This window comes from Halichoerus grypus, chromosome 2 (genome assembly GCF_964656455.1).
Source record: "Halichoerus grypus chromosome 2, mHalGry1.hap1.1, whole genome shotgun sequence".
Classification (NCBI taxonomy): Eukaryota; Metazoa; Chordata; class Mammalia; order Carnivora; family Phocidae; genus Halichoerus; species Halichoerus grypus.
The window spans coordinates 62,168,746-62,240,834 of NC_135713.1; positions in this window are offsets into that span (position 1 = coordinate 62,168,746).

Sequence of the window (72,089 nt, forward strand, 5' to 3'; positions counted from 1 at the left end):
CTGAGTTGGGAGCCCGGAGTTGGGAGCCCGGTTCTGTGTAGGTGCCGTTCTGTTTATTCCTCATGGCAGGCTTAAGAGGTAGGGAGGGTTTCTACATCTGTTTTACTGACCAAGAGATGGGGCTGAGGGAAGCCAAGGAACTTGCTAGGGAGCCAGGGTGCGAAGGCAGGGCGTCTCACTCCGGACTCATGCTGGGGCCACAGCCCACAAGAAGGGAATGGAAGGAAGGCCACTCAGCAGGGCTGGGAGCCGCACTCTCACAAGCCAGGGAACCTGACCCTGACCCCCCAACCTCCCCCAGCCCGCATGCAACCTGAGATTCGGCCTCCCCATCTGCAAAAGAGAAAGCACTGCGTTTGCTGCCAACTTCGGGGATTATTCTGAAGCTCACGTGAGAGAGTAGATAGAAAATTGTTTCCTAAACCAAGCTGGAGAGCAAGGATTCTAGCTGAGCCCACTCTGGAATTCAGACAAGCCTGGGCCTGTTTGGGGAAAGCCCGAGCAGGCCCCCAAGGAGTCAATTTCATGAGACTTTGGGTTGTTTGTTTGCGCTGAAAGGAGAACGAGGACGTGGCTTTGCACACCAGAGTCTCGGGAAGATAGTGGCCGGGAGCCCCCGGGTCTGTCCAGGATATTGTCCTGCAAGCTCAGCCCTGTGTGCCCAGGGGCCAGTGAGGCTGCTGGGGCACTGCTTCGGCCAGGGGATCCCTGAGCCGGGCCGGAGCACCCACAGAGCCGACGTGGGACCGGGGCACAAAGCTCCTTAGTGGCAGTGGGCCTTGAGGAGTGGCTGGAGCAGAAGACAAGAGGACTGTGCATAAGCTCTAAGGGGACCCTTCAGGGCTCTGCGAAATGTGTGCAGGCCCAGCAGTTAAGATGCAGTCACTGCCGTGCACGGGACCCCAAGGTCAGGCCTGGGGAGATCTGAGCATCACCTTTGAAGGGCTGTGGTGGCACGCTGGCTTATTTTTCGTTGTCAGGAGAAAAGTCAGAAACGTGAAGTGGTCTTCTGGCCAGGTCTTCGGAGACGTGCTGCTCATGAGGGGGTGTCCGCCCCTGTCCTGGTGGGAGGCAGAGAGGCAGGCTTGGAGTCACCCAGCGCGGAATTCAAAGCTTCGCTCCACCTTTTACAAACACGGTGGTCTCAGCTCTCTGAAGGCTGCTCCCCTCACCTGCGAAATGTAGGGGAGGACACGTCGCTGCCAGGTCAAGGGGGCTCCCCAGTGAGATGCTGAGTCGTGATGTGCCTAACACAGCAGGGGGGGCTCACTTGTGTTTTCCAGCCTTTCTTTCTCCTCCCTCCCCAGTGCCTTTCCTTTCATCCATTCAAAATAGGCTGCAATGCCCTACGTGGTTCTTTGGGCTCTGGTCAGAGTGTACTAACTCTTTGTGAAGCAACTAGAATCAGACGGGCATCCCAGAAATTATTGTCTCAATGCCTCTGGTGGACACAGTCTCAGTGCAGCCCACTGTTCCCTTCCAGAAACAAGACAGGCCAGGAGTCTCCCTGCGCAAACCTGGTCTGCTTCGGTTCCCCATGAAACTATTTTGCTGTTTCTTTATCACAGCCGAGCAGGGTCATTTGCTGTTTTGTCTCTACTTTTCATATCCCCATTGCGTGGAGAGTCCAGCTGAATATCTGGACTTCAGAGAAGTCAGTCTCCTGAAAAAGGATGCTGTGTGGTGTGTGGGAAATGAAGAGTAAAGTGCACAGAATGAAATCAATAAGGGATCTATGTGGAGAGGATGGGACAGGTAGGAAGAACCCAGCTTCCGTGTTTGCCCAAAGGCGCGGGCAGTACTGTGCACATCCTCTGTGGCGGAAGGACGAGAGGAGGATGGCTTCCTCTGCAAAATCGTTTTCCTTTCCAAGAAAGCAAAATCACACAGGAGTTCGTTTTAAAAACTCAGCTGCCTCTGACATCGAAGCCCATGTCCGGGCTGGCACAGGGAAGTGATGGCCAAGGCCATTAAGGGACTGCCATTCGTTGGAAAATGTTGCTAGCTCTAGTTATGGGAAGCGAGGGCCATACATAAAAATACCACAGTGAAGTAAATACATTTTGGCAAGGTCTTTTTTTAAAGTCCTTTTCTCTCTCCAGCCGATGAACCAGCTATTTAAAGAGTACAATCGATGATTTGGGAAAAAGAACAAAGAAGATGAAAAACGATGAGGAAATCTGGCCTATCCCTCTGTCCATTCAGACAGAGTGAATCTAAGGATAGCCTGGGCGGTGGCAGCTCCGGGAGCAGCGGGAGAAGGGGACAGCATTGATAGCCAGGCACAGGGTGGTAGCTGAGCACACTGATTTTTAAAGCCAGATGGCCCTGGGTTTAAATCCCAGCAACACCGTTTGCTAACTCTCAGACATTGGGGAAGCTTTTGTAACTTCTCTCAGCCTCAGTCTTCTCATCTCTAAAATGGGATAATCATGTTAACTATCTCTTAGGGCAGCTGTGATATTAAGAAAGTTGAGTCCACAGGGAACCGTCGGTAAAGGGGTGTCATCATCATTGTAATTTGCAGAGCTGGCCACTAGGAGGCTCTTTCTGCTTCTCCCTGTTCACTCGGCCCACCCTTCTTTCCAATCAGTCAGCAAATCCTATTAAGACTCTCTTAAAAATATCTTCCAAATCCATCCTCTCCCTTCCATCCACCCTTCCACTTCCTGGCTTGGCTTACAAATCATGTACCCTGGACTATCCCATAACCCCTGACTGGAGTCCCTCCTCTAGTCTCCCCTTCCAGCCCACCTCTCCCAGTGAGTCAGGAGGGCTCCACACAGAGACTTAATCACAACCTCAACTTAAAACCCTGTAGCGTCTCCATCACCTTCTGGACAAGACCCAAGTGCCTTAGTAGGAGTATTGGGTTGATCAGACATTGTTCAATTGAAAGTGATGACAGAAATCCACTTCAAACTGGCTTAAAGAAGTAATAAAAGGGGGTAGAAGAGTCAGTTCAGGTCCTCCAAGGAAGCAGATGCCAAGATGGGAGTAGACATGCAAGAGACAGAGGCACCCGGGAAAGTTCAAGGGGAGCAGCAAGGTGACTCAGGTCTGATCCTGTGAAGGAGAGAAGGAAAGAAGATGGGCTGGATAGAGTCTTAGACTGCAGTGCAATTTCTAAATGTTTTGGCCCAGCCAATGGGAAATCCTACAGCTAAAGTCACCAGATAGAGGGGACCCACAGGAATGGGGCATGGGAGGCTGCTGGTGTCCCCACATGTTTAGTCATTGGCTGGAAGCAGCCCAGCGTTGCTGTGCAGGGGTGGGAGTCTGGGGGCGGGGGGGAGGGGGGGGGGCAAGGCTTGGCCTGGGAGCCAACGTGGTAGAGGATGCAGAGAGGCTATCAGTCTACTATGCTCCACAGCAGCAGGTCTGAGGGACATATATTCATGGCCACCACAGGAAAGGCCTTGGGTGCTCACACAACCCCAAAGTCCAGAAACAGCATTGCTCCAGGCCTGGCTATAGCTAGGGTTTCTAGATGACGTCTCTACAATATTTCTCCATTTGGTGGCTCTGCTTCCCTTGGTATGGTCTCCACTCTCCATGTGGTGGTAAGATAACCATTAACAGCTTACAGGCTTACCCTTTCTCCGGTTCAGATCCAGGCCCAAAGAGCCTACCCGTTTCTTTCCCGATCATTTGTATAAATGTCCCAGGAATAGCTCTGATTGGCCCTGACTGGATCATGTGTCCATCTCTGAACCAATCACCATGGCCAGGGGGAAGCCATGCTCAGATTGGCCAGGCCTGGGTTAAGTGCCCCCTCCTGGAGCTGACCGGAGTTCCGCTTCACCCGTCACAACTAAGAGTGGGGGAAGGGTGGTTCTCCAAGGAACACGGGGAAAAATTAGGGGTGCACTTAAAAGAAGAAAGGGAAATGAATGCAGAGCAAACACAACACAGGTTCTCTCTCCATAGATCGTTCTTTACATTTCTCCCAGAGGTACATACAGTGGGATTTCACTTATCTCTTGATGGACAACAAACCACCCCTAAACTTAGTGGCTTAAAACAGAGTGATCTATTACTGCTTATGAATTTGAGGGCTCACCGGGTGGTTCCTCTGCTGGTCTGGCCTTGGGTTGCTGGTAGGACTGCATTCAGCCAGCTCAGCTTGCTCCTCGCGGTCCTCCACATGTCACTTGAGCTTCTTCACTTCAAGGTGCTGCTTCCCAGAGCATGGAGGAAAAGGTTGGCACCTGTCATTTCTGCCACACTGATGGCGTTGGTCAAAGTAAGTCACAGGGCCAGCCCAGAGTGAGGAAGAGGGAAAATAGCCTCTGCCACTTGAAGAAAGGAGCAGAGAAGAATCTGTGACCATTTTCAATCCCCGAAAATGAAAATGAGATTGCGAGGTGGTTCAGATCTGGCCCAATAGCTGAAGGTAGAAGGAGCTTTCCTCTGCCACTTTCCTGGTCAGGGTTATCACCTGGCTTCTCAGTTTCAGCTTCTTTCTTTGGAGATTTGGGGTGCGACTGTGACACCTAGAGGGGGCATGCTGGGGACGGACCCAGTGAACAAACCACAGAGGCAAGGCATTTGGTCCCCTAGTTCACCACTAGACTCTGAGCACTTGATGGGGAGGATGCTGGGGATCTTTCATCCCAGGGCTGGGCCCAGAAAGCCATAAGACAGGTGAACGCAAAGCTTTTGGGATAGGCAGACCCAAGTCCTCCTCCCGCCTGTGGCATGTGTATGCATGAAAGCTCCCAGCAGCGAGACCCTGCCTGTCCACTCACAGCTATTTCCCTGGCACCCAGCACAGTGCCTGATAACTAATAGGTGGATGGATAAATGAATGAACCTCCCTGAGCCTTATTTTCTTTATCTGAAAAATCATGGTAACAACAGTAACAGTAACAACTAGCACAGTCAAGATGACGATGTCAAGATCCCCTCAACACAACCTGTGAAGCTCTGCATGATACGGCCTCTATGTACCTCTTCATCCTCATTTCATATCAAGTCGTGCGGCTCTCTGGACTCTAGCCACTGAACCTTGTTCCAATTTCTCATATTCACCCATGCCCTTACCTCAGGATATTTGCACATGCTAATCTCTGTACCAGATGCACTTCCCTCCCCTTCTTCACCTAGTTAGCTGCTGCCCATCTCTAACACCCCTGCTTTATGATCTCTCCCTGGGAGAAGACATCCCTCAACCCCTGGACAAGCTAGATACTCCTGTTGTATGCTCTCAGAGCACTGTGTGCCTTTTCTCCCTGGCTCTTCTCAGAGGTGGTCTTAGGCTTCTCCAGAGAACAAAACCAATAAAAACAGAACACACACACTCACACACACACACACACACATCCTATTTATACATATAAAGAGATTTATTGTAAGGAATTGACTCACATGATTTTGGAGTTTAAGAAGTCCCACGATATGTCATTTATAAGCTGGAGGCCCATTAAAGCCAGTGGTTTGGTTCCAGTCTGAGTCCAAAGGCCTGAGAACCAGGAGAACAGATGGTGTGAGTCCCAGTGTGAGGGCAAGAGAAGACCGATGTCCCTGCTCAACAGTCAGGCAGAAAGAGAGCAAATTCTCCCTTCCTCTGCCGATTTGTTCTAGTCAGGCCTTCAACTGATTGGATCCGGCCCATATGTGTTGGAAAGGGCAATCTGCTTTACTTAGCCTACCAATTTAAATGCTAATCTGATCTGGAAGCACCCTCAGAGACATGCCTAGAAATAATGTCTCACCAAATATGTGGGCTCCCCATGGCCAGGTCAAGATGACACATTCCATGAACTGTCACAGTGATAGCTATGGTGAGCCTATTCCTGTTTGGTTAATATCAGTCTTCCCCAGCCTGTCCTCGGCTCTGCGAGACTAGGGATGGGGCTGGTTCCAGAACTTACAGGTACCTGGCACATGGTATGTGCTTCACACGTATTGGGCTGGATAGACCAATAGATGGATCAATGGGTGTTTGACTGGCCTGGTGCATTGTGCCAAGAGGGCCCTCAACCAGTGTCAGTCACCTCGGGAGGTCTTAGTAAATTGTATTTAAGTAACTGAATGAATGAATGAGCTAGTGAATGGCTGGAACCAATCTATTGTACAAATTTGTGGCAGAAGACAAAATCAGAAATGTAATTACAAAGCAATGAGCAAATGTCAGAAGAATTTAAGCAAATAACTGTAACAGTTCCCCAGCTGTCCCTCTCATTGTTCTTAAAATAAAAGAATTTCTGCTAATGGGGGTTGGAGGGAAAATGAAAAAGCCACATGAATGAAAAGAAGTGACCCCAAGAGCTGGCATCCCAGGAGGACAAGCTGGAGCCTTCAGTGACTTCATGACAGGCTGTCATCACCGTCGCCATGAAAAGCCAGAAGAACTCCCCTCGAGCCATCCCAGCCCCACGGAGCCAAAAATGTACCAACGTCATGTCTGCAGTTGACCTTGGTGCCCAGTGCCTTTCTTCACATTCTTGGGGAGGCACTTGTGAAACTCAACCCAAATGCGGCACAAGGACAGGCGAGTGAGTGCTCCTCCACATACCTTCCCTGGGTTCACAGCGGCAGACTGGCAGGCGCCTTTGCGGGGCCCGCACCCACCCCGGAAACCACCCATGGGCTAGGCTGAGGCTTGAACCCCTGCACCAGTAGGTTGGAGTTGGAAGGGGCCCCAGCAGCCTTTGGTCTGCTCCTTTTGGGCGGACGGGAAAACTGAGGCCCAGAGAGGGACAATGGATGCCCAAGGTCACACAGCAAGTCAGCAGTGGTATGCCAAGTCAGAGTGGAGCCTGAGGCAAAAGGAGAGATCAGTAAAACTGGTTCTGTTTTTATTTCAAAATTCGGTATTTTGTTTATCAGGGATTTTTGCATTAACTCTGATGTTGGAAAACATTGGATTAAAATATTATTAATCTTGATCACTGAGTGTTTTTAATGCCCCCGTAAATTTTGCTCCCGAGGCAAGTGCCTCACCCCGGTGCCAGCCCTGGGAGTCAACCCCTATTTCGTGGGTGGGACGTCCACAGCCCCTTCTCAGACAGGCGGTGCACACTTCCGGGAAGAACTGGCTTTCTGGGCAGGCCCACCTGGATCCTAAACCTGCCTCTAGCACCCCTGCCCGGTGACCTTGAGCAGGTCACTGAACATCTGTGAATTTTGATTTTGTCTTCTAAAACTTTTGCAGTCCCTCCATCTAACTAACTTTTTTCAGGCTTCTACCATGTGCCTGGCACAGTGCCTGGCCCTGAGTGTGTGGAACTATTGGCCAAATATAATGGGACCATGCACACAAATTGCCGGGGGGAGAGCCTGAGGCTAGGGCCCTGAGTCGATATCACCCTTTCTTCTTTTCCTTTCTGAGGCAATAGACGCTTGGTGCTCAGTATCCCCCAAACCGGCCTGTATCCTCCCAGCTGATTCGGCAACGGGCTCTGGCCCAGCCTAGGCTGGCCCCATTCTGCACCGGATGCTCCAGAAATCTGACCTTCTGCCTCTCGCACCCTCCCCTCCCTGCCAGCTGCATTCCCCGACTCTCAAGCAGGAGATAAGACCGCTGTCTCCTGCTTCTTTCTCTTCTGTCTGGCCTGGCCGAGCCAGAGGGTATGGTCTTAGTTTTCTATATTTATAGCAACGGGGGTGGGGGGATGTGGGCAGGGGGTCGGGTGGCTGGCTGGGAGCTTCTGGGCCTGTGGAAGCCGCCGGCCACAGCGGGTATTTAACTCTGCGCCTGCTGGTTGTAATTCTGGGGGTAGGAGAGCTGGTCGGGACCAGGTCCCTCTGGCTTCGATGACAGGCCTTCAGCAAGCACTATGATTGCAGAGCTGAAACCATTCATTTTCTCCCTGGCAAACTGTAGTTAAAGAGGTGCTAGCGGGCAGCCTGCTTGTCTGCAGGGAGGCTGATCAAAGGGCTCAAGGCATCTGTTTTGTCTCTGTTTTCTTTCCCCCACCCCCCTTTGAAAAAAAAATAGTTAAAAAGTAATTGATGAAAATGAATACCTGTCCTTCTCCGGAGGCTAAAAGGCAGCCACATATTAGAGATATTAAATATGCATTGGGTGTTTTTTACACTTGGGTCAGTTTTATAATGAGAAAATTGGACCTAGAGAATGCTCCCAATGTGTCTGCTCCCATTAAAACCTCTCAGCAGGGTTTTTACAATATCGCACCCGACTTTCTACACCCTAAGGATTTCTTGAAGAAGATGAAACTCTCCCACTCCGGCCTGTGATTGGCGACAGTGTCCCAGCGGGTCCCCACTCCGCAGGCCTCCCAACCCACCTCTCCCCGTGTCCTGGAGCCCAGGGCAGAGGCGGCCCAGTGCGAGATTGTCCGGGACTCCAGCCTCTCGCTGCTCACAGAGCCCCGAAGCTTTGGAACTTGCTCTTCATTCGACTGGACGAGAAAGGTTTTCAGCTTAAAAATACACACGCTTTACTCACACATTTCTCACTTGGTTTTACAAGAAGATAAAGGCACTTAGGCACGAGAATTAAATATCCCGAGCACAGGCAAAGAAGAACCTGCTTGGGATTCTCAGGAGGTGGGATACATTTAAGGAGACCTTAAAAGAATAATTCATTAAAAGAAAACAAAAACAAACAACACCAAACTAGAAACACATGTGACATCTCTGAGCTGGAGGAAGTGGGGAGAGTCCTCGTCAGCCATCCTCCACCATGCACTCAGGTCTGTGGCCTTGCTCGGAACTTTAGCTCAACTCTTCGTTCCCACAGTCATGGGCACGTGAACGCATCACTGTGCCAGCCCACAGGAGCTGGGAATACTGAGAAGTCCTGGTCCGCCGGCACCAGGCTGGAAGGGCTCACAGTGCTGGCTTAAAAGCTCCCTGTCTTGTGTTCCTATTACATCCTTGTGTGCCAAGATTTTGCTAAGCCCTCTCTAGGCACCCAATAAGGACCAGCTGTACCCTGGGACATTTCCAGCCTGCCACCTATAAGGGTTAATTCTCCACTCTCCTTGCCACCCTCCCTCTCTGTCTCTGAGTCCCTCTGGAAAAAGCAGAATAAAATCATCTGTGCATGGGTGGACAGGGAATATAGAGTTTTCAGAGTATTTTCATAGCCCATATTGCAGTAGCATCCCCACCAGGATCCTTTGAAATAGGCATTGCTGTTCTCATTTCACAGATGGGGATGATCAGGACTCTAGAGGTCACACAGCTAGTAGGTTGCAGCTCCCACATCTGGATAACTCCAGAACAAGTTACTGCGTTACAACCAGATTCAGGAGGGTTTTCCAGTGAAAGAACCCAGGCCTTGGCACCTGGCAGACCCTGGTTGGAAACTGACTCTGACCTTGGGCTGGTCACTTTCCTGCTTATCTTAGCGTCTCAGGGTTTGAAGGGGCCACGGTAATCTGGAGCCTGGCAAAGTGATGGCACTCCATAGATGTTATTGTCCTCCCTTTGATAAGGTTTGGCTCAAGGGACAAAAGTCGCCTATTTTGGGGTCTTCCAGCCATGCTTGGGCCATATGGTTTTCCCTTCCCTCCCCCTGGTCTGAATGCAGCCTTGGAAAATAGAGCGAATCACTCAAGCCTGTGGGCGTGGAGATGACCAGGCGCTGGTCCCTCCCTGACTTCATGCCCACTTACTCCCAGCAGGCCTGGCTGCTCATTAGCATTCTGCTGCCTATTGGTATGGGCCATGTAAACATTCTTTCTGGTTCCCCAACACCCCAAGGAAAGGAGGACTGTGCCATCCCCACTGCTTAGTAATTCCATTACATATGCCAGGATGCCACTCCATGTGGAATGGTCCAGCCAATTGAAGTATTTCCTTCTAATGGGCTTTAATTTTCTTCCAGAATGAATGCCTTAGTGTGTCAGCTTTCCATTCATCAGACTCTGGGCCTCAGCCTGAGAAAGTTCCGCTGGATTGAATGGAGACAATCTCCCTCCCTCCCTCCCTCCCTGACATGCAACACTGACTGAGTTGGATTCGGGGGCTCCCTTCCTTGTCCCCTCTCAGCATCTTGGTGGAGACTTGTGGGTGGGTTAGATTTTCAAAGACAGTTCCTAGCCATGGGCCAGTCCAAGCTGTAATGGGAGGAAACAGCTAAACCCCTACTATGTGTGGAGGATTGTACTAAGCACTTGGCAAATAATTATCCCATAATGATATGCAACATGTATTTAGTGCTTACCATGTACTAGATCTTGTGGCAAATACTTCCCATGCATTATTTCTCATTCAAGATTCAGCAATACCCTTGAGATCTGTACTATTATTATCCACATTTTTAACATAAGGAAACAGAAACTAGAACAATAACTTGCCCAGGATCACAGTTAACAAGCAATAATACACCTAGGTTTGTGTGACTCAAAATCTTAGTATGCAAACCAATTTTATAATATCAACTAATGTGATCTTCAAAATAAGCCATGAGAATGACATTGCTAATTCCATTTTATAGATGAGAAGAAAAAGGCACATAAATGGTATGTAAGTTGAGTATCTCTCTGAGGCCATGTGCCTGTTAAGTGGGAAGGATGGGATTTGAACTCATGAAGCCTGACTTAAAAAGTGACACTCAAGGGCTAGGCTCTGAAGCCCCACCAGATTCTTGAACCTCCAGTTTCCTTGAGGCTAAATGCTCTTTCTTTGCCTGACCTAAGTAGTGAGCTTCTATCCCTCAAGACCCAGTTCAAATGCCCCTCATCAGGAAAGACTTCCCTAATTATTCCAAACACCTCTGTGCTTCCTTCTCCGTGTACTCAGATAACCAAGGCCGTATACCCAGTTGTCACTTTTTATTTTTATCTGTCTCTCTCATTAAACAGTAGCTCCTTAATGGTGCAATTCAAATCTTCCCTGTCTGGGTATCCTTAAACTTAGCACAGGATAGACACCCAAGTAGTGATGGGGGTATAGAGATTAGCTCATTTCTTTTAGCCACTCTGGGATCTTTGGATATATTACCGGATATACTATATCCATATAGTCTATTTAGTACATATAGATCAGTGATTTTCAATTGAGAGTGCACATCAGAATCACATATGGAATTTTTAAAAATTCAGATTCCAGGCCTAAAATCAGAACCACAAGAAACAAGTATTGGTGGGGATGTGGAGAAATAGGAACCCTTGTGCACTTTCGGTGGAAATGCAAGCTGGTGCAGCCACTGTGGAAGACAGTATGGAGGTCCCTCAATAACTTAAAAATAGAATTACCCTATGATCCAGCAATTGCACTACTGAGTATTTACCTGTGGAATACAAAACACCATTTCAAAGGGATACATGCACTCCTGTGTTTCTTGCAGCACTATTTACAATAGCCAAATTTTGAAAACAAGGTAAGCGTCTGTTGAGAGAAGAATGGATAAAGAAGATGTCTGTCGAGAGAAGAATGGATAAAGAAGATGTGGTATATATGTACAATGGAATATTATCCAGACATAAAAAAGAATGAAATCTTAACGTTTGCAACAGTACAGATGGATCTAGAGAGTATAATGTTAAGCAAAATAAGCCAGTCAAAAAGACAAATACCATATGATTTCACTCATATGTGGAATTTAAGAAACAAAACAAATGAACAAAGAGAAAAAAAGACAACCCAAAAAACAGACTCTTAACTCTAGAGAACAAACATGGTTACTGGAGGGGAGGATGGGGCTGGGGGGATGAGGGAAATAGGTGATGGGGATTAAGAGTACACTTATGATGAGCACTGAGTAATGTATAGAATTGTTGAAATCACTATATTGTAAACCCAAAACGAATATAACACTGTATGTTAACTACGCTGGAATTAAAATTTTTAAAAACGTTTAGATTGCGGGATCCTACCTGAAGTCTACCAAATCATATACTATGATAGCTAATATCATATCTGTCCAGGACCCAATCAGTCACCTTCTTACCATACAGGTAGGAATGTCATCCATGTTGAAGCCCTCAGAGTCCCTCCCTGGGGATTTTCTGCTGTAGCCATAGGGAAGAGTTTTCTTTGTGCTTCCAGTCATAGAGCTAGGAAAATGTGACTCTGGGTGGCAGGAACTGTGCTCCCCCGCACCCGTGGAGAGCCTGTCTTCTGTAGGGGCTGGCGTGGAAAGAGAGGGACATTCAGAGAAAGAGAGAAAGAGAGAGAGAGAGAGAGAGCAACCAGCCATCCCCAAGGTCCACGCCAGGCTTGCCCTTTGAGAAATTTGATGAAATGAGATAAAGAATTCCCCTCTTTTCCTTAAGCTACTTTATAAGAGGTTTCTGTCACTCGTAAATGCTGTGTGTGGTATATACATTATGTGGTTTATACACATTTTAACGAATTATAATGTTATGCAGCACTTTTTATATGAAAAGATAAATAAGTGTGGAAATACTCCTTATACCCTGACCCAGTGGTGTAATATCATATAGAACTTAGCTGGGGAATACTTCTCCCTACAGTAGGACGCCTTCTCACCTGACATGGTCCGTGTGTTTCCCACACCAACGGAAAGCGTGGGGAGGATTTCACAGGTTTCTCAGCCAGCACAACTGAGTGGAATCCACTTCTGTGAAGACAAGGCTCTTGAGGAGTAATACAATCTTGCATCTTCCAAGACAAAACTGGATGGGAAATTGAGGGCCACCACCAAAGACAGATTGAGAAAATCATCTATGAGATTAGAGACACAAAGCCATGTTTTTGGTTATTTAAGGGGATTTAAGAGATTTTCAATGTGAGTCTTGTTTGTTCTGACTTTTGCTTTACTTGTTGACTTCACATTCAATATGATCAGCCTCCATAGTACGTAAAGGGTTGTCTCTTCATATTATCTGTCCAATGCTAGTGGCTTTTCAAGAATGTAACAAGCCACTTCTCAGCCCATCTCCCTCCTTCAGAATAATCTTCTGCCCCATGTTTCTCCATATCTTTGTGTTCACTTGTCTTCTATAATGAATGCAGGCCCATCACTCATTAAGCCATTTGCTAAGCACCTGCTGGATGACAGGCCTTGCGCTGAGTTCTGTGACACCCACATGGATCAAAGGTAGCTCCTGCCTTCAAGAAGGTTATGACTTCTTGTCTTCTGAGAGGCAGACAAGGAAATAGACAGGGTATCATGTGCTGTGACAGAGGGATTGATGAAGGGTGGTCCAGGCACAGAGGAGGGGTCCACTAGCATTAGCAGCAGGTCGGGGTGGGGGGGGGGGTCGCAGCAGGGCAACTTGGATCCAGGCTTTGACATACATGTAGGAGTTTACCAAGGAGAGAGAGAAGAAGAGCATCCTAAGTGCATTCAAATATTTCCCAATTCCACTTCAAAATTTGTGTCCCCAAACACGTACTACACAGTAAAGGATCTTTTTCTTTTTTTTATAAAAAAAAATTGGAGGAGGGAAGAATTTATATTCTACTCGGAGAACCGTCTGGGGCCTTTTCCTAACCTACACAACTGCCTCCTGAGGAAAGGAGAATCTGGTAAAATATCTTATGTCTAAAAGCCACAAAAATATACAGAGCAGGAGCAAAGTTCGACATATAAATACATTATATAAATGCATTCACAGCTCAATTTCCTCACCCTCTGACTGCCAGTAATTTACTCAGACAGCCTCAGCTGAAACCATTTCTCACTTGATATAATAATCTGGAAAGGTGTGTTATAATTTTCTTCATTCTGCAGGACTTTATTTTTTCCTTGCCAAGAAAGCATTATATCCTTTAGCTTCTGGCTTCTCCAATTTGAGGTAGGTGGGAAATAGACCCAATTCTCCCTGGCAGGCAAATCAAGTGATTTCTGTGCTTGTAGATGTTTTCTTTCAGTTTAGTTTTGACTGATGTGTCCAGTGCCTTAGAGTCATATGAGGCTTTCATCCTTCATTTACAATGGCCCAGGGAGATGGACCTATGATTCACCTTCTTTTGTAGGTGAGGGAACTGAAGCTCAGGAAGGGAGGAAGAACAGAAGGAAGAAGGGGAGAGAAAAATAAAGATCAGATGGGCACTTGCTTTTGCAGGTACTTTTCACACGTAAGACCTGATAAGTCCTCCAAACAATCTTTAAAAAGCAGGTATTACGGGCCCATTTTACAGCTGAGGAAACTGGGACGTGAAATGAACCATTAGAAATCAGCAAGGTCCCCATGTGACCCCAGGTCCCTCGCCAAGCCCCTGTTAGCCGGAGCCAAATCTCAAGACTCTTTGTCACCATCACACTGCCTCCACAGGACTGTCCTGAAGACCTACTAGGTGCCTATCTTCAGTTGGGGGAGATGAAGAAGGTGAGAGATGGATCCTCCCCTCCTGAACCCTGATCTTGATGAGGAGCAAGGACAAAGAGAGACATTTCAGAAGGAGGACAGGGACTGACTGAAAACTGCCACCTCTGTGAAGTCCTAATGCATGCCAGATGCTCACTGAGGGAAGCATTTGGTCAATTCTCCTTTTTTTCTTTTAAGATTTTGTTTATTTGTTTGTCCGAGAGAGAGAGAGAGAGAGAGAGAGAGAGAGAGCATGCACAAGCAGAGGGAGGGGAGTGGGAGAGGGAGAAGCAGGCTTCCCGCTGAGCAGGGAGCCTGATGCGGGGCTCGATCCCAGGACCCGGGGATCGTGACCTGAGCTGAAGGCAGACGCTTAACGACTGAGCCACCCAGACACCCCTGGTCAATTCTCCTGACAGTCTGGGAGGTAGATGTGAATATTATCCGAGATTTTTTTTTTTAAGATTTATTTATTTATTTGAGAGACAGAGCAAGCAGGGGGAGGGACAGAGAGGGAAGAAGAGAAAGAATCCACAAGCCAACTCCCTGCTGATCCCATGACCCTGAGATCATGACCTGAGCCTAAACCAAGACTCGGCCACTTAACCAACTGAACCACCCAGGTGCCCCATCATCTGAGGTATATTGCCCAAAGCCCAGTGCCTTGAAATCTGTAGCAGATTTCATCACAGGCTGCTTGATTCCAAAGTGCAGGGGAAACTCACAGAGCTTGTTTCACCTTGGAGTCACACTGCCCAGCTCCATGCCTGCTTCTGTCTCTTATTAGCTGTGCATGCTTGGGCAAGTTACCTTTCCTCTCTGAGCCTCCATTTCCAAAGCTGTAAAATGAGTAATTAATTAACTAAAGGTGGTGTTGTGAGGATTAAATGTCAAACACCTTGTATTGGTAAGAGCCACCTTCTGCCTTCTGGTCATTCTGGGGGGCATATCTGCATCCTGATTAGATACACTCTGGGAAGGAGGGAAAGAGACACACCTCGGATATTTGTCTTGGATTCTGGACCTGCTCTTTAGTAGCGGGCTGCCAGTTCCGCTGGAGGGAGGGAGAGCGTGATGGAATGTTGCCTTTCGCCTACCCCCACCCCTACCCACACCCCCAGCTTCCACAAAGGCTGCCAAAGGAAAAGAACTTTTTCTTCCTCTCTCAGGATTTGGTAGGTCGGACCCTCAGGAAAGGTTTGTTGGCAGGTGGGGGAGGCGAAAGTGTGTCTCAGTGAAATGTGCCTAAGAACCAAGCAGAAAGAGCTTTTCCCTATGATGCCATTTGCATTTGGGAGGCAAGCTCGTGCCTGGGTTACTTCTCTTAGGCATATTCCTCTTATTTATCCTCCTCATATATGTTATCCGAGGCAAGCAAAACAGAGTCGCAGGACTATTCGATGGACTATAATGAGGAACCCTATTGTCTGTGGGGAAGCTGGGAAGAATCCCGTGGGGCCAGATGGGCCACCTGCTCCTCACCGGGCTGCACTGAAACCCAGCTCAGCCCCCTCGTAACAGTGTCACCCAGACCTGCCTCTTTCCCTGTCTAGGCCTCAGTTTACTCTTCTGCAATGTGGGAACAATAACTGTATCTGTTTCCTAGGGCTGCCATGTAACAAAGCACCACCAGCTAGGTGGCTTTCAGCAATAGAACTTTATTCTCTCAGTTCTGGAGGCCAGAAGTTCAAAATCAAGGCATGGCAGGGCTACTTTCGCTCTGAAGGACTGAGGGGAGAACGTCTTTCCTTGCCTCTGTCCTACCTTCTGGTGCTGCTGGCAATTCCTGGAGTTCTCTGGCTTGTAGGTGGGCTCCTCCACCCTGCGCCTTGATGGACACACAACATTCTCCCTGTTGGAAGAGTAATGGGGCCCACCCTCATGGCTTCCTCTTAGCATCTCCAAAGATCCTGTTTTCAAATAAGTTCCCTTCAATGTATCTTTTTTGGGGGACACAATTCAACTCATAACAATGTCACATGATTTTGTGGAGGGTTGAAAAGACACCTATCCCAAGTGCCCAGCCCAGAGCCGGGCCACTGGTTGCTTTCATTCCGGAGGCTTGTGAATTCATTTCTCCCACGTTCCACCCCAGTGTTCCCAGAAACATCTGTGCCCCATTCCGTTGTTGTCTTTTTTAACAAAATGCATTTGCTTATTTAATTACACAAGAGTACATATTTGTAAAAGGAAAAAAAACTTCACAATATAAAAATATATTTATATGAAATGTCTAAAAAGGAAAATTGATAAAGACAAAAAGTAGATTAGTGATTGCCTCGGGCTGGGGAGGGGGGAGATTGTGACTGCTAATGGGTAGGTATGAGATTCTTGCTGGAATGATGAAAATGTTTTAAAATTAGATTACGGTAATGGTTGCACAACTCTAAATACACCAAAAACATTGGACGGTATACTTTAAATGGAAAATTTTTATGGTATGTAAATTGAATCTCAATAAAGCTGTTTTTTATATATATATGTATGTATATACACAGAAATATATATAAACAGAAGGAGAATGAACCTCCCTTCCTTGTCCCATCCCTCCGACCCGACTCTGCTCCTCACAGGAACCATTTTAAATAATTTCACTTTATCATTACAGATTTGTTTGCTGCACATTTATATTCATGTATATGAATATATGCAAATGTACAATTTAGGGTACAGATTTATTTTTTGCATGAACAGGATCACCTCCCATGTATTATCTCTCAACATTTTTGTTATGATATGTTTATTAGGATATGAAATGTTTTTTTCCTCCTAATATATCTGGGACAAATTTCATTCTTAGAACAAGTAGGGGGACCTCATTCATTCTAGCAGCCGCCTAGCACCCCGTAGAAGACTGGAATACAAAGGTTTCAGCACTCTCCTATTTGGGGGCATTTTGATTGCCTCTAGTTTCTCACCATGACAAGGACATACCTGTTGGTGCATGTGTGACTCGCCCATGTTTCTCTAGAAGCTTCCTTCCTGCTTGATGTCCACTGTAACCAGCCCCTGCCCCCTCCAGGCCTATAGAAAGTTCAGGGCTCCCCAGCTGCTGAAGAAAAGGTAGCTGGAAGTTCTGAATAATCGGAGTCACAATTACTGAGTGCAGCTTGCTCCCTGAAGCTGCTCCGAGTCTGACTTGGAATTCCAATCTGCCACTGTCCTCCAAGGGCCTGTGCTACATGGATGGGCAGATTCAAAAGTGGTGCCATCCCAGGAGAGCCGAGGACCTGGACACTGGTGTGACATCCCCATCCCCACCCTCTCTTGCCTTTTTGTTTCTTTCACCACCTGCTAAGTTGGGTTTTACCATCAGCCTCCGAAGACTTAAGATCCATACTTCCTGGTCAAGAAGCTCAGCAAAATCCTGGAGAGGCATCCTTCTCTGGGTACCCAGAGAGGCTGCTTTTCAGCCGGTCTAAGGGTAAGAGAGCTGGTAAGCAGATTAAGCCTCTGGCAGGAAGACGCAGCCTGCTAAATTTTCCCATTCCCGGGACAAAGTGTTCAGCCGGGGCCCCAGCAACACTTCAACCCCGGGGTCAAGTGAACTTGCTGAGTTTCAAAGGCAAATCACACTGAAAATGTGCCTATTTTGATAAAGAGGTTTACGACAAGTCATTGGAGCACCACCCCCTGCCTTCCACTCGCTTTCCAGAAGGCGAAGCCTCCATCTTGTGGGAAATCTACTTGTTACCCAATCGTGAAAACTAAAAGGTGGACTTTGGTTACGGAGTCATTTAGAGTTCATCACTTTAGGGTAACACAGGCCCCATAAACTATCCTGCAGACACCTCCTTCTTTATCCATTCACCAAGTGCCTCCCAAACCCTCCTATGAGTAGCCCTCACTAAGTGCTGCCTGGTTTGGAGATCTCACTCATTCCTTACTGCTGAGGAAATGAATATTGCCTCCCTCATAGGGCAGACAAGGAGAAAGAGGCTCGAGGTCCACCCAGCCCACTTTTTCCCCAGTTTTACTGAGGTATGATTGACAAAGGATCACTACAAATACTTCAGGTGTACAATGTGATGTTTTGATACATGAATACAGTGTGAAATAATACCTCTCATTCAGCTAAATTGCCTTTTCGTCACCTGTTACTGTTCCTTTGTGTGTGTGTGGTGAGGATTGAAGATCTACTCTCTTAGCAAAGTTCAAGCTTAAAATACAGCACTATTAGCTAGTCACCATGCTGTACATCAGATCCCAGAACTTCCTCCTCTCATAATGGACGATTGTACCATGTGACCAGCAGCTCCCCGTCTCCGCCACCCCGGCAGCCACTGCTCTGCTCTCTGCTCCCGTGAGTTCAACCTTTTTAGATTGCCTCTGTAAGCAAGATCATGCAGCCTTTGTCTAAGCCCACACTCTTTCTACTGGCCTTCCCGTTTCTTTAAGGCTCCAGACAGATTTTTAAAAGTCATCGAAAAAAATTGTTATTGAAAATATGAAAATAAATATCCTATTATTCTACCAACCTAACACAATCTCTATTCATTTGGGGTTGTTCCCTCAGTTATTACTGTTCTGTCTCAGATATAGCACTGGTTGAATAGTTGGTTGAATGGACAGATGGACAGATGGTTGGATAGACTGGTGATGGAAGGATGGATGGGTGGTACATCCGGAACTTCCGATGGTCTAACCCCTTCTCATTTGAGCCTTCCTCTACGTATACACAGCATATTCCCCAGCGCGACCTCCATTCTCACCACTAGATTGATGGGACTTCAGGATTGAGGAGACCCCCTTCCCAGTGTTTGAAGCACAATATGCCTGCGGTTAGAACACAGGGCTGGGAACAGCCACATGTGCAGAGTCAAGGCCTTTCCAGGACCACTTGGCTGCACAAGTGCTGATGTCATGGAGTAGAGTGGGCAGCTGAAGCTGGATGAGAAGGCTCTCAGGAAGGCGGATGTTCCAAATGCTATAGAGCTAGAGCTCCTAGACCAGGAGGAGGTGCAAGCCTGCTTCAACTCCCTCTCTTAGAGGCCACAAGTTGGGAGGATCTGTAAATCCCATATAGTCAGCCTTGGAATTGATAGCCATCCTTCCATCAGTTTCAGACTGGTTCCAACAGCATGGCAGATGGGTATAGTGGAAAAAGCACTGATTTAGGAGTCAGACAGACTTGTGTCATGTCCTAGCCTTGCCTCTGATCCTGGGAAAATTTCTTAGCCTTGCTGGGTCTCAGTTTTGTCTATACATTGAGAATAGTGATCGTACCTGTAACAGGGCTGTTGGGCTGGGAGGGAGGTGGGTGGGGCGGGGGCAATTGTGAGGGCTATGCTGTGCAGAATGGGCAAGGTGCCTGGCACAGACCTGGGAATATACTAGGTGTTCAATAGATGTTAGTCTACCCATCCTGGCACCACTGGCCTTTGCGGCTGGCTTCCGGAATCCAGAAATGGGAACAGCTCTTCGTGTAAATGTAGTCTGAGTTTCCTATTTCCTTATACACTGAATGGAAATTCAGTGAGTTTGGTCTTGGTGTTTATTTCACTTGCTAGATCCTGCTTGGCTAAAGCTGAGGTCTCTCAGTGGAGACAGTTGGAAAGGATTTGAGTGTCAAAATGTTTAGAATAAGATTCTGGATTTGCTCCCATTTCCCACAATGATACAAAAAGTTGGTTTTCTTCTTCCCACTCCACTGACTCGGCAAAGACGTGATCCTCTAAAATAACAGCCCCAGCCCGGGAAAAGGGAGAATTCCACGCTCTGCATCTGTGATGTGTCACGAAAAGGAAAGGAAAAATAAAGAAACCTTTAACAATTTGCCATATTGTATGCTTTGGAAGAGCCTGGTAAACTTTCTAGCAAATTGCTTCTAATTATAGGAAACCTGCCTTTGGCTCCGGGAAACACTCGCCAGCATCATCCAGTTCTCAGTTCTTGGCAGAAGTACCAGTTTCTCCCATTATTATTTCAGTTGGCTTGAGCTATCGACAATGCATTTATCAAATGGGGCGTGAAGCGGCCTCCACGGAATAACGTTCTAGAGAAGGCAGTGCTTGGGTGCCAGATGAAATGGGTCAACAGTCAACACAGTCTTGATGCAATTTCCAGAACCCGAGTCAGCTCATCAGCAATGATCATCTGTCCTATAATCAATTGCTATTTTAGAAGTTGAGAATGCATACATGCTTATTATCTTAAAATCTACAGAAAAAATCACGGTAAAATATCAAATTCCCACATCCTCCCTTCCCCAAGCCCAACCACTCCCCAGGGTGGTTCACCCACTCCATCAACTTCTCCTGACATTGCTCACACATTGCAAGAAGCTCCCTGTTGACCACTGCTCGGTTGCAACATCTGAGCACCCTCTGGTCCCAAACTCCTGGGGCCCTCTCAGATACTTACCCTCATATTTCTCTTTGTAATGTGTATATGGTTTTTTTTTAATTGGTTATGCATTTGGCTATGCAACTTGCTTTCTCAGTATTGAGTTTATATTATCGATCATCCTTGACAATATCTATAGTTGGACTTTATTCATTTAATAGTTATATAATAGTCTGTAATAACACAGCCCGATGGAAGTATAATGGCCGACACATATGTAATTTTAATTTTTCTAGTGGTCACCTTGAACAAAGTAAAGAGAAACAGGTGAAATGAATTTTAATGTCCCACACATCATCAACCTTTCTTGATGCCGAGCCAACAAGCCAGGATCGTTTCCCGCCACAGCCACAGGAGAAGGTGGGAGATCGTGAGTTCTCGGGCAATGATTATTATTGTCCCTGTTACATCGATTTTCAAGTCTGTCTTCCTCAGCAAACAGTGAGCTCCTCTAGGTCATGGGCTGCATTTCATTTAGCTTAGTAACACTGGAGCCTACCATAGGTTCCAGAACATGTAGACTCTTCGTTGTTGAATCAAAGACTTTTTAAGAAAAAGACATATGTAAACACTTAAATGGGCAGTAACTCTCCAAAATAAAAACAGCACCAGACTCATTGTGCTGATACAGCCCAATATATTCACCTTCCTCCCTTTCAGGGGATAGCTTATTTTAGTTATGGGCTCTCAGAATATGTTTTGCATCACATGAAAGTTTTAAGAACAAAAATTATTCTTACTTCATTCAATATATTCTGGTTTATTCTATGTCTTTCTTTCATTTTTTTTTTTTAATTTAAAGCTGGTCATGAGCACCTGTATTATCATTGCCCTATTGATTTCACTACCCTATCAGTTTTGTTGTATAGTTTGAAAACCACTGCCCTAGTCTATCTTGGGAAGGATACTTTTTCTATCTGCTCTCCAGCACCCCATTCATATGTGTTCCCAAATCTGCAGTGGGATACTTCTCGTTTTACGGCTGGTCATCTGCGGGCACTCTGGGGTATCGTCTCATCTTTAGGAAAATCTCCCGTCCCCATGGCTACCTGTGGAGAGGTGAACGTGAGTCTGCCGTGGGGGGAGGGGCAGCACTCTGGTCATCCAGGTCTCAGAGCATGGGTCAAGTTGGCCTGAAGTCACTATTCAGAGCTCTGCAGGTCTTCCTCCGCATGGGTTGCAGTCTTGTTTTTCTGTTTGCCCAGTTGTTCAGAGGGCAACTGTTGTCTTAAATGTGATCTAGTTGCACGTGTGTACATACATGCATGTGAATGCACCCACCCACGTGCACCCACACAAGCCCCATAAACAAACATGAATCCTCAGAGAAAATGGAGTCTCAGATCATAAGGAGGAAAAGAAAGTTCTTCTTAACACCAAATAATTTGTACAGTGTCTCTTTCTCCAAGGAGTCATAACTTTGTGTTCTATTTTGAGTTGTGTTTAATTACTAGTCTTCATGCATTTACCCTCATCCCACTTTCCAATTGTGGTCCTAGAAGTCTGCCAGGAAGAGGAAATGAGCCTACTCTGCACCTTCTTGATGACTCTGCCCATGCATGAAAGTTGACTTGAGCGGGGCATTCTGGGAAGAACTTGATTCTATTCCTGGCCAAGTGCCCACGCTGGCCTTGGCTTCTGTTGGGACAGATGGGATGATTTTTTTTCCTTCAGACACATGGGGGAGATGAGAGAACTTTGCTGAGAATTGGGACTGAGCCCAAGACGGTGAAGGAATGACAAACCTGTGGCGTCCTAGGGTGGTGGGCCTAGGTGCCCACAGATGCCCCAAAAGTGAGGGCCATGGGACTGCGTGTGTGAGCTCAGGAGCCAGCCACCCAGCATTGGCTCAAGAGGGAGCATTCTCTCCTACACAGCTCTGCTGGATCCATCACAAATAAGAAGGGGAAAGAAATCGACAATTGTAACAGCAGACATGGCTCAAGCCATTGACTTAGGCAAGTCAAGTGCCCTGTGAGAACCTTAGTCTCTTGGTCCATAAAGTAAAGACCACACCTGGCCCTGCCAACTTCACAGGGCTGCAAGGAGGTATGCATGAGACCCACATAGGATGATAATATACAATAGGGTACAGTTCCTTATAAATGTAAATACTATGATTTTAAAAAGAATTATAGTCATAATTAATCATAAGGCCTATAACATGCACTTGCCTTCCACAAATGGGAGAAAGGAACTACCATTTACATGCAGGCATTCAGCTGGGTGATTTCATAGACAATATCTCACTTCATCTTCATAATGATAGTATGAGGCAATTTATTTTCTCCATGTCATAGAGGAAGAAAAAGAGGCACAGAAAGATGAGGTAACCTGCCCCATTTCACAGCACAATAAGACACTGAGAGTCTAAGGTGGGAGGTTAACTCTGATAGCCTGACTCCAGAGCTCTTGCCTCCTACTTCTACTCAATATCCATCAACCCTACACTAATCAGGGACTCCCAGGGTGGACCCCACTACACAAGGCAGAAATCCCACCAATTTCAGGCAGAAAAACCTAACAATGTGGCTCTCTACAGAAGGTTCCAGGATGGGAAAGCCCTGAGCAACATGAATGCACCTCCAATAGAATGCAATTGTTTTCTAACCTCTCTTTCAGATCTGATATTTCACGGATTCCGATGATTACAGAAAATGAGTCATTTCTGAGCTGATTAGAGACTGCTGCTCCTTGAAGCCACTAGACTTTCTTAGTCCTGTCCTTGAGTGACACCCCCTGACAGTGATCACATAATTCCTATTCATTTTGTGGACTTACAAGTCAATTTCTAAAACACTTGACCTTGGCTTTCAGCTTCTAAACTGAAGAAGGAGCTACTCGAGGTGGCTTGGATCCCGAGGATGAACTCTTGGATTTTGGAGATGCCTCCCTGTTTTGGGAGAAGACTCTTTTATTTTTAAATGTTCCTGATAGCAGTTACTTGAACACTACCAGCTTCCTGGCCCCATTCCGGCAAGGGAGATGAGCTGCCTTGGAGAGGTTGTCTGAAGCTTGACGAGACACCACCCTCTGAAGTTGTTATATCCCGTCATCCCGTTGGTCTGTTTTTAGCAGGCTCTCGAAGAGAGGAGATAAACTGCTTGGTATCCCTGTTCATGATAAGAGGGTGGGAAGCAGCTTAGCTGCTTAGACCAGATGGCAGGGGGAGCTGGGATCTTAGGGACACGGCCGGCTCTGCATCAGCCCCTGTCCCCTGACCCGGCTCCAGAGTGCTCCCGCCCTGTATGTGCTGGGCTGCCCTAGGAGCCATCTCTTTGAAACCACTAGACACGAGTCACCATGTCCCTTATCCGTGCTCCCACAGCACTCTGCTTGTCCCGTCAAAGCCCTGGCCACACAATGTGGTGATTCTTCATTCTCCTGTCTCCTTCCCACAAGGCAGCTAGTACGTCGAGGCAGGGACCATGTGTGATGCACGCTGACAGCCTCGGACGATTGCAGAGTCCAGCGCCTTGCACGGAGTAGACTTTTAGTGAGTGTGTAAGAAGTCAGGAAGGAAGGCGGGGGGGAAGAGGGTGAAATATTCCAAAAGAAATAGATAAAGTGTCTGTAGCTCCTTGCTGCCAAAGTCTCTAGAATGCACTGAAGAGCATGCTTTCGGGCCAGTCTGGGCCCAAACCCTGTTGTGGCCCAGCTGTGAGAACCTGGGCAGGTCACCTAACCTCCCTGCTTTAGCTTTCTTGTCTGCACAGTGAGGATGAAGAGACTGGTGAGGATGCATAGGGCTGTGTGCGTGAGTCACTCACAGACACGACAGCGCTAGGCGGGTAAGTAACACCAGCTGCTGTCAGGATTCAACCTCCAAGCTCAGCGGCTCACGGCACGTCTCCCCCTCCGTGTCTTTCGGGGGGCCCCGGGCTCCTTCCACCTTGGTTCTGAGATTTCTCTCCCTTGAGCTGGCAGCTGGGGAAAGAGAGCAAGGATTGTAGAGAGAAGGGCCAGGTCTGGAAAGGTGGGGGGTGGGGGCTGTCATACCACAAGCCAGTGAGCACAGCGGACCAGAGGAGTGGCTCAAAGATGAGGGTTCACTGCGGGCGCAGAGAGAAGTGGAAAACATGAACATGGGTGGGCACTGGAGCTTCATGCCTCACACTTGACTTGGCACGTTGTGAGCCTTCAATAAATGTAGCTGCTGTTACAAACAAGAAGGAAATCTGCTGAAAAATACCTCCCATGATGTTTGCTGGAGCATGAGGATATTCCACAGATGGCCAAGGGCTCCTCTCCCCTCCCCCCCCACCCTGCCCTAGGCATGGGCTCTGGAATCAACATTTTTTTTTTCAATGTGTTCTGGAGGGATACCTGCACAGTTACCTGCTTTCATCCTTACAGTGGAGGTGGGTTTGCGCTCACTTTACCAATAAGGAAAGCATCTCAAGAAGGAGGAGCAATGTACTAAGATCACATGGAGAGGTCGAGGCAGAACAGGACCCAGGACTCTGCATCTACATCACCTCACCCATCTGCTGGGGAGCCCGGCTTCTGCATCCCCGAAATGTTTGGGCAGGGAGGGAGATGTTTGGGCGGGGAGGGAGATGTTTGGGAAAGGGTGATCTCAGAGTTTCTTTCTAGCTTTAAAAGGCCGTTCTGTGAAATGAGGTTAATGAAGGGTCTTATGAAAAGAAAGGACTGGCGGTGGTTATATTGCAATTTGAGAAAAACCACTGGTGGACCCTGTATGTAATTGCAACAGCCCCACCTCTATAGAGAAAATCCTGCTGATTTCTCCAGGGATCTGGCCACTGGTGGTGGCGTTTCTGCCTGGGGTTAGAAGTCTGTGCGGATTTGACGCAAATAGATTTTATTGACTACTTTCCTCTACAACATTTGTTTTTAAAAACAATTAGTAATGGCAATTAAGAAATAGCTGACATTTAGTTAATTAGCCAAAATAGACTTCATTGTCAACCAAAATGGCTCAGATCTTTGAAAGAAGCTGCAGGCTATAGGACAGATTCAATGGGGTCTCAGTTTTACAAAGACACGGATGGTTTTCTTTGAAGTAGTTTCTCTCGAGAACCTTGTGTCTGTCCAGCACCCTAGCCTATTAGTCTGATCTGGGGATGCATCTTGGTGTCATGAAAGCTCAATTTGTTTAAACAATGATCTGATTCCATTGTTCACCCTTCTGTAAGATTATTAAATATAGAGGCATCTTTGGCAAATCACAGGCACCAGGTGTGCAAACAGTAACTGGTTTATTTCAGCTATTTTAATCAAATTTGGGAAGCAAATGATTTAGAGGAATATCGATACCAAAGAATGCCAGAATATTCCCACAACTGTGTCACAAACAATGGATGGCCAAGTGTCCCTGATCAAAATGCCCCAACTGATCTAATGACTTTTCCTGGGGCTTTAACGTTCAAAGGGCCTGCAAATGATTAGTTAGCAGGACCTCAGGGCTGAGCCAGAGGGGGTTTGGAAGCTGAGATTATGCAGTTACTCACTTTACTTGTTCTTCATTAACAGTTTGTAGATTTTGAAAATGTTTGTGGGACTGGGGAGAGGAAGAAAGCAGAACAAAGGGAATTCATAATTATCACGTGCCCAATTTGTAACCGTCAGGAATCTGGGCCAATGGCCCCTTCACTCTCTTGGAGTAGGAGTCGCTTTTCAGCCAAATTTAAAGGGAAAAATGATTCTTACTTACTCTACAGACACAATGCCAGCATGTGTTGGGCTGAATGTTGAGGCTGGGTTTGGCAGAGAACTTTCTCCTGGTTGTCCTTCCCTTTTCTGGAGAGCTCAGCCAAGTCTGCCAAGTAGACTGTGTGTAGTAGCGCGGTTCATACACTCCATATATGTTTCTTGAGTGTCTACTATGTTCTGGGTACTTGGTATGCATGAGAAACTTGCTTGAGAGCAAACATAAGCTCCAGGAGCTTACAGATTAGTGCAGAAACTTATTATTAAAGGCAGCACCATACACAGCAAGGAACGCGATAGGAACTCATTGGATGGTCCATCTAGTTGGAGAGTCAGGGAAGGGAAGCACTGGATGAGATCTGAAGGAGGCTAGAGGTAGACCAGGAAAAGAACCAGGGAACCACCAGAGAAAATGGTGAATATGGTGTAGGCAAAAGTAGTGCGAGGCAGCAGGACATATTCAATAAACTCAATGAAGGCCAGTGTGGTTTGGGAGAAGAGTGAAGCCTCTTGTAATACAACATGAGGCAGAGATCAATCAAACAGGCCATGTGGACCAGCTGGTCCCATGAGAAGCCATGAAAATCTCACAACTTCAACAGAGGTCCTCATCGGGAGACAGACAGGTCTCAGGGCAAAATTAGGTTCCAGAACCTACCCATTCTGTGACCTTAGGTAAGTTTCTTCACACTTCAAGCCTCAGGTTCCTCATCTGTAAAAGGGGTGTAGCTCCGATTGTGAAAGGTCACTTGGGGAGATTCAATGAGAAAGCAAGTATACTTAGTGCAGTATCTGATACCTGATACCCTTAACATGTGATGGGCTGAGGGGCGCCTGGGTGGCTCAGTTGGTTAAGCGACTGCCTTCGGCTCAGGTCGTGATCCTGGAGTCCCGGGATCGAGTCCCGCATCTGGCTCCCTGCTCGGCGGGGAGTCTGCTTCTCCCTCTGACCCTCCCTGCTCTCATGCTCTCTCTCTCTCATTCTCTCTCTCAAATAAATAAATAAAATCTTTAAAAAAAAAAAAAAAAACATGTGATGGGCTGAGATCAGTAAAATTGATGCTATTTCTAACCTTCAGTACAGGAACGGGTTTGACAGCCTGCTTCATCACAGAATGAAGACATTGCACTCAGCAAGGTCTACAAAATTGGAGACTATCCATTCCAATGTTGGCTTTTTGGGGAGGTAGAAAGATGTTTACTTTTCCCCCTGGAATTATAGGTTCAGGAATTGTCAGGTGTGGAAAGGACTTGAAGGTGACGATGCCAACCCCCTACCCACTGGTATTGCCACAATGCTTATTCAGTGTGAGGGTGGTATCTCTTTTCCCTTCACCTTGATCTCCTTTTGAGGAATTACATCTTCCTTGTTAGATACAGCTTGATGGGGGGTACTTGAGGTTCCCATCTTGCCCAGCCAAAGGGCCAGGACAATTCCCCAGCCAGCCCAGTGGACCCTCCCTGCCTGGAAGTGGGATCTTAAACCAAGAAAAGAAGGAAGGGAAACGGGACAGGGCTCTTCTCCACACCCGAGCGCCTCCTGGACGGATTGTTCTGTTACTATGCCTCCCTCGAGGGTCTGCTTTCCAGTCTCTGGAACTAAGAGTCCCAGATCCTTCCTGTTGTCTGTGCCTGTTACCCAGCTGCCCCTTGAGTCCATTGGTCCCTGTCAACCTTCCAAAATAACCTTCTTTTAATTGCCAGCTTAGAGCCAAAGCATACTAATTAATATAACAGTAAAGAAATCGAAACCCAGAGAAATTAAATGACCTGCACAAGGCCACAGCAAGTTTGTCAGATCTGGGGGCAGAGTCACTTAACTCCAAACCCGGGGCTCTTTTATCCACAGGGCACCTAGAGATTTTAAAACATGTGGGGTTCTGGGATGGGGTAGAGCAAACATTTCGGTTTCTACCCCTTTCACTTACCTCATAGAAGAAAACGAAGTTCTAGCTCAGAGCTTATGCGTGGCTTTCTTTTGGGTCTGAAATTGTAGATGTTAATTCTGGAATTCAAGGCCCCCACAATATAATCACCTCGCATCTCTCAGCTTTACCTCCCATGTGCAACTACTGGCCTTCTACATTAAATATGTCATCAGCCAGAAGTGTCCCCTCCTGGTCCCCAGGCACAGCTGTCCTGTCTGGTCTTCACACTCTGCTCAGGCCACTCTTTATATCTTTTTTTCTTCCTTCTTTCTTTCAACATTATGGAGATTTACTCTGTCCCGGGCCTGGGCGCTCAGCAGGAAAGAAAACACAGGCCTTCCCTCCAGGATCTCCAGTATATTAGGAAAGCCGGGCAAATAGACGGGTCCAACAGGGGCAGTGCTGGGCATGGGGAGCACAGGGAAGGCCCCAGCTCTGCTGTGGAGACTGGAGAAGGTTGCCTGGAAGAGAGATTTTGAGAATGAGTTCCCAAAAGATGAGTAGGAGGTGAAAGTAGGAAGAGGAAAATGTGCCTAAAAGCAAAGGGAAAAAAAAGGTAGATATAATGCCCAAAGTACAAGCAATAGAAGAAAAACAAATAAACTGGATATGGTCAGAATTAAAACTTTTTGTGCTTCAAAGGACGCCATCAAGAAAGGGAAAAGACAACCCCCAAAATGGGAGAAAATTTTTCCAAATCAAGTATCTGATAACAAATTTTATCTAGACCATGAAGAACTCTTCTCACTCAATAATAAAAAAAGACCAATAACCCACTTAAAAATGGACAAACGATCTGAATAGACATTTCTATGAAGAAGATGTACGTGTGGCCAATAAGCACATGAAAAGATGCTTAACATCATTAGCCATCAGGGAAATGCAAATCAAAGCCCAACAAGATAGCACTTTCCACTTACAGTATGGCTAAAATCAAAAGAGAGAGAGTCACAAGAGTTGGCAAGGGATGTGTGGAAATTGGAACCCTCATACACTGCTGAAGAGATTGCAAAATGGGGCAGCTACTTTGAAAAACATGTTAAACATAGAGTTACCACATGATCTAGCAATTCCACTTCTGGGCAGGTACCCAAGGGAAAGGAAAGCATGTGTCCACATACAAATTTGTACATCAATGTTTATAGCAGCATTATTCACAATAAGCAAGAAGTGGAAGCAGCTCAAATCAACAGACAAATAGATAAACAAAATGTGGTCTAGCCATACAATTAAATATTATTCAGCCATAAAAAGGAATGACGTGCTACCTCATGTTACAACATGGAGGAATGTTGAACACATTACACTACACAAAAGAAGCCCACAAAACCCTATGTTGCATGACTCCATTTCTATGTGAAACCAAAGAGGAAAAATCTATAGAGACAGTTGGTTACTGCTTGTCAGGGGGCAAGGGGCAGTGAGGAGATTGAGGGAATAATGGGTAACGAGTGCAAAGTTTCTTTTTTGGGATAATGAAAATGTTCTAAAATTGCTTGTGGTAATGGGTGCACAGCTCTGTGACCATACTTGTATAGTATCTTTGTTATAGTCCTTATTACCGAACATTTTCTTGCTTGTTGAGGCATACGTATTTGTGTGTTGTCCATCTTTCCTGCCAGTCTGTAAGCTCCATAAAAGCCCAGACCTGCCGTTCACAGCAGCATGCTCCGCACTAAGCGCAGAAGTTGGCACATAGGAGGGCTCAATAAGCACCTGATCAGTTTGATTAATTGATTAATTAGTGGGTAAGATCAAAGTCATTGGCTGAGATATAAAGCAGGTAGCCAGCTCAAAGGACTTCAGGAGCCGGGCACTGTAACATGCAAGCAGTGTAACTGCAAAACTATGAAAACCATTCTGCCATGAGGGCAAACTGTAGAGTGTGTGACTGAAGGATTCAAACTTAATTTCAATGTGTGGTATTGGCCAAACAAAACAAGTCTATGAGCAGATTCAGCTCAGTGGCCACCAGTTTGCAATCCTTGTGATAAGGGCTTGACCGTGATAATTCACTGACGGCATGCCTTTCCTTCTTAGATAAAACTTTCTATTCCAAGAGCATGAAGAACCTCTAGTTTTCAGTTTAAGAGTTGGAAATGTGAAAGGAACCTTGGAGAAAATCCATGTATGAATGAGAAGGCTGACCTTTGGGGAGGGCACTTGTCTTGACAGTCACAAAGAAAGCTGGTGGGAACACTGGGACTCCTGAATGCCTGCGTAAATGTGCAAAAGCATTTATTGAAATGCTGTTTACAAATACACACACACACACACAAACCCCCAAATATGGTATTACTTAAATAAATTGGGGTAAAAGAATACTAAGCAGCAAGTTAAAAAATCATGCTTTTGAAGAATCTTTGGTAAAAGGTAGAGACGCACATGATGCTAGAGGATGTATAAAATATGATTCCCAATTTATAAAAATCACCTGTGTCCCAGCGGAGACTGAACCCCTGGGATATAGACATGTCTCTGTGTTAAATGAACTTATTAAGCAAGTGTCTAATTGCATGAGCTTATCTCGGTGGAGGAAAGGAGACACCAAAGAAAAGATTTGGGGAAGAAATGAGGAGGAGCTGAGGGGAGGACAGCATGCTCCCTGAGCCCCTCCAGCCTACTCTGTGGGTCCTGGGGTGAAAGGGGGCCTCTTGTGGCTGCTGAAGGACCTGGGGCGGACCAGCAGCAGCAGGCCCAGAGGCGAAGTTGGCTTGAGGATGGAGGAGACGGGCCTTTCCCTCTTCAGCGATTCTGATCACCAAGTCCAATGTGCGTGGGTCTTTTCACACACAGCCAGCAATTCTGTGACACCAGCTGGGTGTCCTGTAGTTCAGCTCAATTCTGACACTCCACCTGAAGATCGCGTCCGATCCCACAGGTCAAGGGCTCTGTCTTATAAGACTCCCCCCACTCCCCACACACCTTCAGATTACAATCACAAGTCCAAGTTGTGACCTGGGCTTCTGACCAACAGGCTATAGGTGGGAGGTTCCAACAACCCCCACTTCCTTGGGTTGGATTAATCTGTTAGAGTGGTGCACAGAACTCAGGAAAACAGTTTACTTACTAGATTATCAGTTTGTTATGAAAGGAGTGCCCACCACTCTTCCCATATCCCAAGTGTTCACCAACCAGGTTTTATGGAGGCCTTCTGACATAGGCATGATGGATCAAATTGGCCATTGGCGATGCATTCAACCTCCCACCCCTCTCCCCTCCCCTGATGTCAGGGGGCTGGGACTGAGAGTTCCAACTGTCTAATCCCTCTGGCAACCAGTCCTCATCCTTAGGTAGGGTCCTAGAGTCATCTCCTTAACATAACACAAGACACCTTTATTTCTTTTTTTTTTTTTTTAGATTATTTATTTGAGAGAGTGAGAATGAGAGAGAGAGAGTACATGACAGGGGGGAGGGTCAGAGGGAGAAGCAGACTCCCCGCCGAGCAGGGAGCCCGACGTAGGACTCAATCCCGGGACTCCAGGATCATGACCTGAGCCGAAGGCAGTCGCTTAACCAACTGAGCCACCCAGGTGCCCCTCTTTTTTTTTTTTTAAGATTTTATTTATTTATTTGACAGAGAGACAGCGAGAGAGAGAACACAAGCAGGGGGAGTGGGAGAAGGAGAGAGAGAAGCAGGCTTCCTGCCAAGCAGGGAGCCCCATGAGGGGCTCGATCCCAGGACCCTGGGATCACGGCCTTCGCCGAAGGCAGACGCTTAACGACTGAGCCACCCAGGCGCCCCAAGACACCTTTATTTCTCTCACCACCTACAAAGTTCCAAGGGTTTTCAGAGCTCTCTGCCAGAAACGACAAAAATCGAACCTATATTTCTTATCACAAATCACAGTATCACACTTCTCTGCACAGCACTCTGGCCCAGGTCTAGCGGAGGTTCCTGGCACCCGGGATGGCTTTAAGTCCCTTAGGGGCATCAGAAGATAGGCTTTTGGCCCAGATGTCATGTCTCAGAAGGCACTGACGTGGACAGCGGTGACCTGGGTGGGAACTGCCCTGGAGATGTCTCCTAAATAGGGCACAGAGAAGTGGGCACAGAACAGCAGAACAGGAGGGCCCTATTGTGAGCCTCTCTGAGATTCCCCCTGGCTTCCTGAGACGTGTCAGAGACTTCAGCAGATGGGGGCAGAGACAGCTGTAGTTAAGTTGATGTGACCTCACTTGTACACGTAGGTTGATGTGGAAACTTGGGGATATATTTGCATTTCTATCACTGATTATAAATATGTCAGAATATGAACAGTTTCTTTGGGTTGATAGAATGGTGGAAGATTTTCATTTTCTGCTGGTAGTTTTGCATTTTATGATTTTTTTCCTAAAATGAACAGGTGTCTCTATAAAATTATTATAAATAAGACAATCCAAGTTATATTATTTTAAACATACGCAATTAATGAGATCAGGTATTTCCAGCAATGACCCAGGAAACTGACATCCAAAAGTGTGACTGAGAAGTCTGGAAGAGGCTCAGATCTATTAAAGGTGACAGGTGACATCCCTAGCACTGAAAATTCGTGAATGCTGTGATATGAATTGGAAGTTCCCACTCCTAGATGATTATCACATATCATTTTATGGTTATTATTGCTTTTAATCCTTGAAATAGCTATGTAGGGTATTATTAGCCATACGTTAGAAGTGGGGAAACTGAGTCTCAGAGACCCTGGAGGGCTCTTATGATTAGAGTAGCATATCTAATCAGCAGTGGGATAAAGTTTCAAACCTGGGTTTTTCTATTATGTCCCCCTTGATTTTTTTAAGACAATTATTATTGTCCTCCAAACACTGTCTTCCAGAGTCTGGGATCCTCACCTGGCCTCAAGAAGCCCTGTAAACTTTTTGAGATTAAATCCAGAGTTTTGCATGTGTGTGCTTTTTCCAAAAAGATGATTCCCAGTTCTACCACCCCCTCCAAAATTAAGAACTGCTAATCCGTGTTGTCCAGACAAAGCGCTGGAGATAGGAAATGCTTCTCCAATAGCAATACCGTGACAATCTAACGGCAAATAAACCAGCAACACGTGGATTGAATTTCCCTTAAATTACGCATGAACCAGATAATACGAACAGTTTGGCAAATTTTGCTTGCGGTTTTCTCAAACCCAAAGCATTTGAAAAGAAATGTTGATATTTTTGATGAACCCCAAACAGGGCTTGTTTGGGGGATTATTTGTTGGGTGGGTGTGTTTGCGGTATGAATTCGGCATGGCGTGCTTTTGACTTGGGGGCACCGGTTCATGTGGGGTTGAATGTTGCTGGATTTGCAGTGTGGTGGGTGTCCAGTGGTGGTGGTGGTGTAGATTAGGGTGAAAGAATGAATACTCCACATCGCCCTCTGCCATGGCGTATTCCAGGTTGCCTGTTACCAAAAAGGGTTTGCCTGCTGAAACCATCAGAGCCCAAAGGAGGCCAGAAGAAGGTGGACCACAGCCTCTCCACCACATTAGCCGGGCCAAGGAACCACATCGGCAAGGGGGGGGCGCACCAGTACTTGGATGTGAGAGTGGGGATCATGAAGACGTTCTTCTGCAGAAACTCAGTGGGGAACAAAGAAACAATAGTATTAATAATCCTTTAGGTTCTCAGTGGTCACTGAGGGAGTGATCTGGTGATTGCAGTTGATAATATTCCAAGACACAATCAGGCACAGTTTAAGATTCACTGACTTTAACCACCTGTCCTGTGCCAGGGGCTCTCCTCGGGTAGCGGACAAAAGGAGGTGCCACCCAGATCCCCTTCAAGGAAGGACTTGCTGCCCAGGTGCAGGGATCTGATCCCCAGACTGCGTCCTGCTGTCAGCTCCTTCAGGGTCTGCCTCAGCTATAGAGAGCATTGTCACCTGAGGCCACCCCCTTCCCCCCGCTTGCAGACGGGGACTGAGCCAGGCAGGGGTATAAAGAACTCGATGTGGGGGACACTGTAATGGCCAGCCTCCTCTCAAACCCTCTGATCTGTTGACTGAGGCCCTATTGCACCTGCAGTGCTGTGTACCTGTTCCCGGTGCCCTGGACGGCTGCTCTTCATCTTTCCACTGGTGGTGTCCTCAGTAACCATCTTGTGCTCTGACACTCCTCACTCAGCCTTGCTTCTGGAGAACTGGATCTACACCACTCACAGTTCATAACCTCCATTACTGTCTTACGAGGTGAGAATTATTATTCCACTTTCTCTAAACATCTTCCTGCTCCTGGCTTCAGTGTGGCATTGTGGGCTCCCCAGGCATCCTGGACTCCTCTCAGTCATTGTCAAAGAATGTCAATTGTAGCGCTTGGAATCTATTATCACTTTGCTTCATTTCTGTTCCCACCATTCAAGCCCCTGTCCCCCTTGTGAACCAACCTCCTCCCTGGTGTTACTGCCTCCAATCTCTTCCTCCTCCATCACCCTGCATGCTGATCACCCTGAAACACAAGTCTCACCATGTCATTTCTACACTCAGAAGGCTTTCCTGTCTCATCTTCAGCTTGGCACCATGGCTTTCCGTGTCCTGGGCCCTGTTCTCTTCTCTGCCTTCTTCCATTCTCTCTACCAAAAGCACCAGGATCTCATGTCCCAGTGTCTTTGCACAGCATGTTCTCTCCAAACTTACCCCGGACCTCACTCTGCTGGGACATCTCCCTTGCACCCCCCACATATACCTGAACCCCTCTTCAGTGTCCCCAGCCCCAAAGGGTTCCCTCCATTGAAACGTTTGTCCCACTGTTGTAGGGGCCTGTGAACAGGTTGACCTCCCCATCTGGAAGGTGTGAGCCCCTGAGAGCAGGGACAATGTCTTCCACAACATTATATTCTGGTACCTTGTAGTCTGGTACATAGTTAGTACTAAAAAACTTTCATGAGTGAATGAATGAATAAATGAATGAATGAATGGAGTCTGACCCTCCAGTTGGCTCTATGATGAAGAAACACTCCTAAATATTTTGTCCCCACCAACCCCAACCATGAGATCTTATCTAAGAGTCTACCTCTGTTGCGGTGTCAATCTTCCAGTGTGACTTGAACCTCAGGGACCCGCGGGTAAATAATTTGCAGCAGGCCAAAGCGCTCTTTAGAGAATGAGTCATTTGGTCATCGCATGCACAGGCTGGTGACCCGCAGAGAGTTTGTCTGCAGACACCTTTGTGGGCAGCCGTTCGATTTCCTGAGCATGAGGAGGCCTTTATTTCAGATTCCAAACTTTATTGCAACTTCTGAGTGACTGCCTGACCTCATTTGTAACCTTGCGGCTCTTACAATGATTCATCTCTTCAGGAAACCATGTCTCCCCCGGGTTTGCCCAGTGCTATCGGGGCAGGCATGCCGGCTGGGAGTGGGACTGGAGAGAGGGGAAAACCCCTTCACCGTTTGCTGTCTCCTGAGTGGCCTGTGAGGAAAAGATTGGCCTCAGCAGCTACAGAGCAGAGCAAAATGGTGACGAGCTCATGGCCCCCATGGCCCCCTTCCAGTCCTCCAGTGGTTCCGAACCATTTTGGTTCAAATCTTTCCATCTTTTGAACCCAACACTTCACTTCCTCAGCTCTCCTAGAGTAACAGAAGACAGTGTGCGTGTGGTGTCCTTTAAAAATGACAAATTCTGAGGTAAAGCACACTGTAACTTTTAAAACTTTTTATTGAAGAACAATACACATACCGATAAGTACACAAATCAGAAGTGGTTGGCTTATGGAGCTGTCTCAAAGGCACCTCTGAGGCTGAATTCCCACCTTAGCTGCCCAAACTTGCCAAGTCACATACCCTCTCTGAGCTTCGGTTTCCCCAATTCTCAAAAGAAGTTAAAAACCAGTCTCTCAGAGAGTCAGGCTTTCATTACAAACAAATCTGAAATCCTATCCGCTTGCCTCCTCCCCCAACCCATGATCACGCTACCCCCTCACCCTGGCTTTATTGTGCTTCATGGAACATATCACCGTCTGACGTGTTATTTGTTATTTGCTTTGATTTGCTTATTTCTTCTCTCCCAATTAGCATGTCAGTGGAGGGAATTTATTTTGCTCACTCTACTAGGCCCACAATTACAAGAGTGCCTGTGTGTTGGAGGTCCTAAATGAATTTTCACTGGGCAAATGTAGAGAGAGGTTTTGAGGACTGCTGAAGTGATGCCTGAAAATCTGGGAAATACCGTTAGGGTGGCTATTGCAAAAGAAAAAATAAAAACAGGAAATAACAGATGTTGGAGAATTTGTGTGAAAAATAGGAACCCGGTGCATTTGTTGGTGGGAATGTAAAGTGGTGCAGTTCCTCAAAAAAATTAAACAAGGACTTGCCATATGACCCAGCAATTCCGCTTTTGGGTACATACCCAAAAGAATGGAAAGCATGTCCTCAAACAAATACATGTACACCCATGTTCATAACAACATTATTCAGAAGCAACCCAAGTGTCCACTGATGGATTAATGGAGAAACAAGATGTGGTGTAAACAACCAATGGACCACTATTCAGCTGTAGAAAGGAAGGGCATTCTGCCACCTGCTACAACATGGATGAACCTTGAGGACATTGTGCTGAGTGAAATCAACTAGACATAAAAGAACAAATCCTATACGAGTCCACTGATAATGAATACCTAGAGTGGTCCCATTCATCCCGATAGACAGTAGAGTGGTGGTTACCAGGGACTGAGGGGCGGGGGAGCAGGGAGATAGTATTTGACGGGGCCAGAGCTTCAGCTGCAGATGAAAAAGTTCTGGAGATGGTTAGAGGTCATGGTTGCACAACACTGCAAATGTACTCAATGCTACTGAACACTTAAAAATAGTTAAAGTGGTAAATTTTATGTTATGTATATTTTGCCACAGTGAAAAATAAAAATTTTTTAAGTGTTGAGAAATGTGGGGAAGTAACCCAGTAGGCACCATTGCAATTTTGCACCCCCACCCCAGATCCAACCAATTTCAGAAAATCTTCCCTAATTTCTTAGTATCAAGACTGCACAATCTTCCGCTTGGCTTTATCCAGTCTTGCATTCATATAACATCGGCGCGTCTGGGCTTTGTAGCAAGAACTTAAGCGGGGGAAAGGAAAAGGGAAGAGAACCACAGGCGTGCTGAGTACCCACCTCATGTAAGGCGTGGGGCTGGCGGCTTCACCCTGTCCTCTCATTTCCTCCTCACAGCAGCCCCGGCATTACAGAGGAGGAATCTAAAGCCAGAGGGACGTTAAGCAGCCCGCTTAGAATCACATTTTATTCATTCCTGCAACCACGACTGAGCATCTACGGTGAACTTGGCACTTTGCTAGGTGCTGAGGCTTCGGCAATGAATGAAACCAGTCTCTTGGCCTTAAGGAGCTTCTTGTCTTGTGGAGAAGGCAGGCAAAATTACACAGGGAACCATAGTAACACGTGATGAGAGGTGGGATGGGAAGGACAGGTAACATAAGCAGGTTGCATGGACAGGACAGGCTGGGGAGCTTAAAGAAGGTCTGGACTGTGAGCACAGGCGTCGGCTGCCCAGAGAGGAGGCTGGGGAGCCAAGGTGGAGGTAGGGGTGGGGCAGACCATGCAGGGCCTTATGGGCCAGGCTAAGGAGTTTGCATCCTAAGATCCTAAAGGTAATAGGGCCACTGGACAATTTTAACCTGGAGAATGAGTTAGAAAACTTGCTTTGGCTATAGCGGGAGAATGTACTAAAAGAGGAGAGAATGTGGGAAGGGGTTCAATCAGGAGTTACTATGGACTGAATTGCGTCCCCCCTCTTTCATATGGGGAAACCCTAACTCCCAATGTGATGGTGTTGGAGGTAGGGCCTTTGGGAAGTCATTAGGTCATGAGGGTGGGGTCCTCGTGATGGGGTGAGTGTCCTTTCGAGAAGAGACAAAAGCATTTGTTCTCTCTCTCTCTCTACAGAGTGAGCACACAGTGAGAAGACTGTCTGCAAGCCAGGAGGAGGGCCCGCACCAGGAGCCCGATTGGCGGGCACCTTGATCTTGGACTTCCAGCCTCCAGAACCATGAGAAATAAGTTTAAACCACCCGATCTGTGGTATTTTGTCATAGCAGCCCGAGCTGACCAAAATGGGAGCCAAGATGGAATCCACATTTATCTCCAACATCCCTCATCTGTTTTCACCATTGTGTAACACTTCCTAGACTTCAAGGACTTAGGCTTACTTCCCCGCCTTTTCATATCACCAATAGTACTCAGTAGGGCCAAGCACTCAGTAGGTGCTTCATGAATCCTGTGGACCCGTCCAGGGGTCCCCTGGAGGACTTGGGAGCACAAAGCACAGGCTCTGTGAGCACGTATGAGGCATGGCACTGTATGTGTACCACGAAGTATGAGAGAAAGGCCATTGTCATCTGTTTTTGGGAAAGGCTCTTTGTTGGTAAGTTTTCCAGTAAGTTTGGTGGCAGTTGCCACAGAATTATCATGTCACAGTTGTAGTTAGGGAGCTGAGGGGAGCTGAGCAGGAAAGGGATGGTCAAAGCTGTTGTGACTTGATTTAGGAGCTTAAGACACTGGGGTCTGATTTGCATTTTGCAAAATTCTAACAGATCCTCACATGCCCACCGCACTCCCTGCTTGGGTTTACACATTCATTTCCCCTAAAGCACTCCATAAAGAATTTGGGCTAGAGGGCTTCCTTTAGAATCCAGTTGCTATCAGCATTAAGATCTGCATTTCAGAAGACCATGAATTGCTTTCTGTTTTGTAGTTCAGAGCTGTAAGAGGGGACTCCAGTGTTGAATTTTGTAATAGTCACACCATGGTTATGTGTACCCCACCCACCTACAGATCTGTCAAATCGCGAGATCAAAGTCACTCAGAAGTCCTGATAGAGATCACCACCTTGCTGCCAGATGGGAAACTGAGGTCCATGGAGGAGATGGACAGGACCCAGTTACTGGAGGAGTCAACTGTTGACTGGGCCAGAGTGGCCACCACGATGTGCTAGGGCGCCAGGGATGCAAATGACCAGTAAAATACTATCTTCTTATTAACTGAGAGGCCTATATGCTCCCACGTCTTATTAAACAAGCCTTGATTTGGATTTAGGTTTGTACTCCTTCGTGTCTTAGGGTGAGAACCCCCCATTAATTGACCACTTATTCTGTGCCAGAGATTATGCTGGGCTTTTTGCAACCATTAGCTTGTTCAAATCTTACCAAACTAAGAGATAAATATTATCATACCCATTCTATAGATGAGAAAACTGAGGCTCAGAGAGGCACAGTATCTTGCCCCTGGTGGCATAGCCGGCAAAGCGCAAAGCTGGGATTAGAAGCCAGATCTGCCTGTCTTCAAAGCCCTTGTTCTTCATCCTAATCCTTTGTCTCTGGCCAGCAAATCTTTATATCCTTGGACTGACCCTCTATAGTGGATATTTCTTGGCCCTGGGTGGGAGCCCAGAAACTCTTCACGCATGAGTCCATTCATGGGGCCCCCAGATTCCAAGAAAATTCTGCAGGAGGAGTTGGGAGTTTCTTTTCCTTAACTTCACTTCCACATGGGCCCCTGAGAGTCAAGAAATATTCAACTGGAGTATCTAGACGGAGACATTTGGCGGGATAACTCAGCCTGGCACCCATCAGTTGGGAATAGATGCTCAGGGGCTTACAAAAGTTCCGTCCGAGTCTTGAATCCAGGCTCCTTACAATTACTTTATTTTATTTATTATTTTTTAAGGAAGCTCTACGCCCAACTTGGGGCTGGAACTCACAACCCTGAGATTAAGAGTCGCATGCTCCCCCGACGGAGCCAGCAAGGTGCCCCTCCTTACAATTACTTTATATGCTCAAGAAATGCCTACTGACCGAAAAGTTGGAAATACTTTTTAAAATCAGTCCTTATGTCCACTTTCCCACTTTGTCAGACTGAGCTAGCCTGGGGCAAGTAGCAACAGGCCAGGTGCGGGGTAGGTATATCGGATGAGCAAGGCAGGCACTCGGAGGGCTTCAGGGAAGAGGAGGCCATTCTCTGACGGGCAGGCTCTGAGGATGCTTGTGTTCCGGGGAGAATGAGGCCTGTGGTTAATTCCAGAGGCTGTCCAGTTTGCCTCCCTGCTTGGGTTCTTTGATTCGCAATGGTTTAGCTCATTCCTTTGCGCCCTTCCCTTGGGGTTATGTCACCCAGGTGAACAAAGCCTCTTTTCAAGGACCCTGAAGAAACCAGATTATGTTACGGGTCCCACAAATTAAAGGCCTGAAGAGGAGGCCTCTTATTTGGGGATAATCACCATTTGCTCTCTGTTTGACGACTTACTTCAAGATAATTAGAGCTTCACTTTCTTTACTTGAAACAACCTTTTCTGTTTTCTCTTGTCCTCAGCCTGCCAGCCCCAGAGCTGACCCTCACGGATGCCGCAGTGAGGCATGTGACGTCGGGAAACGCATGCTGGGTCCCTACCCTTGAGCAAGAGCTGTCAAAGCAAATGCCACGTATACAGCCTTTAAAATTTGGCACAAGGGGTCTAGGTAAGATACACCTTCAGACCTTCGCTAATTCAAATCTCTGATGGACAGGTACATGTTCAGCATCTTTAACACACGTAGCTCTAGAAAAAGCAAATTAAGGCCCTGCCTCGTGGAGATTATGTTGTAGTCTTGGAGACAGACGAAGGACATGAGGAGCTTGACTCACCTAGAAATAAAAATAATTTTAGCAATAAAAATATGTTCAGAAAGTAAAATCCTAAGAGTTGATTGTTGTTATTCCCATACAACAGTAAGAGTGATAATAGCAAAATCACCACCATAATAATAGTAATAATAATAGGTTTTCTTTTAGTAAGCATTAAATGACGACGCCAAATCTTATTCCTTATTAAACTAGAATGTGCTGTGTAGAATCCTGCTAAAAGGAAGTGACCAATATCCAGGACCTAGTACTATTTTTGTTAAAGAGATTTGTTCTTTAGTGGTGTTTGATGTGGCTGCAGGAAACGGGAAGGTCTGGGGGATGGGGTTTTCATTAACTGAATTTTCTTATTTTGTGTGTGTGTGTGTGTGCAAAAGTCACTATTAATAATACAATGATGATTCGTTATCTTTCTAGGCCTTCAGATCATTGTTCCAAGTATAATGATTATTCAATTCAAGTAAAATTAATATTTATTTCTATGAAGTTAGGACCCAGATGAGAAGCAAGTGAAAGAATTCATCTCTATGGATAAGGAGATTTAGGGCATTGGAAGGACATAGGACATGTACTCACTCCAGATGATTTTGGGAGTGAGGGTGGTTTTTTTTTTTCTCTTATAATAAATCTCAATCTTGTCTAGACTTCTATTTAATATAATGTTTAATTATGTGTCCTTTTTATGAGTTTGAGTGAATGAATATGTAGTTGCTCAATGAGGAAAAATCTTTAGAAATTCAATTACAACTTGACAAGTTCATAATCTTCATGGAGATTTTAATATACTTCTCAGAAATGGAAAGATCAAGAAGGAAGAACCATACAGAAGATTTGGCCAACAGGGACACACGCAACCCCCATCTGAGAACATATACAGAATTTTGCAGTCAACAAACAGCATGTCTGTATTTCATGCTCACATGGAATATTTGCAAATATTGAGCAGATATTATGCCTAAAGTAGCTTCAACAAATACTGAAGAATCAACGTCATAGGAATAAACTTCTAACCACAATGCAATAAAACCCAAAAACAAAAGCAAAAAGATATATGGCAACAACATGCATTTATAAATATCAACAAAAGACATTTGTAAATAATTCGTCAAAGAAGAAATATAATGAACATTACTAACTACTTATAATGGATAATGAAGGGGTGCCTGGGTTGCTCAGTCGGTTAAGCATCTGCCTCTGGCTCAGGTCATGATCCCAGGGTCCTGGGATCGAACCCCACATCGGGCTCCCTGCTCGGCGGGAAGCCTGCTTCTCCCTCTCCCACTTCCCCTGCTTGTGTTCCCTCTCGCTGTGTCTCTCTCTGTCAAAGAAATAAATAAAATCTTTTAAAAAAATAATGGATAATGAAAATATTATCATGGAAATATGTGGACTATAGTTAAAGTGGCATTTAGAGGGAAATTTACAGCCTTAAAGACAGATATTAGAAAATTGAAAGAGAGACGCCTGGGTGGCTCAGTCGGTTAAGCATCCGCCTTTGGCTCAGGTCATGATCTCAGGGTCCTGGGATCAAGTCCCTCATCGGGCACCCTGATCAGCGGGGAGCCTGCTTCTCCCTCTCCCTCTGCCTCTCCCCCCAACTCATGCTCACTCTCTCTCTATGACAAATAAACAAATAAAATCTTGAAAAAAAAAGAAAAGAAAATTTAGTGAGATAATCTTTCAATTCAAAAGTTAGTGAAACAAAGCCTATTGCTTTATGTCTGGAACACACGTGGAATATATATAATTTTAAACTGACTCACTGGTAGTCAGTCCCACATATAATAAGCTTACACAAAGAAAGGAGGGCTGAGTCCAAAGTAAAACTAGAATAGTTCTACAAGAAATCAGACCATGCTAATGTTTAAAACAACAACAACAACAAAACCCAAAAACAGCTCTCACAGCAGAGGGTGTATCAGTTGGCTCTTGCTGCATCACAAATTACTTCAAAATTTAAAACTCAAAAAAACCCACAAACATTTATTGTCTTTCAGTGTCTGAGGGTCAGGAATCCAGGAGTGCCTTAGCCAGGTGATTCTGGCTCAGACTGGTCTCTCATGGGTTGCATGAAGCCATCAGCTGGGGCTATAACCATTTGAAGACTCGACTAGAGCTATGGAATCTGCTTTCAAGCTCATGCACACAATTTATTGCCGGCAGTTATGTTCTTCATTGGGTGCTCCTCACTGGCTGTTAGATTCCTTGCCACATGGGCCTCTCCAAAGATGTGCTTACAACACGGCACCTTGCTTCCCCCAGAGAAAGTAACTTCAGAGACAGAAAGCCAGTCCCCAAGATGGAAGCCATAGACTTTTATGACCTAATCTCTGAAGTCACGTGCCTTCACCATCTGCTGTTGGTCACACAGACCAACCCTGGTACAATGGGAGGTGGAGCTATGCGGGGCGTGAATACCAGGAGTGGGGATCATTAGGGGCCATCTTGGAGGCTACCTACCACAGAAGGAGTCTCAAAACAATGGAATTTGTGCTTGGCTGCTAATCCTTACCACAGTGGGGAATAGGTGAGAAAAATCAATTCCAACTGGAGAAAATCATTAGACTTACCTTGGGGATTCAAATGATCTTGAAATTCAAGGCAGGGTGGTGGTCTCCGGGTTGGATTTCTTGGCATTTTGATCGGGACTTAGGTGAATTCTGTTGTTTTGCTTTCATTACGAACCTTTAAAAATATGTATTTTCCCCCCAAATAATTTTAGCTCACCAAGCCCCTTAACACATTTTGCCAATCCACTCTCCCCATCATTTTAAAGTTGATGTCTCCTTGGAAGGAAATTTGATTTAAATGTTTTTGATTCCTTTACATGAAAGTATAGAAACTCAAGTTAGCAAGAACATTTTGATGGCCAACAAATCCTCCGGTTTCATGTGAAAGTTGCAAGGCTTATTTTTCCTCAAAAATATGAAATCATGCTTTGCCAAAGAGTCAATAAAATACTGACCCAATGAGGGTTAAGTTTAACCACCCACAAATCAAAACATCTTGCTAACTTTAGGCCAAACAATTTTTTGTTGTTGGTTTAAAATATCGAATTGACCATCCCACCCTCTCCTCCATGTAACTGAATTGTAAAATCATCTTCTGTCTTGTGGACATGTAGGCATGGAAAAAAAGGAAAGTGCTGAATTAAGATAATTCAATTTCTTTAAATACCTCTCAGAGATATGAGCTCTTTGTCTCCAGTTTCTTCTTACTTCAGTCCCTGCTACCCTGGTACCAGTGTTATTTTACTGAGACACAGAGCCAATCTCGTTCATCCCCCTCCCCCACTGGCTTTGTATTGTAACTTTTCACTGCCTTCTCATGGTTGTTCAGGTAGATCCAGCCATGCCGTTCATGACCCCCTCTCCAGTGTCAACCTCTTTTCCTAACATCCTCTTTCTCTGTCTCACCTGGGCTGCTTTAACTGCAGTCTGACAAGACAGCTTGCCATTTCCTGAACGTGTCCTGCGTTTTCAGACCCAAAGTCTGTGTATAGGCTGTTCCCTCTGCTCATAATGCTTTTCCCTCACTCACTCCCCGGAACAATCCCATTTCCTCTTCAAGGCACATTTCAAAAGTCATCTCCCCCCGCCCCCGGGGAGTGTTCTCTGGCACACCTCCTCCCTTAACACCCAGCAACTCCTCCAATTTGATGAGAAATTGTTAAAATCTTTTGGTCTCAAGGGGAAGTAATTCCACTCCTCCATATTCTACAAAATCTTGTGTATATTTGCATTGTAACACTTTCCTAATTGCACTGCAAACTGTCTAGAGTATTTACTAAGGTAGTGCTAACTGCTCAACAGGTATACCCCATTCTCAGTGGCTTAACACAATAGAAACTTATTTCTCACTCCTATTAATTCCAGTTGGCAGCCAGGGCTGGAAAGGCAATTTGCTCCATGCAGTCATGCAAGGACCCAGCTGACAGAAGCCCTGCCTTCTGCAGCTGTTGGCTTCTAGGACCATCCTGGGTATAGACAGCCAGTCAGCAGACGGAGAGCTGGTTGTGGTAGAGAAGCATGTAGGAGATGTTATGGAGAAGGCTTTGAGGTGGCACAAATCTCTTCCATTCAAATTCCATGGGCAGAACTTGGTCACATGGCCTCATCCGGCTGCAAGAGAGAATGAGAACTATAGTCTGCTGTGCGCCCAGGAGGCAAACAAAGCAGGTGTAGTGAACAGGTAACCAGTCTCCTTGGTCATTGTCCTCAGTTAATTCTGAATTTCTAGAAGGCAGGGGCTGGGTATTCCCTATTGTTGCAGCTTTAACACCTAGCTCAGTGCTTAGCATGTATTTAGATACTTCATAGATATTTGTCAAATATGCACATGAATGGATGCAACTGTCATTGCTGAAATTACTAGAAAATTTCCTCGCTCCTCCACTCTACCTCTGTGGGGATAGAAATAGTCTTAGGTTCTATCTGTGCAGCTCAAACAAAATGGAGAATTGAATCAATTACCTAGATCATCCGGCCAAAAAGTCCTTCTGACTGTAATAACTGGTTCAAGAGATTTGCCCAACTTCCCCCTAAATAATATGATAATTTGAATTATAGCTTCGATGTCCAGTCTCCTTTCATTTGTTTGGGCAGAGCCTTAATAGCAAACATGCCTTTTTCTTATTGAGCAAAATTATTTTTCAACATTTGTCTTGGACAAAGCAACACAACATTCCCTATCCACAAGCAACATGGTAACCGAAGCTCCCATGCCTAAGCTTCTTTGGATTTTCCGATGGCAACTACTTCTGGAGCTTGGTTTTCTTATATGAAAGTAGGAATGGGAGGTAGAAATGGGCAGGAGGTGAGGATAAAATGGGATTGCTTCACTCAACGTTTATTGATTCAAATGCTAATCTCATCTAAAAAATACCTTCACAGCAACATCTCAATTGGTGTTTGACCAGTTGGTGTTTGACCATGGCATAGCCAAATGGACACATAAAGGTAACCATCATAGATCCCCTGTCCTTATGCCCAAACACTCAGCTCAGTGACTCCTCTGCCCGGACACTTTCCCAGTCCCCAGCTGGCCTTGGGGTCTCCTTTGATTTCTCCCAACAAAGCACATGCCATCAAGTATTTTTGTTGTCTATTTATTCATCTGCTTCTCCCACTAGACTGAGCTCCTCAACAGCAAGAATTTCCAATAAATGCCAATTAAAAAGAAAGCAAAATAGGAATGTCCTGGAAATACATGCGGCATCGGGTATAAAGTTTTGGGATTAAAAAAAAAGAAAGAAAAAAGAACGGATGCCTAGGTGGCTCAGTTGTTAAGCGTCTGCCTTTGGCTCAGGTCATGATCCTGGGGTCCTGGGATCGAGCCCCGCATTGGGCTCCCTGCTCAGCGGGAAGCCTGCTTCTCCCTCTCCCACTTCCCCTGCTTGTGTTCCCTCTCTCACTGTCTCTCTCTGTCAAAGAAATAAATAAAATCTTTAAAAAAAAAAAAAGAAAGAAAGAAAAAAGAAAGTCTTCCCAAAGTCAGAAGATGAGACCAATTGTATTTTCAAAAGAACCCATCACACAGGCTCTTCTTCCAATGTGCCAGTGTCACTCTTGCTGTTGAGGGGTGGAGTCTATGTTCCCTCCCCGTGAACCTCTGTAGGCTTTTGTGACTCTCTCAAAATATGGGATATGAATGATGTGGCTTTCAAGGCTAGGTATAAAAATGCAGTGCACTTTTGCCTTGTTGTTTTGTGGCACTTGCTCTTGGAACCCAGCTGCCTTCGTGCGAGGAAGTTAGGTGGCCACACAGGCCAGCACCAACCAACCGGACAGAGGAGGGACTAATGAAGTCTTCAGATGATCCCAGCCCCCAGTCTCCAAGTCACTGTGGCCCCTGCTGACACCAGGAGGAACAGAAAAGAGCAGACCCCATTGAGCACTGCCCAAAATGCAGATTGTGAGCACATAAATGACACTTGCTGTCACATATTATTAAGTTTGGGGTAGTTTGCTACCCAACAATAGGTAAGTGGAACAGAAGGGTCAAAGGGCAAAACTGTAAGGAAGGCAGGAATGCAGGGGGATTCAACAGATGGATGGCCGATCTTGGAAAAGAAATCCCCAGGCTGGACCTCACCTTTCTTTGTTGCCTGGCTTATTCGATTGCTACATTCACTGTAACCTTTGTGTCTTTCTTTTATGCCATTAAAGTCTGTTTATTTGCTTTGTAAAAATATGTTTTCATGTTACCTTGAATAGAATCTTGTTTTAATCTAATGGTCCATTAATTTTAAATAAATAGATGGGTGATGATTTCTTTAACCAGAATAGCCACGTCTTTCCTCAAGGCTCAACAAATGATAGATAGACACATAAGACAGACTGACAGATAGACTTACATAGAGGTAGAGAGAGCTATACTTCTAAGGGTATTTCACAATATTTGGGAGGATAAAGTTTTAAAGTTGAGAATAGCTTGATTGAGCATCCATTTCCTATATGGCAAGCACTAAAGGGAAGGCTTTATGGGCACCTACTCGTTTATGTCCTCCCCAATATCTTTGCAAGCTGTATACAACTAGATCCCCTTTTACAGATGAGGAAACTGAGGGCCATATTGTCCAGGCACCACATCTCAATGGTTAAGCTGGGTGACCCCAGGCAGTGTGATTCCAGAGCCATCCTCTTTAACCGCTGTCTTCCCTACCTCCATCAGAGGTGCTGTCTGAACATTACCTGGAGCAGACGAGATGTTCAACCAATGCCCCCGACCCTTTCTTTTATAATAACGGCAATCCAACTCCGACGGACCAAGTCGCAGCAAGCCTGCGTGTGTTTATCTTCATTTTCTATCCACAGCAGAGTTTATACACAGTAGATACGCGTAAGTGTGCATCAATCAATGCTTCTAGCGAGAGGGTCTTTTGCATTCGAGGACTCCAAGCAAACGTGGAGGCGGGGAGGTCAGTAGGTAGGGAGCCAGAGTGTCAGAGAAGGGCTTCCTTCGTTGATGGTTTTTTTGAGAGCCGGCACATCTTGGACACATTAAGAAGTAGCATGAAAACAAATGGCACCGTCACTCAGTCCTCACTTGGGGGGGAGGAGGGGATATGAGGGAAGAACCTTCCCTTTTAAATAGAAAGAGAAATGGCTGAATGAAAGTGCATGGTGGGCCCCTGAGAAGGGTGCCCCTTCCTGCAGGCTGGAAGGCATTTTTCACCAAGCTCTGGGACAGATGAGGGCCAGCGCTAATGTCAATCCTCCACTGGCCCCCGGCCCCCTAGTAAAGGCGATATGAAACAGAGGCCTTCAGAGGACCACGCTGAAGCGTATTGCGTGTTCCGGCAACTGTTATAAAGCAGGCCAAAGCCACGTCAGGTCCAATTAGTGTCAACGAGGAACATCTGTATTTCGGCACCCACGTTGCTGAATGCAAACATTTCGTAATTACAGCCTCTTGCACACACGGTGTGTTATGAGATGTGGTGTCCCAGTGTGAATCACAGGCACATTTTTCAGAGTCGTCAGCAGTCTTGGTCTGGCCAGGATGCCGCTTACTGACTGCCCGTAAGAGCGTCTCTCTAAAATATTGAATTAAGCACAGTCCGGCTTTTTCTTCTTATCTGTGAAATCTTGCGGTTGGGGCTTGACTGTTTTTATAAAATGAAATATATAAAATGTATAAAATGCAAATAAAGTTGAGGTTAGAGTGGTGTGTTTTCTCTCTCTCTCTCTCTCTCTCTCTCTCATTTTTTTCTCTTTTTTTTGAGAAAGGCATCTGGTTTTTTCCCCCCACTTTTCCCTTCGGTGTTTTAAGCTGAAATGTAAAGGTTCAATTGTCAAGTGCAGTCTGAAAGGCTCCAATTCCAACTGGTTTTTCACCTCAAGAAGCAAGTCTGGTTATAAGGACCCAACTGGTCTGGGATATTTTCTCATGCACAGATTTTCCCGGGCGGAGCGAATGATATTGGCTCTGTAGTCAAGGGAAATCCAATAGCCCTGGGTTCAGAGTTGAAGATATTTTAGAATTCTTACGGTGCAATTCAGTGAGGCCTCACAGAAATAGAAGTTGTGGACTGGGGCAAGGAGGGCGTTATGACTCTGTTGATAAACTGGCAACAGTCTGGACAGACGTTTTGTCCATAAGCTGCCATGCCCAAGGAATTTGAAACTCTCCACATGGCCACTTCGTGGTGACACCTTGGCCTAGTTTGGGTCCTTGTCTCCTGACCCCATTTCCTGCTACAGGCCCAATTTAGTCAGCAGACAGGACCCCAGTGGCTGCCTGCCCCCAGACTGATCCCCCCCACGTGTAATTTCTCTCCATCTTTAAGAATCCACCCCCAGCACAGCTAAGGGCTCCTTCTCCACGTCTACCCTTGCCTACGCTTGCAGGAAACGGGACAGGGCTGACATCAGAATGGAGTAGCTAGCTGCTGGGATAGCTGAGCTTTTGGGCCAGCCAGCAATTTCTTATTTACTTACTTATTAATTATTATTATTTTTTAAACTGACATTTAGTTTTATTGTGCCAAAGACATCGCAGATGGCAGATCTTGTCAACACCTATTTTAACCAAGTATATTAGTATACAGAACAATTTCAATTAAACAACCCTCCCATGTCCTTTAGCTGGTTGTATGTGACAGAAACCCAAGTCGAATGAATTAAACAAAACAGGACTTTGTGGGCTCGTAGACCCCAAGGAGTGATTGGAAGACCAAGTTTTAGTAAGGTCAGGGGCAGCCGGCCTTGGGACATCGAGCCTGCCAGGGAAGACTCCTTTTCTCTCTTATCTCTGTTTCTCTCTGTGGGGTTAGCCTCCTTCTCACTTCCTACAAATTGGCTTTCCTATTTTTTTTTTAATTTCCAGGCCAGCCAAGAGAGTGTAGACCAATTTTTCCCTGCTTCCTCCTGCTAAATACAACCATAAACCTGGGAAATGGCCCAAAAGACAACACTAATGGCAAATTCCTCCTTAGCTGGGCCATGGCGCCTGAATATTTGGTCAACCATATTCTAGATGTTTCTGTGAAGTTGTTTTTTGGATGAGATTTTAACTTTTAAATCAGTGGACTTCAAAGTAGATTGCTCTCCATAATGTGTGGGCCTCGTGCAATCAGTTAAAGACCTTAACAGAACAAAGACTGACCTCTCCTGCTCGAGAAGGAATTCTGCCAGCAGGTGGTCTTTGACCGGCAACTGCATCTCTTCCCTGAGTCTTCAGCCTGCCCGGCTACTGCATCAGTCTTTGGACTTGATAAGCTTCCACAATCATAGGAGCCAATCCCTTAACAAAATCAAACTCTCTCTCTCATGTATATGTATTCTGGAGGGGCCAGAACTCAGAGGCAAGCATGTCTGGTCAAGAGTTAAGCAATGGGCCCTTCCACTAAGTGTCTTTCTCATCCTTTCTCCCCTTCTCCCTGGGATGAAACCCGAACCACATCTACAGTGGGTCAGACTTATACGAGTGTCTCTGCTGAACATGGGGACCCAGGGGGGCCATCAAAGCCAGATTTCAGGGAGGAATGTTGGACCCCATGAGAGGATTCTCGTCGAGGAGGAGGGAGCCTGGTGTGAGAAACAAGACCACACACAGGGCCTAAGGGGCAGAGGGTCTAAGTTGCCCTGGTTGGTGAGTGGTAACCAGTAACTGAACTGGCCCCAAGCAGGGACCCGGGGTGAGTGTGGGAATGAAGAAGGGTCATCCTAAACTCCATAATACTTGAGACTCTAGGAAGCATCCGTGCGGAGGGCTGCAGACCTGGGTGCCACTGTGAGGCTCTGAAGAATCAGTGGCCAGAGGAGGTAACTGGAACCACCACCCCAACAGGGCAGAGGCCTGTGCAGATTGGTGGGGAGCAGGTGAAGCAGCCCTCCTCATACCAGCAGTCTGTGGAAAACAGAAGCAGCATGCATCTGCCAGGGATAGAATCTCCCTTTGGAGACCTGTATCAGGCACTTGCCAAAATGAAGGGGGCTCCTTTCTCAGGCTTTGCCTACTTTGTGTTCTTAGGATATAAGTATTGAGGAAGAAGTTTCAAAACCTGGAGAGACTCAGAAAATGGTCAACTAGTTACTCTAGTGTCCTTTTATTTTATGTTCCATATGGCCTTGCGCAACACACAGCTATTTTCCCCCACAAGTTTTAGGTAGGGCCACCAAATCATTTGTCCTCCAAGCCTATAATTCAGGGAGCAGAGCAGGCAATATTAATTATTACACTGGGATGGCAGGTGTAAAATGAGACTGTGCCGGGCAAATGGGATATTTAAGCACTCTAATTTTATTCCTCTGCTTTTGAGATTTCTTCTTTTTTTTATTTCTGAACTTACCTGAGCCCCATCTACTTGGCGGGGGGAGAGTTGAACATGAGGGTGACTCCCACAATCAGGAGTTTGCTTCAGAACAGGGAGGTATTCTGAACCTTCTTGTAGGCTCTCCTGGGACAGGCACGATTGGGAGTGAGGACTCGGCATCTTGGGGCCGTTACCGAATCTCAGGCAGGCTTAGCAGGGACTATCTGTACACGGTAGCAGCTGCTAGAGCATTGATGAGCTGTGACGGCCCAGCCTGGAGGGCCACTCTGGTTTCCTTCTTGTCAAATCCAATCCAAGAGTCTTAGGTCCTACCCTCTAGCCCAGGGTTCTTAAAATGAAGTGTTTGAGTCGTCTGGGGAGCTTACCACATGCTTGTTTCCAGGCACCTCCCACAGAGGGTCTGGTGGTGGGCCTGGGGTGTCCCTGAGCGCTTTAGCAAGGAAGTGACATATCTTTCCAAGACACCGTTTATTGATTGATTGATTGATTGATTTGAGATAGAGAGAGTGAGCTAGTGGAGGGAAGGGGCAGAGGGAGAGAGAGAATCTCAAGGAGACTCCCCGCTGAGCACAGAGCCTGACACGGATCTCGATCCCACGACCCATGAGATCATGACCTGAGCCAAAATCATGAGTCGATGCTTAACTGACTGAGCCACCCAGGTGCCCCACCAAGACTATTTTAGATCTATTCCATGTAAGTCATTCAAGGGCAGAGGCTGATGATATCTTCTCCACCTCTGAAAATCAAGACCCCTGGCACACTGCAGGTCCTCAGTAGACATTTGTTCAGTGACTGAATGGTCATCGGGTCAACAGTATGGGCTGGAGACTGGAGATGGTGAGACTGGAGACAGGATTGAGGAGATTGTAGTCCAGTGAGTGAGGATGTGGTCCAAACCGGGACTGCAGCAGAGGGGCCAAGGACAGAGGACTCTGTTGCCCAATTCCCAAGAAGAGAAAGAGAGAGAATCAATGATCAGTGCTGAGCAAGTTCAGTGGCCTCACTAATAATCAGTGGGTTTCAACCAAAGCTTCCCAGTGCCAGTGTCCTGAAGGTGGGGAACCTGCATGTAGACTCTACTCTTAAATCAGAGATACCTGATGCCTCTGGAGCTGGTCTAGGGCTCCCACATCAGGCAAACGATGGGGTTATTGAATGAAAAGCAGGGCCTGGTGCTGGGAGGCAGGAAGACATGGGAGGGGAGACATAAGAAGGGGTAGGATGAGAATTTACCATGGGAGACAGACTCCAAAAGAGTTCATCATTAGAGGTTGTAGCTGTAATGCAAAGAAGGTGCATTTTAGAGTTAAACTCAGCCTGGAAACCCAGCTCCCAGCTCTGTTGGTCTGTGGCAAGTGACAAAATGTCGGAATAATTTTCTAAGATATTTTACTTAAAGGTAAATGATACATATAACATAGCCTGATGTAGAGTAGGTGACAAATTAAAGTTTCTTGTTTTGACTTTCAAGTATTTCGAGCATATATTATAGCATGGGCAATATATGGTAAACTCCCATTAGCCACTGCCCAGCATTGTCAAAGCCAATGCTTTGCCTTATTTGTTTCCGATGTTCTTTTAGAGAAAACCGTTTCAGATATGATTGGCTCTCCCTGCGTACCCCTCCCTGACTGGATTCCCAACTTTGTCAAAGGTGGCTGCGCTGCTTATAATTTCTGGATTATTTCTAAATTATTACTATTATGAGAATTGTCAAGACGACCATTTCCCCCCATATCTCTTGGCAAATGTGCTACAAAGGAGAGGTTTTTTCCCTTCACGTCAACAATGGATTTTGCCAGCCTTCTTAATCTGTGCCGGTCTGATGGGTATCATTTATAGTTCTAAGGAAAGATAAATAGTAACAAGATCTGCACCTCTGGATTTTCCTGGACTGTTCTAATTCAAATATAATGGCCTACTGTGTCTATAAGTAACAATCACACTGGTTGGAAAAGGTAGTGAATGTTTAGATCAAGAGCTATGGCTATAATAAATGGAGAGTGTGTAAACCCAGGGGTACCCCGGGCCGGAGGGGACATTGAGGGAATGGCATTATCTCTTCCAAACTTTATCTTATTTTTACATATGCTCTTAAGAATCCTGATCATTCTGATTCTTGCATCCTAGTTATGTGTTTTTCCCGAGACTGATCACTGGGGAAAAGATAAATTAAAAAAAATTTCAAAGGCATTAAGCAATTCACAAATAGGGGCTTGATAGAGATGATTAAGACATCGTCTTTGTCTTTGAAGAGCCCAGGGCCTGGAAGAGGGGATACAGGCAGGGTGAGGGGTGCAAGGTACAGGGGAGAGCAGAGGAAGGGAGGTTAGTGGGGTGCTGCTCCACCTGATGGTGAACCTCCCAGAGTGGGGAACAGTGTCTTGTACAAAACTCTATTCTGAGATGAGGCACCTGTTCGGTCAGGGGCCACCCAGGTGACAGGATGGACATGGAGAACGTGGAACCCGGGTATGCAGACTCCACTGAAAGGTGACTGTACCTTATCAGGGACCCAAAAGGAAGTGGGGCCAGAGTCTATGTTTGGTGGTGGTGGTGGTGGTCGTGGCATGGGAATTAAGGTTTAAACTTCCTCTCTTTGAAGATGTTAACTCATTCCATTTTTAAAGTATACGCAAACAATGAATCATGGAACACTACATCAAAAACTACTGAACTACTGTATGGTGACTAGCATAACATAACTAAAAAAAATAAATAAAAAAATAAAGTAAACCCATCTAGATGCTGCCTCTGTCCACTCGAATTCTCTAACAACTGCCGTCTATTGAACGTGTACTGAGGCCGGGGTGCTGGTAACCCCTTCCTGTATTACCTCACTGCGCCTTCGGACCTACCTCTGAAGAATGTACCTGTGTTGTTCCTGTTTCCAGACGAGGGACAGGGAGCTGGTCTGTCACAGAGCTGCTGAGCGGCAGGGAAGACTAAGGCCGGTTCTGTTTGTCTCTACAGTCTGGGCAGCTTGGTTTTCCCTATAACCGCGTGAATGAGAGAAGAGAAGTCTTCTCATACGTGTGACATAAACTGGATCTTGTTGAAGGACTAGGAGTTCGCCAGATGGAGAGAGGTGGGGTCGAGGGGAGTACTTGCGACAGAAAGTGCACGTCTCAGGGCATTACAGGCACAGGATAGAGAAGGTGCTGTGACATCGGGACATAAAGCCACTGCTGAATCAGTGTCTGAGGAATTAGAATGAGTGACTGCAGTGGCCCCGCCTTTCAGATGGTCCCTAAACGGGGCGCAGTGCAGTGGGGAGAAGCACCCCACGAGGGTCCTGTGGGGGGCTCACACGAAACGCTCCCCGGGGCTCCCTGACACAACTCGGGGAGGTGTGGAGGGGGACAAGACGGTTGGCAGCTGTAGGCACAAACCAGCCATATTTGAGTTAGTGTGACCGCATTTGTATAGGTTGATGTGGAAACTTGCGGATATATTTGCCTTTATATCACTGATCATAAATATTTCAAAATACAGAGCCTGTCCCATGGCCGGTGCTCAGGAACTCTCCTTGCAAGAAAGACATGACTGTTACACGAGATGCAGGCCAGGAGTTCCAGAAACGGTGCTGCAAGAGAGTTCCCATTTGGAGCAGCTCTTTTCTGGGTGTTTTCTCACTTCCTGGAACTTTCCTCTTGGGTTTCAAGGATGACTAGTTCTATCACAGAAAGTCTGGAATCGGTTCAGTCAGGACTTCCAGTGTCACGGTTGACTGATTTGCACCGTGTTTGAAGATCGCCATTACCTAGCACAGTCATGAGCTCGATTTCTGGGCTCAGGGAATTATAGCCCCTGATGCAAATAGCAGCATCGACCTCCGAGAATGCAGGGCATGTCACTCCCACAGCTTCTCGGCCTCTGACAGGATGTACTGCTATAAACAGAGAAGGAAGGCCCCTCCTGGGGCTGGAGATCCAAGCATCATCAAGAAGAAGAAGAAGGTCCTGGGAGGCCCCCTGCAAGTCCACACTTTATTGCTTATGTCATGCAGAAGGCAGAATCAAAGCCCTTTCCTTCCAGACCTGTCACAGCCTCCCAGCTTTCAGGAGGGCTGGGCTCCAGGGGAACAATGGCTTGGAGACACCCCAGTCATGAGCTCAGACAGGAAAGCAACATCTCATGTCAGAATCAGTCTAATGTGAGCTCGGCCTATTTGGCATTGCAGCCCCTGTGCTTTATCGGTGAAAGCCTTCACCACAGGCACAGAACACTCCAGGCTCAGGGACTTTGCAAACCTGTGACGGATTTTTGCTCTTCTCAGAGGCCATTAACTTACATATTATTCCTTCCTTGTGTGCAAGTGCTCCTCAGCCCGGTCCTTATGGAGATTTGGGATGATCCAGGTGCAGAGTGAATGACTAGTGTTAAAACAAACGTGTTGAACGGTAGTAAGGGAGACGGTGGTTGAGAGGAGAAGGATGATGACCTAGAAATTCCATGTATGGGTGTACACCCAAAAGGATTGAAAGCAGGGACTCGGACAGATATTTGCACACCCATGTGCGTAGCAGCATTATTCACAACAGCCAAAAGGTGGAAATAGCCCAAATGCCTGTCAAAGGATGAATGGATAAGTGAAATGTGCTATCTCCATACAATGGAATAGTATTCAGTCGCTAAAAGGAAGGAAATTCTGATTCATGCTGCAACACAGAAGAACCTTGAGGACATGATGCTGAGTGAAACTAGCCAGACACAAAAGGACACATAGTGGATGATTCTACTTCTACGTGGTACCTAGAGTAGCCAAATTCATAGAGACAGCAAGTAGAATGGAAGTTACCAGGGGCTAGGGAAGTGGGCGAAGAAGGAGTTGGTGTTTCATGATTACGGAGATTCAGTGTGGGAAGATGAGAAAGTTCTGGAGATGGACGGTGGTGATGGTCACACAGCAGTGTGAATTCATTTAACACCATTGACGTGGACACTCAAAAATGGCTAAAATGGTAAATTTTGTGTTATGTATATGTTACCACAATAAAAAAGAGAGAAGGGTGGTTGAGGAGTGAAGGGGAGCCAGGATCAGAGCAGGATTCATGCCTGGCTGCCCCGGGCAATCACCTGCGCATCTGAATCATCTTGATGCCCAGGCTACACCCAAGACCAATTGCATCAGCATCTGGGTTTTCTTAAGCGCCTGGGTGATTCCAAAGGACAGCCAGGTTGAGAACCACTGTTCTAGAACCTTGCTGCCCAAAGTACAGCCAGCAGAGAAGCACTGGGATAAAACCCCCACTGCCTGAGCCTCTTAGCTCCTCAGCCCGTTTGAAGCAGACAGCAGGCTTACCAGGAGGGTAAATGCACATCCTGGGTCCCCACCCCAGGACAGTCTCATTTATACCTGTCCCAGTAGCATTATTAGTTGAGCCCCTTTTCACTCTCAAAGATGTCCCAAATTAAATGATAAATTATCTGGCTACCTGCCTGTAAAGTAGAAACTATCACTCTGCACACTCAGTGGGATGAAGATAAACTTGAAGAGATTTGGAAACTTATCCAAGGTCACACAGCTATTAAGAGGTAAAAATGGGACTTGATCTGGATTTCTCAAGTACCAAAGCCCCTGTTCGGGCATCGGAGCGATTACATTTTTTCTTAGAGAATTTAAAAATGAAATTTCTCTTTTGTTTCTTTTAAAGATAGGGAAATGGGAGAGATTGGGAATAAAACACCCATTTATTTGTGCTGTGTTTATTGAGCACCTATTATGTTCCAGGTGCTTCTCAAAGCACTGGTGATACTGCAGTGATAAAATGATGCTTATGCTCATCAAGTATGAAACCGATGCAAAGCAGAATCAGCCATCCATCATGAGCAGGGCTGTGGGGAAAACAGGGCACTCTGACCGAGAAAAATGGGTAAAGGTGAGGGCAGTGGTCAGTGAAAATTCTCTGGGGAGCTGACATTTAACACAGGACCTGAAGGAAAAGAAAGAGGCCAGTTAGGCAATCTCTCCTTATCAGCATCTTGTTTTGCCTTAACAATAGAACTCATTTTCTGGTTGCTAAGCCAATTGCTTTGGAAAATGTGGCTCATGTTTCATAGACAATCCTGGTACAAAGCCCAACTCCAAATTTATACCGAGATTCCTTTCGAGATGTCCAGGGCCAAGAGATGAGATGCAAGTGTACCCTACTTGGGTCTGGACCTCGGCTGGGAACTGCTTTATCAGTCCCTGCCTCTACCTGCCCACAGAAGGAGGATTTCTATGTCAAATGAGAAGCATTATTTTTTTAATTTCATATTGAAGTATAAACTATATGCAGAAATATGTTTCTCAATGGACTGTCACAAAGTGGACAGTCATGTACCACCATCCGGATCAAGAAAGAAATGTTACTATCCCTCTAGACACCCCCACACCCATTCCCATCACAAACACCTCCCTTTTCCCGCAGATAACCACTGACTTCTGACACCATACATTTGTCATGCAATTGGCCTATTTTTAAAGCTTTGTATCTTACACCTGACTGCCATGTAGTAAAGCTGCCTGCTTAGGTTCTCACTGACAATGCACCAATCGCCTCTTTCCCCAAATACCACAAACCAGGCCATCATCATCCTTCTTTTATTTTGACCAGTCTGATTGATGAAAATGTGTTCTCATGATTCTTTTGGTTTGCGTTCGTCTAATGATGAATGAGATGCAATAGTGCATAGTATGTTTAATGGCCGTTTTAATTTCTTGTGAGAATCGCCTGTTCGTGTCCTTTGCCTCACTTTCCTTGGGAGTGTCTTAATCATTTAGAAGTATCCTGTCTGCAGCAAGCCTACTAATCCTTTGTTGACTTATACATGGTAAATATTTTCCCCAGTGTGTCATGTGCTTTGTAGGTACCTTTATATGGTGCTTTGGCTATTTCTCTCCTCCCATCTACTCTCACTCCCCTGATCAACTCGTCAGGTCTCATGGGTTTCAATACCGTTTGTAACAGCTATGGACTGAATTGTGTCCCCCCAAAACTTACATGTTGAAGCCCTAACCCCCTTTGTGACTGTATTGGGGGATGGGGGCTTTAGGAGGTAATCAGGATTAAATGAGGTCATGAAGGTAGGGCCCTAATCCAATAGGACTCTGGCCCTATAAGAAGAGGAAGATCTCTCTCTCTCTCTCTCTCCCCCACCTGAGAACACAGCAAGAAAGTTGTCCTCTACTAACCAGGAAGACAGGTCTCACCAGAAACCAATCATGCTGGCTCTCTGATCTCAGACTTCCAGCCTCCAGAACAAATAAATATCTGTTAAGCCACCCAGTCTGTGATACCTTGTTATGGCCGAGCTGCTAGACACTGAGCCTGCCCCAATCTCTGTTTCCAGGCCAGACCTTTCTCGTGAACTTCACACTCTTCCATCTAGCTGCCGTTGGACTCCTGGATTGTGTCTAAGGAATACTCCAAACTCAACCTGTCCAAAATGGAATCCTGATCTTCACCCTACGCACCTGCTCTACTTAGAGCCTTATCCATTTTCCCAGGGGCTCCAGTTGCTCAGGCAAACATAGCTGGAAGGCATCCTTGACATGATTTCCCCCCACTCACTCCCCATCCAATCTCTCAGGAAATCCCATTGACTCTGCCTTTACACTGTATCTGGACTCTGACCATGTTCACTGGGTTCGCCTGACCCACGTTGCCCTCATGGCTTACCTGAATGGCTGCAGTAGCTTCCTGACTGATCTCCTTGCCTCTGTTCTTGGCCTCCTACGGTCCCTTCTCAACACAGCAGCATGATGATCCAGTTCAAACACAGCAGATCCTGTCCTTCCTCTGCTCAAACCACTCCCATAACTCCTGTCCCTCTTGGAGAAGTCAATGACTTTGCCATGATCTCTCTTGCCCCGTTAACTTCCTGGCCACATCTCCAAGTGCTCTGTCCTTAGCTAGCTCATCTCCAGCCACAAGTTCCCATTTGCTACTTCTTGAATGGTCCAGACATGTTCCTGCCTTAGGGCCTTTGCACGGCTGCTCCTTCTGCCCAGAACATTCTTCTCAGGGACAGGCACATGGCCTTCCCTACCTCTTTCCAGATTGTCACTGCTGTTGCCTTCTCAATGAAACCCACACTGATCAGATTATTTATAACTGCAACCCACCCTCTGCACCCCCAGTCCCCTTAAAGAAAATATAGAAATAGTGCTGTACACACATTTATCTTATCACTTTCTAGAAACTGTACAGTTGATCACCTTCGAAAAACTGTAAAGTTTACTTACATATTAATTTATTATTGCTTCTTCTCTGTCTCCCGCACTGGTAGGGCCATGATCTCTCTCTTGGTTTTATTCACCACTGTTCCCCAAGTACCTTTAATAGCACTTGGACATTGGAGACATTCTTTACTGATTGAATAAATAAATAAATAAATTTAAACCAAGAAGCCAAATCCATCAGGTTTTACCTTCCTGCTTCAGCGGCCATGCCCCGAAGGCCCTCTCAACTCATGAGTACGGGAGCACTGGGAGGAAGCAGCATTCCCTGACCCCCCCATATATCCTTCCACATTATGGCTGTATTTTACACACACAGAATTTTAATCTATTTTGGAATTTATCTATTGTACAGTGTGAGGTAGGGAAATCCTTTTATTTTTGTTTTAGATCCACGATTTGTCTGTTTTCCAGTATCTTTTCTTTTTTTAAGATGTTAGATTAATTGTTTTATCCTTCATTTGTATTATACTTAATTTGGTTTCTGGGCCTTTCATTACATTTCATTGATCTGATTATTTACTGCTACATTGTTAATGAACTATTTTAATTATAAAATTATAAATCTTAAAATTATAAAACTTTCTTTTTTGGCTTTTCAAATAACTGGTTCTCAGATTTATCAATTCTACTGGGTATTTTTTCCTTTTGTATCTAATTGACTTGTGCTTTGGTTTTGAGCAATGCCTACTTTCTTAAGGCTTACTTTATTATTTTCTTTTTAAGTTTTTTTTTTTTTTGGGTGGGATCTTCTGCTCATTTATTTTCATTCATTCAAGAATCCAAGGCTATGTCTTTTCTCCAAGTGCAAGTTTGACCACATCTCTTCAGGTTTGATAAATTTCCATTGTTGTTGTCTAAATAGCCCATAATTACACTTTAAATTTTCTCCATTTTTCAGGAGTTGTTTAGCTTAATGTTTTTAATTTCCCATAAATATACTTCCATTGTTATTTTAGGATTATTATTTTTGTTTCAAATCTCTATTATTTTGGTCAAAGGAGATTTCTATAAATTTTCTAATTTGAAAGAAGGTTTTTTTTTTTTTTTGAGATTTTCCTTTAGAGAGTGGTTGTTTTCCCAAAGAAACTTGAGAAGAATGCATATTCTTTGTTCGTAAGTACTAAGTTTAATATATATCCATTAAATTGAACTAAATAATCATTTTGTCCATTTTTTCCCCATTTTCTTTTGCTACTTGCTTGAATTTCAAAGAGAAGAAAAATTGCTTAATGATCTCTTCTCCCCTGGTGTTCCTATGGATTTCTCCTTGCCTTTCTAACTTTTTCTCTTATTTATTTTGAGTCTATGTTTTTGGCGAAATCATTGATCATACATGAATATGTGTAAGTATATTTTTGTTGCTGAGCTGCCAGTCATGTATTTTGCCCATCTCTCCATTGAGATGTCCATGTTCTTATTGACCAGAAAGAACTTTTTTTCAATGTGAAACATAGTAGCTTCCTGCTATGTGAGTTAGAAATATTTTCCCAACTTTCTGTTTTAAAAAAAAAAAATGCTATTGATGTATTTAATTGATAGGTACTTTTAATCTTTCTTTGATCAAATATGCTTTTGATTGTGTTCTTAAAATAGTGTAATGAGGGGATTTTAGGCGAGGGGCAAATGTCCTGGTTTCCTCATTGCTCAACCTTGAACTTCTCTGCCTGTTTGACGAAGTGTCTCTTAACCCAGTCCCTATTTTCAAGCTAATATCCCATGTTACCTCCCTCTCTGATCCCTCAGGATGTTCCAGGGTCAACTCCTTCCTTAGGGAAAGAGGGAACTCCTTTTATCTTGTGGAGCCAAAGACCTAAAAATGAAAGTAATTAAGGACCGCATTTGACACCCTTCATCAGGGTGTAAAGTGGTGTACACTTTTCTTCTTCCCCCGTTCCGAAGTCTTTTGCCCCGGGTCTTAAAATTTATCCCCTTCTGTACACACAATACCTCTGTGTGTACAAAAGATTTTAATGAAGGTTTTGAGGATACAGAACAGTAATTTTATCTAAGCACTTACCATATCTTAAAAGTGAGTACATCTCTGTTCTTAAAAATTTCACCTCCATTTCTGACTTCCCCCTTTCTCCTTTTCTTCCTCTCTCTCACCACTCCCAAATTCCTGCTTATGTCTAAGGCAAAGCAGTCAGGGTGTGTGTGTGTGTGCAATTAAATGTATTTTTCTCAAGAAAAGCAGTGTATTTCTTAAGAAAAATTCTGATGTCAACTGTTAATATTTTTTTTTCATCTCACAACAATTATAAAAGTAATACTATAAGGATGTCTGTGATTATGTTTAAAAAAAAACACCACCTATTCCCTATAATAAAAGGTTGAAGAAAATGCAGTGTTAGGAGTGGATGTGTTGGAGCCGTGTTGCCTTGGGCACATCATTTGATCTCTTTGGATCTCTGTCTTGTAGCCTGACAGGCCCCACCCTGTGTCATTGGAGGTGGGCCGAATCTAAGAAAAGTACAAGCCATGTGACCTTGTCAAGTGACTGAACCAATACCTACCTCACCAGTTAGGCAGCTAATCTCTGGTTGATTTGAAAAGCCACACGTTGGCATCACCTGAAACAGAGACAAAATTGCCTCCAACTTTTACATCAGAATTTTGTCTACAATGAGCTCTCGGATCTTACTGACCCTTTATTTCCTTCCATGTTCATTGAGTACCTACCCTCTGCCAGACTCCCTGTAAATGGGTTGCCCATTTAAGGTTGTCTGCCCAGCATCCAGTTTCCTTCTTCCTTTCTAGAACCCCGACTGTGTCCAAGTGTCTGTACAGCCCCATGCAGCCACGTAAGTCAGGGAGAGCTGATTCTACCTCTGTCATCTGGGTTGGGGCTGATAGGTGCACGAATGATTCCACCTTACTTACCGGCGACTGGACAAGGAAAGGTTATGTGACAAGCTGCGAGTGGCAGTCTGGTAAGGCACTGCTGGGGAAGGTTCTTGATTCCTAAGAGAAAGTCCTTTGGAAGGAAGCAGTCCTTTGTCTTCCTGTGAGTGTTGTCACATTTGCATACGAGACTTAGTGCTGCAGTCATTTTACTATCAGTCTGAGGTTGAAGACAGTGATGAGGATGGTGGAACAGAGAAACAGGGAGAACCAGAGACTTGGTGATAGCATTAAGCCACTGAATCAATCAGCCCCAAGGCTTGCTCTCTGTATGGCAGGGCTTCTCTTTTTGAAGAATATTAATTATCCTCATGGGTTAAGGCGGCTTGGGGACAAGATCATCATTACTTGCGGCTGACAGCATTCTAACTGAAAAGCCTGGATACTTTACTTAATTATTTCATAACCCTTTCCTCCAGGAGTTCACAGTCTAGTTTGTAGGTACTAGGTTTGATGCATTTCCACTCAATTGAACTAATAATCATTTCATCCATTTTCTGCATCCATTTCCTGTGATAGAAGTAGATGTCTAAAAGGATTATTGCAAAAAAAGGGGGGGCACTATTCCCAGGAAAGGGATGGATGTGCAGAGTTCTAAGGGAACAGAGAAGGAGCAATTACTTTTCCCGGGGGGTCTTTGCAGGCTACGGAGCCAATGCTGGGGTGAGTTCTGAAGGCTAAGTAAGAATTTACAAGAATAAGAATGGTTTAAAAAAAATGGGAAAGGCACTCCTGATAGAAAACTCGCATGTACAAAGGCATGAGAGGCTTCAATCTGCCAATCACGGACACTTGCTGTTTTTCATGAGGGAGGAGAGGAGAGCATTTGTTCACTCGCTCACTCAGTCATTCACTGGGCCCGTATTTTGGAGCATCCGCCACACACCAGGCATTGTTTTGGGTGCTGGTGTTAGCTCATTGACAGAAACCCGCCCATGGAGATGACAGAGAAACCACACCCTATCTTCCCCCTTCCCATCCAGTCCAGCATGACCACGTGTGATTTGGCATTGGGGGTCCTCCTTTACTGCACTCGCTGACCCTCCGTAAAATGATCAAGGGGACAGCGCTGATCTGAAGCATCTCCACGTTCCTGCTTCCAGCCCTTTCCTTCGCTGACAGTGCCCCTTTCCCAGGGCCCACCTTGCCCCTTCACACCCATTCTTCCTGGTGACTCATAGGTTCTACTCGGTCCATTCGTTGGGATTTTCATTTTACCCAAGTGCAAGTTATAAGCTCAATTAATGAAGTTCTGTTGGTAGATTGTCAGGAGTCAGCCAGTAAATCGGGGTCACATTCTTTGGAAAACTGGAGACGTTGTTGGTAGCGGGGCCGAAGCTGCATTCACTAGGCTGGAGTCTTCAAGACTGACCTCATGAGGTCAACGGATCACAGCAAAATAAGCTCAGAGAACCTGACTGTGACTCTTTGGCCCGTATGTAGACCGAACCTTAATCCTCACAAGAGACTCCTGTGGTCAGGGAGCATGGAGCAAAGGACTCTGAGGACAGGTTGCCTAGATTCAAATCCTCTCGCACTTATGATCCAGAGCAAACTTCAAAGTCCCTCTGAGCTTCAAATTCTTCGTCTTTAATATGGAATTCATAATACCCCCTTTGCAAAGTTGATACAGAGATTAAAATAATTTGTATGCCCAAGACAGTGAATGCTGAATTAATGGTCATTGCAATTTATTTATTATAATAGTAGTCATGGTTGTACTCTGTATGTGGAAACTCATAAGTTGGAACCAAGAGGATCTGAAGTAATTCCATGAATTGGTTAAGCATGCTACAACACACGTCCTCCAGCTAGCCGAGTCTTCTTTCATCTTAAAACGTCCTTTGCCAACAGGAAAAACAGAAAGAAGAAGAAAAAAGTTTTTCATTATTGGGAGAGAAAGCATCCTCCACCAAACAAAACCGACTACCCATTCATTAAGTCCATTTTGTTATTAAAGGCCAATAGGATTAAAGAGCTAATTACAGCGTCCCAGGTTTGGCATTATCCATTGTTACCGGGACTGAGTCACGCCCGGTCCCTGGCTTTTTAAGAACCAGCATGATATGGCATTTGGTTCACCTGGGTATGTTTTAATTTCCCTGGCGTAATTAAGCACGGTTATTAGCATTCGCAAACTTAAACCAGACAAGCAATTCGGGTTTCAGATAGAAACAGGCCGATACGCCGCTCTTCCGGATCTCCTCTTACTGCTCGCCCCTCCGGGTCTGGGCCATGCCCGGCCTCCCCAATCGGGCGGAATATATACAGCATATATTAAGTGAAGTTTGGACACTTAATGAGGTAATTGCAGGCTAAATATATTCCTGGAGAATCAGAGATATAAAGTTTCCCACCATTCTTTTCCCCTTGTAGCCTTTTTCCTTTTTTTTTTTTTTTAAGGTCTTATTAATTTGCAAACCGGCTAATTATGACTCCTCCGGGCTAAATAACTGTGCAGTTGGCGCTGTGATAGATGAGTAGTTGGGGCTGAGAGAGCAGGTCCTGTTTTTTCTTTGCCTATTACACACATTGTTTTAGGTAATTAACATCCACTTTGTAGTGGCAGGGCTCTGACGCCTCCCTGTCTGAACAGCGTCTTGGCTAACAGCCTTTGAAACAGCCCTGCTGAACTTCTTGCAAAATCATATGATATTATTATATAATTCTCCCCGATGAAAGCTCAAAGAGAATTTGCACACACAGCTACGTGTGAGCTTTTGGATCTAGACGCACTCGCACGAAGCGCCTTTTTGAAGAAGTGTTTTCTTCCAGCCGGGCAGAGACTGCAGAGGGAGCAAAGGGAAGAATTGAGTTTGAATTCAGGCATTGCTGCCACCAGATGCAGGATAAGTCACGCTGACCTCCCCGGGCTTTCGCGAACAATCAAGGAGTTTTTAACAGTACCTGTCGAACAGTAGGTTCAACTTCTACCCAATTAACAAGCTCTTCTCTAAAGCTAAGGCTCTAAAGCCAGAGGCTTTCAAAAGAATCTTTGATTTTTTTTTCCCCCTTTTGTTTTTGCCTTTAAGCACCATGTGAAATCATAATCTAGAACTCTGGATGCTAGTAACGTGGGTCAAAGGAAGCCCTCAGAGGTCGCCCAGTGCCCTTGAATTAGGCACGTTCTTGGTCTTCCGTGCGCTTCTTCCTCTCCCCTCGGCTCACTGTTTCCTCATATTCTGGCTGGTTTCTTCGGCTCTGCTTGAGGCACGTAGAGTATTCACTTTCACAGTATTTCCAAAATCACTCAACAGTTGGAGTGGGATGGAAAGTGTTTCTAAAATATTTTACAATTCTTTACTTTCAGGAGCTGCTGAACCCCAGAAGAAAGGGTGAGGGGGGCAGGTCTCAACCCTTTCTCACCTACTTCACTGTGTTTTGTTTGTTTAAAACAACTACAACAGCAAGGACAACAAAAATATATGGCCAGCACTGTGTGACTGGAACAGCTCGATAGCCAGGATTTCCTTGTACTTGTGACATCTAGAAGCCTTCACTAATGAACAAATCTGTATGTTCTCTTTCCTCCAAAGTTGGAGAAAGTGGAGAAAAGTGATGAGTCCGGAGTGACACTGGATGACTCTATTATTTCCTCTTTATTTTTTTTTTAAGCTTTATGTGGAAATGATTCTTCAACCTCCCCTCTCCCCCCAAGCGGCAGTCTTCCCAGAAATAAATCTCACAGCCCAGGGTGACGTAATGCTGCTCTGCTGGCCGATGGGCTGGAGCTTGCTGGCTCCTCGGGTAGATAGATCATAGTGAAGGAGTGTGGGGAGTAGACAAGCACTGTCTCTCTGTCTCCGTTTGGAAAGACCAAAGGACCCGGGGTTGAAAAACACAGCAGATCAAAGGCCCTGCAGGTCTGAACAGGGGCTGGGGGATGGGAGGCCAAGGCGAAGAGGATTCCAGGGGAGGTGGAAGCCAGTTTCAAAAGGACACGTAGTGAATATCTGCCACACACCCGCTGAAGTCGCACCACTCTCTCATTTAATCCCCACAGCGGAATCCTATGAGGAGAATATAACAGTCAGAGAAACTTCGACTCAAAGCAGGTTCAGTGACTTACATGAAGTTACACAACAGATTGGTGGCAGAGTCGGGATTCAAACCCACATCCGTCTGACTCCAGGCCCAGTGCTTTTTCCACAGACCTTGCAGGACCACCTTCCCCTTCTAGGAAGCCAAGAATGGGAAACCAGCTTGGAGCGGGGTGGGGGCAGTGGTGGGGGGTGGGGGAGAAAAAGGAAAAGGCAGATTCGGTGTCCGTCCCCTAGTGGCTGGCCAAAGGTCGCCCAGCGTGCTCTGTCCCTCAGAGCCCACTTACTCTGCAAACCCAAGACAGAGCCGAGTGGAGGCCTTTACAGTGTAGCTCTCATTCGCCTGCGTTCCAGTCCACCGGAGGTCACAAATTGGCAGCCCGCGGGCCAAAACTGGCCTAAGGCTGTGTTTTGTTTGGCTCTTAAGAGTTGGATCACACAATATATTTTTAAAAACTAGATCTGTTGCTAACCCTTAAAAGTTGGGGGTTCTATCTTCCACTTCTAGCTGTCGTGGACGGGCTCCTCTCAGCCCCAGCCTCCCACCCTGAGGAGAGGTAGGCTTACAAAACTGTCCGTGGGGTGACCCTGAGGAGCAACCCAGGCTGCCAGGGCTTGACGGTCTGCTTTCCCAGAGAGAAGGACAACGCTTCAGAAGGTGGCCGAGGTGCTCACGTCTTCCGCCCGTCCCCAAGCTGTGCAGTCCGGGAGGCTGAGGAGCCCCGGGGACAGTGGCAAGGGGGAAGCACAGAAGCTGAGTGGAACTTCTGGGGGGCTCACAGGCCAGGAAACCAAAAGGTAATATTCGGGGCTGGCAAGGCGGCCAGGAAAGTACAGAGAAGTGAGTCCAACATTTGGTGGTGCCCTTCCCTACAACGGGGGGACCTGAGCAGAGTCTCATGGCTGGGGGAGAATGAAAAATGGAACTCAATACCCATTAAGGAGGAGAGGCCTTGGTGAATGCCCTGGACTCTCAGGTGGCATCCCTGAAGGGTGATATCCCAGGAGGAAGGGCAAACAAAAATAGACCGAGCCTCCCAAGGACTGAGAGCCAGCCTTACAAAAGCTCAATTCCTGAATGGGAAGATGTGATTCGCCCCCACTCGGCCTTCCAGAAGCAATAGGAATCCTCTTTGGAGGGAGATAACATCATCCAGAAATGCTAAAGTGTTTCAACTGTGTCCCACGGGCATTTGTGCTTACAATACCCAGAGAGGGTTATTATGAGTGAAAGATGAAGGAGGCAGAGATCCAGGACCAGGGACCATGGATGTGACTGTCTCTGGAATGTGTAGGACCCAGGAGAAAAGGAGATAAAGGGCAATGGTCTTCTCCAACTTTCCCCCAGGGCAGGTGTTTGCTCTGCAGAATCCCTGTGAAGTTTCTACGCAGCTGTGTACTGTAGCCTCGTCTTCTCTGAGTGTCTCATGGGAAGGAGCAGCCCACCCCGAGCACAGCAGGTACTCGGGGAATGCCTGTTGGATTGAGTTGTATCATGTGGCCAAGGGCTGAAGCTGCCGCCCACTAGTAGGGCATTCACTACCAGAGGGGTCCTGGAGCTGACTCACTCCTACTCAAGAGAGCTGACCGCGAGCATCTCTTCCCAACCAGCATTCAGTGACCTCACGTAGGTGTCTTGAAATCAGCCATGGTGGGAGTATTTGCACCATGGAAATTGGCTACGCTATACATCAGGGCTTCCTCCCTACCCCCCCACCCCACAGCCCTTTGTCATTTACCAGCACACCACTGCTCACAGCCATTTGGGGTTAAGACTGTTTTAAAAGCAGAGGGAGCAGAGTTGCTCATGTACACACACGTGCATGTATGTCTGTAGCTTCTTTATCCATGACTGGAACTTCCTCCTGAGCCTCACTTTGCTGAACATCAATGGGCACAAGAGGAGAAAGAGAGAAGAAGTAAATTTTATTTAATCCAGTAAACTCAGTCTGACCCAATAATGGAGATCTTTAACTCTTTCTTTGGGGTAAAATGCTCAGATATTCAGAATTTTTTTTTTTTTTACCTTCTTTTGTGCAACAGGTTAAGTTCCAGAGAAACAGCCTGAGGGATAGAGAATCAAGTACATAATTTTACTGGGAAGTGCTCTCAAAGTCAGTGCTCCCAGAGAGGGAAGGAGATGGACTGAGTAGGGGGTTGAACTGAGAAAAATCACAACAAACACCTCAGCTGCTCCCACAGGGACCCCATGGACCAGACGGGTCACATGCGCCTGTGTGGACTTTTAAATGGTTTATTGAGCATTTATTATGTGCCAAAAAGCAGGCTTCCCAGTTTCTATGGAAAAATTGGAAGAAGTGGCAATGATAGCCTGGAGCCGGGGTCTGGCTGGGCCTTCATACAGTGTTTATGGGTTCAGTCACTATGACTGGACAACTTCATATACCTGGACAACTTCAGTCACTATGACTGGACAACTTCATATACCTGGACAACTTCATAACGATTAAGAAATATGGCTTTGGAGTCAAATAGCTCCACACAGAAATCCACGTCTGCAACTTTGTAGCTGTGTGAGCTTATGCAAGTTACTTAACCTCTCTGAACTGCAGGTTCCATGTCTACAAAGTGAGGATTAAAAATACCTACCCCACAGGGTTGCTGTGAGGATTAAATAAACTCATGTTTTGAAAGTTCTTGGCACAAAGTGAGTGCGTAATAAAGGGTGCCTAGTTATGCTTCACTGATTTGAATTCTCTGAATCCTCTGGGTTTGATGTATTCCTGGAAAATATAAGTAGCTGGTACTCGAGCTATTACAGCCCGACGAAGCCTTCTGCATTTTACAGAAGCAAACTGAGAAGCCTTTCATTTTGTGAACTCCTAACTACAGATGTGAATCAGTTTTATAAATTCAGTCAGCCTCCTGGGTATGTCGTCAACCACCTACGTAAGAAAGATGAAAACAAAAAGAAATACTGCCTTAGGAGGTAAAAAAAAAAAAAGGAAAATCCAACAAACCCTGATGAGATACAAGTCCCTAAAAATGAAAGATTTTCATCAGATTCATGTGTCCTTCATATTTTGGCTAAAGCAATTTTCTCGGAAAAGATAACCTTTGATGATCATGTTGAGCACCATGCTGCGCAAAGAAAAAAGTTGGCAGGAGAAACCCACTAGCTGGTATCAGAACCTTGTCACGAATGAGTTTCTGGTGACTCTTAGGTAGGCAAATATCCTACATTCTTACACCTCTTTAGTCTAAACAAAAACCTGAAACAATGGTCTTCAACATTCTTTCTGCCCTCGCACCATTCCTAGACCAATGGAGTCCCCCCAGCAACAGCTCTTGTAATGCACAGTGATTCACTCGCAGTGAGGAAGGAGGGAGGCCCCTCTTCGAAGTTCACATCGGAACGGGAGTGGTGATGTACGCACGGTCTGGAGGCCGTTCCTCCACCTGGGGCTTCGGATGTGCAACTAATGTGGGGCTACTAGCAGGTGACTTGTCCTGTTGGGGAGCTCTGCCATTAAACACCTTCTTCTGAGTCTCCCCTTACTTTGGGCTCATCAGTCGGTCATTCATTCACAAAGTTTTATCCAGCATTTATTATGTGCCAGGCACTGATCATAGTGAATAAGAGAAGGCCCCAGCTATTAAAGAGCAGAACACAGTTTTAGGGGAAAGACAGACATGCAGATAAAGAATCGTATACTCCAACATGATACTTAACTGAAAGTCGGTGTTTGTGTATTCAATGCCTTGAATGGGGAGGAAGTTGGGGCTAACCCTGTCTGGGGGAGTTAAAAAGAGCTCATAGACAAACTGGCATCTGGGCTGGGCCCTTGGTGGATGGAGAGGAGCTCACGGAGTTGGGAAGGGAACTGTGAATTAGGGGACAGTGGAGAAGCATGGAACAGAGGCAGAGCGTTTGGAGCAGAGTGGATAGCTTGACTGGACTTCAACAGAGAAATCTGTGAGGGAGAGTATAGGAACCAGGCCTGGCAAGGCGGGCTAAAGACCAATTTGTGCAGACCTTGAACCTTGAAAACCACGCTACGGCAGATGGACCTTTCCTCCAAACAGAGAGGAGCCACTGATGTTTCCAGCTGGGGAGTGCCACAATCAGCTTCCCTTCTAGAGGTATGACTGTTGGTATTTGTCACTTGCATTGTGTCAAAATTATATAAAGCAATCCTCTGAAGTCAGCAAACCTGGTGGAAAGGGAGAAATTGGAGGAAAAAGATGCTGCAAACTCAGAACAACTTTTCTTAAACAGGTATGGTCAACTTTTTCTGGTCCAAAAATGCACAAAGGCAAGTATGTATAATTCAAATTGGCAGCAACTCCAAGAGCCTCCTTTATCATTTACTTGGTATGTCTTTATGTTTAAATATGATGTGTGTCACAAGTTCTGGGGACTCATTTTAACCAAAATGGTGACTTTTTATGCGAGGATACTTAGAAAGCTGTTTGAGAAATCTTCCACTTTCAAGCTCAGCATCACTTCAGACCATTCCAAACTGACCAGACCAACATAAATATACACAAGAAAGTGTCAAGCAAGGTACATGGCTCATAATGGGTCCTCCCTCCATTTTCCCTCAAAGTGGTTCTCAGACTCCAGCATCCAATCAGACTTACCTGGAAGGCTTGAGAAAACACAGACCAGTGGACTCTATCCCCGAAGTTCGTGATTCATTGGTAGTGGGGGGGAGCGTCAAGAATTTGTATTTCTAGAAAGTTCTAGAAAGCTGCCAGAGGATGCTAATGCTGTTAACCAGGAAACTGCTGTTTGAGAACCATTGCCTTAAAACATGAATAATCCTCCAGAGATGTTGTTCAGGTTCGGGGGTCTTTCTTTTATAGTAAGCCCATAGAGGCAACAGGTAGATTGTCAAAGTACGTGGTGAACTATTCTAAATGTTAACTATTTATGATCTTGCTGGCAAATTTTGCTGAGCATTGCGTGGCTTGGTTCTGTTGGAGTGGCTGAAGCTGGAAGTCCCTTCCCATTTTCTTCTGACCCCTTGATTACCATTCCATCCTGGGTCAGGGTGGGTGGTCAGGCATGCTACTTCCCTCCAGCGATCAGTTATGAGACCTGACTAGCAAATTCAGGAAGGGGAGTCTGACCAATGTCGGGGGCTGGATGCTCAATCATGGCCCTTGAAGCAAAAGCAGAACCTGCTTGACTGGGGCCAACTGCTGTCAAACAGCTGGAGATCAAAGTGCAGGAATGGCCACGGGGCAGTACTGGGGTCCTGGAAATGTCCCTCTGCTTCCCTTCTCTTCTCTCAAAGGGACCTGGCATCCCTACTCTCCCCACCCTGGCAGGCACAGGGCAGACCAGAGACCCTGGGACTCAGGCTTCTCCACAAAGCAGAGGCAGGTTTGGCTTTAGTAAAGAAAGAGCTAAAGGAAAACTGGAGGGGGGGGGGTCCCCTGGACCCTTCTGGAGAGGAGTCACACCTGGGTCGGATTCACCATCTGGGCTGTGGTTGCTGAATTATCGGCTCATGGACGGTCTGTCTCGTCCCCGCACTGTTTTGTGTAAGGCAGGTATGAGATCTCCCACACAGCTCACAGCTTCCTCCATTGGGGAGGAAGAGAAGTGGGACTGGACACCAGAGGGCGCTGTGGCACCGGCTCATTCCCGGAAGGCTCCGTCCCCCAAGGGTTCCCGGTCCCAGAGCAACCCAAGAATTCGGAGTGCCCCACTCCCACATCCAACAAACTCACGGTGGGAAGCGATCCAGAAATGGGAGCTTCATATTTTTGCTCAGTCTGAGTTGCTACGGATGATTCAACAGCTTTTCTGGAGGAAAAGATTTACTGCTATGTTAAATGCACCCATAGATTTTAAGACCTGTTCTGATTTCAGACACATTCAAAAATTGAAAAAAGGTAATGTGTACCTTGAAAACAAGAAAATGAG